General features: G+C 38.5%; 4 protein-coding genes and 1 non-coding gene across 6 annotated transcripts; 1 reads left to right on the top strand and 4 right to left on the bottom strand.

Annotated features, from left to right (window-relative positions):
- Window positions 1-2,189: 2,189 nt before the first annotated feature.
- LOC105046005 (eukaryotic translation initiation factor 2 subunit beta) lies at window positions 2,190-18,298 on the bottom strand. Its single transcript, XM_010924471.4, has 10 exons — window positions 18,164-18,298; window positions 17,904-17,976; window positions 17,556-17,661; window positions 17,398-17,453; window positions 17,241-17,295; window positions 16,959-17,056; window positions 13,966-14,111; window positions 7,243-7,385; window positions 6,381-6,466; window positions 2,190-2,626 (listed from the first exon to the last, which is right to left on the bottom strand). The coding sequence occupies exons 2-10, from the start codon at window positions 17,946-17,948 to the stop codon at window positions 2,549-2,551; spliced, it is 813 nt and encodes a 270-aa protein (XP_010922773.1). The 5' UTR covers window positions 17,949-17,976; window positions 18,164-18,298; the 3' UTR covers window positions 2,190-2,548.
- Window positions 3,571-3,657, bottom strand: LOC114914275 (small nucleolar RNA SNORD34). Its single transcript, XR_003801060.1, has one exon. It is a non-coding gene; the product is annotated as a small nucleolar RNA SNORD34 (small nucleolar RNA).
- Window positions 18,299-25,644: 7,346 nt separating the features above from the next.
- On the bottom strand, window positions 25,645-28,014 carry LOC105046006 (thioredoxin H4-1; the record flags this gene model as incomplete). Its single annotated transcript, XM_073257483.1, is given in 6 exon segments — window positions 25,645-25,677; window positions 25,973-26,080; window positions 26,378-26,452; window positions 26,454-26,501; window positions 27,188-27,252; window positions 27,711-28,014. Coding segments are annotated over 5 exon segments (285 nt in total), but the record flags the coding sequence as incomplete, so codon positions are not given.
- Window positions 28,015-39,824: 11,810 nt separating this feature from the next.
- LOC105046007 (cysteine desulfurase 1, chloroplastic) lies at window positions 39,825-51,256 on the top strand. Of its 2 annotated transcripts, XM_010924472.4 has the most exons (11): window positions 39,825-40,177; window positions 40,530-40,663; window positions 41,050-41,209; window positions 41,585-41,771; window positions 43,645-43,790; window positions 43,904-43,976; window positions 44,082-44,145; window positions 44,927-45,026; window positions 47,201-47,359; window positions 50,684-50,850; window positions 51,027-51,256. In XM_010924472.4, the coding sequence occupies exons 1-11, from the start codon at window positions 39,914-39,916 to the stop codon at window positions 51,043-51,045; spliced, it is 1,473 nt and encodes a 490-aa protein (XP_010922774.1). In that variant the 5' UTR covers window positions 39,825-39,913; the 3' UTR covers window positions 51,046-51,256. The 2 variants fall into 2 exon arrangements, with proteins under 2 accessions (XP_010922774.1, XP_010922775.1); XM_010924473.4 differs by lacking the exon at window positions 51,027-51,256 and having other exon boundaries at window positions 50,684-50,963.
- A 6,108-nt stretch (window positions 51,257-57,364) lies between these two features.
- LOC105046008 (pathogenesis-related genes transcriptional activator PTI6-like) lies at window positions 57,365-58,750 on the bottom strand. Its single transcript, XM_073258399.1, has one exon. It carries the CDS (start codon window positions 58,377-58,379, stop codon window positions 57,543-57,545), a length of 837 nt encoding a protein of 278 aa, XP_073114500.1. The 5' UTR covers window positions 58,380-58,750; the 3' UTR covers window positions 57,365-57,542.
- Window positions 58,751-60,320: the final 1,570 nt, after the last annotated feature.

The raw sequence follows: 60,320 nt of genomic DNA, 5'->3' as shown, positions 1-60,320 counted from the left end.
TCCCGCGCTAGCCATTGTCCATCGGAAGGCTGGATTGTTTTTCCATAATCAGTTTGTATTTTATATGCTGAAATTTGAATTGCATTACAAATTTGAATTATACTATCCGTTTATATATATATATATTATGCTTTGGTAGAAATTTCAAGATTACAGGTAAATCTTCCACGTCTCATGGCCCCATGCACACCTCAGGGAGGTTCAGTTTTGTGAAAAAAACCTTTTCAATGATCACCATGTGAACACGTCATGAATTGTCAATTTCTACTCCATGTATGGAAGGTGACAAACAAATAGGAGATGATCTTTTTTTTCTCTTGCACGGCGCAAAATACAACCAGAGTGCTACTTCTCATGTTCATTCATGGAGCTTCGCCCCAGCGCATGCAGTGAGGAGGTGGCCAACCGAAAGATTCCAGTCCCATTAGAAATGAGCAGTTGAAAGATGGGAGAGAAGACGTTTGAAAAAGTTCGAAGGAAACTATACGTTACTTTGGTAAAAGATCATGCATGTAATAGTTTTCAAACCTATCAAAGGAGTAGCTAGGGATGATGGCCCTACGCAAGTTTGGGTTTGGAAAGATAGCTGATGTCAAAGTTAAATGAATTAATATGATATATAACCTTGTCTCTTCAAATTCCAAATATCATGACCCACCGTCATTGTCGATATCCTTCTTCTTCTTCTTCTTCTTAGAGGGGCCCCATGGGGCGCCAATATTACATATGAGATCATTAACTGATCGAATAATCTATTGGGATTTGATCGCGCGCTCGCTAAATATGCTGCAATTTTCTTCACCAGTTCCTGATTCCATGCACGCTGCCGTGCTGACTTCATGCACCTTGTGTTTGAATTCCAGTACTCCATGCCATTTTATTGCCACAATGTAGACCTTGAAGCGTGAGCGACAGGGACCTCGACCAACCGGCCGTCGACCATCATTCAGCTAACTCACAATGTCTCCTCGAGATTCTTCAGAACGTCACACGGGGGATTGTGGGACTGTTCCATAGAACCCCATGTTTAGTAGAGCACCCTACAGAAGCATCCATTACATTAATGGTTTTGCCGTCTTAGTTAGTGTTTGGCATTTGAATTTTGTATGATGAATTGCTGGAGATCAGAAGCATCCTCTCATGTACTGGTGGGCCTCACCAATAAATGGAGAAGCCAAGATCCGGGAGAGAAGGAGAGGAAAACACAATCAAACCAACATAATTTGAGTACCTTTGCTCGATAACAACAAAGTCCTGCTTGGTTACATCAGCACTAAGTAGTACTTGTGCCTGAAATGAATGCTTGGAGGAGATTTGGAAATTTGAATTAAAACATGGAAAAAAGTGATTGAAGATCATGTGAACGAGGTAGATATTGGTTTCTTACGCTATTACGGTCGATAGGCATATAAGCTTTCGGGAGCATATTTTGCCGGTTCTGAGCCTGACATAACATATCATCAAAACCATGATTGATATTAATCGAAAAGTTCTTTGTCCCGGACTTCCGGATGAATCCATGGCAGGGAGCATGCTCGAATTTGGGGTGAAGTGGAAAGTGGAAGGGGCCACAAGAAGTTGAGAAAGAATTAGAGGGTAAAAGAAGCATTAAAAGCTGGAGAACTGTTGAAAAACGAGCAATTATAAAAATATGTGAAGATATCATGGGAGAGAACAAAACATCACGCCTGGCACTAAATTATTTTCTCGTATCATTAGAATAATCTACAAGACACACCAAGAATAAAATAATGCAAAAATTTGTATTTTCCAATTATTCATATTGCCTAATCCATGGGAGCGTCAAGGTATTGAAATCAATATGTCCGACACAGTTTTCAAAATCTTGAAGAACACGATGCATAGTATTCATATTCTATACATCGAATCCTACAAAATATCAAAATGTCAGATAATTTAGACCAAATTCACCATGCGACCGCAAAAAGAAAGGTGCATTTGACCTGGCCCTACCCGAGGATAAGTCCTCCACAAAATTATGTAAAACGAGGCTTCGTTGGAAAACAAATCCAACACCAAAGTCTGATCAAACTTAGTTTTTTCCGTGTTTCCATAGAGCTTATGGACAACGGAATTTAGTTTTCATCATTGTACCATGCATGGACACATATCACCATTAGCACAAGAAATCCACCATCCCGGGTGGACGTTGAATAGAAATGCCAACATAACAAAAGCTCAACAATCCTACATTAGAGATGGCTTGCATTTCTAGCCTCAATATAATATCTGCAACAAATACAACAAATTTAGTATTTCTCCAGATACAACATTATCTTGTCAATTTACCATGTGCACTCACCAGTATCACGAAAACTAACTCAAATCTCAAGCATGCACTCTGCCATATTTATTCACTAATCCACAGTTTAATACAAACACTAGATGAGGTAAAACTCATAAGATTCTCCTAACCAGACCAAATGGCAAAACTTTTCAGCATAAATTCATTTGCAAAGCTCAGAGCAGGTGGATATTTTGAAGATGTTTGAGGGAAGGAAGCCACCAGTTGGACAGAAATATAGGCTCATGGTCCAGCCTTGCGTCGTCCAACTCGAGCAACAAATCCAGCCTTAATGGGTGCAACCGACCTAGCAGAGCCACACTGCAACAAAAGAAAATGAATCAACAGAGTGAAAAAAGAAAGGGGGAATACAACGCAGGATATCCATGAAACCAACCATACATGACACAATCCAATACCAATACGAACTACTTCATCCATATTTGGCAAATACACAGGGCAGTACCATAAGACAATCTAATTCCAGAATCCTAAAATTCTCGGTCATTAACAAACTAAACACAGTCACTCCTATTCAACCACACAATCCCAGTGTAATGTAACAGACCAGTTAGGTCTTGTCTGAAGATGAAAGTTATGTTGGGCGGGCACCTAGATATGCTATTCTAACAGTTAAATGTCGAGAACAGCACTGGAGCAAGAAGCCGCAACATTCATGCAATGCCAATGCATTTTCCACCTCCAAAACAGCCCAGTTCCCCCGGCAGTCTAATCATTGAAGGCCTAACCTTCTGACTTCTCATGGATGGATATCCAGATCAACAACAGCTCAAGAGGAGGTCTACGGTACAAACAAACGATGCACGCCAAAGAAGCTTGCTCTCAAAGCTCAGCCAGAAGAAAAATAAACCATGTATTTATTGATTAAATTATCAATTAACTTATCAAGATTGCTTGTGTAAGTTTGCTCAAAATGATAGCAATTAACTTCTTAAAAATCCCACCAAAAAGCTTTAAAAATGCTTATTAATGCACTAGGATTTGGTCCTATAATGTTCACAATCCATGACAGCTCCTTTTAGGCAGTACAAAAGAGCATACCTGTTTTCCTTCTCCCCAACTGGGTTCAGTCAAATTTTCATGTAATTGTTGTCTAAATAACACTGGCCTACTGTAGTAGATATTATTCAGAAACAACTAGAACTACAGTGTTTCTTCACAAAACTACAGTAATCTACAGCTTTAGCAGAATGTAAAAGAAATAAAAACACATAAAAAGTGACAAGAAATTTACCCACTTTTACAGTAGCCTCAGAATGGTTCGAGATGTTTATCACAGTAACATAGTCAAACAATGTAGGAAATAACTCTGCAGATCATCACAGGATTTTCTATGGAGAGAGAGAGACCTTAAATGTAGGGCATGTGTGAATGATACCTTCAATTTCATTATTGCCCACATCAGAACTTCAACCCATCAGGTCCAGTATGTTTTGGTTCAGAATTCAAACCCAGACTAAGCTGGTGCAGCCAAGCAGCAATGCAGGGTCACCAGACAAAGCCAGGACTACTAAAAGGTTACCCATCTTACAGACCAGATAAAAACTAACTTAACCCCAAGTTTCGGATTTCAGAGTGAATGCAAAATGGTGCAGCATCATTTGAAACTTGCCCCATCTTACCTCAAAGGACTGATCGAATCTAACTTAACCCAGAAAGGCGACAGCTCTGTCAAAAGTATGCAGTTTCGCCTGGGATTAGTAATATTCAAGTTGAAACAACATCTGAAAGTATTGTCTTGTATCCCTTATAAAAACAATTTTAAAGTGACCAAAGCCTAAAATTTTGTTTCAGATGGCCTCAGTAGAATAGCAAGATTCATATCATGGAAGTTCAACCAGTGTCGGCAAAGTATCTGCTGTTCGTCATTGGCCACTTCAAACAAAATATGAGGAGAAAAGACAAGTCCCCAAACCTAATGTATGATGAACTTGGATATAGGTGTAAAAAGACCAAAAAAATTTCCAAAATCCAATTCCAATAATGGAGAATTTTTTGTCCATGTATCTGGTCACCAAAACTTTTCTCATGCACAAGCATGTTTGTATGTGGCTTGTAACTAAAGATTTTAGTTCCTTTTAAGGTTCAGCTGTTTCTTATAATTGTGATGAGTATAAGCATGTCAAAATTTCTCTTTTTTTTTTTTTTTTGTGCGCACCCGCATGCATGTAGAATAGACCCATAGTCAATCAGCTACACTGACCCCAGAATCCTGGTTAAGGTGGGATTCAAACCCAGGTCTCTTTTACAATCACCAAGAGGACTTCCTAGCTTGTTTTCAATGTACTTGTAACTGTGGATACTATGCTAAGAATAAAGGCCCACAGGGTTGAAACTCATTCGATAGGTTCGGGCATATTCTTCAACGTCATCCGTCAATGGGTATTTATTACAATGAGCATCATTAGCATAAGAAATAACAGTATATTGGGTTAAAATCTCCAGCAAGGGCTTCTTTTCCCATTGAATAGCGTCTAGTCCAACAATTTCCACATCCATTACGCTACTTATTGGCGATACCTACAAAGCCAATTGTTCAAAAAACAATCAAGTCCATTGGAGAACCTAGATATAAATAGAGAACCTAATTACATAGGTCAGTTCTTTGAAGGACAATCAATTATATTCGAGAACCTAGATATAGATAGAGAACCTATAGATAGATAGATAGAGAGAGAGAGAGAGAGAGAGAGAGAGAGAGATACATAGAAATATAGATAAAGATATATAGATAAATAGATATACAGATATAGATAGCAATGAAGATGGAGATATAGAGATAGAGATAGAGATGAGACAGATGTATATGTATATGTATGTGTATCAGACAAACAATGAAAACATGTTTTCCATTTCTTTGAAGTGACCTCAGAATAAGTGCAGATTTTTATCACAAGAAGATAATCAAACAGCATAGGCAATAATTCTGCAGATCATCATGCCCTGAAACAAAGACTTGATGAAAAGTCTAAGAACCTAAATTATGAGACCACCGGCGTTCTATTGACTGAACAGAATTGTCTAGAAGGCAGAACATCAGTTAGATCCACAAAATTCTGGTACCGACCAGCACAAAACGTAATGAACTACTCCAATTTAGTTTGCGAAGAGTAACTCGGCCAGCCCAGCACTGATTAAAGGAAAACTACATCGCAAGGCCACAAGGCTAGAATAAACCTATACTGACCTGAACCAGAAGACAATCATGTCGGAAACCTAAGAAAACCAGTCTTAAAATGTAATATATGGTTCATATACAACAGCCAAACAGCACTTGCACTACCCAAAACGTGAAATTTCAATGGAACTAAAGAAGCATCCAAATCAAACTTTTAATTTAACGCAACTATAAGCCAAGCAAACTTTTACAACTGGATCATGCAATATAGAAAATATATCTCATAATCATAAGAAAGAACACAGAAAACCAGTACATAAGACCTGGACCTATAATATGGTCAACATGGATACGAGTGTTGCCTGCTGACAGAGACAGGGTCGTTAGAGAAGTGTTCAACACCATGAAGTGACAGCAAGAAAGACAATTACAGCCCCCTCCCTCCTTTTCCCCCAAGAGAAAGAGACATATAGATGTTGAATATTGAGTATATCACCTATAATATACACACATGTATGTTTAGGGTCCATGAATGAATAATAAGTTACTTTGGAATTTCTGATGGATTTACATATCACATTAAAAGGAAAAGGCACAGATTATTTATTTATATAGAAATCAATATGGGTTCAAGTATCCTCAAAAATAAGCAAATTAACACCAACATCATCACCATGACCATATCCAATTGCAAGCACACTGAGAAATACACTTGCTAATTTGCATTGGAAACTTTGTATAAGCTTTAACCAAGAAGAAAGCAAAATTACAATGTGACACCCATACCCAGACATAAGTACATAGAGATACAGAAATGACAGGCACACATGTCAACACAGTGACAGATAAAAGAGAGACCAAATAGTAGACCTTCTTTAGTACATCATAAATTTAAAATTCAAAATTAGGCAAAAAAAGGGGGGGCTAAGAGATTACCTGCTCGCACCGCAGAAAAAAGAGACGATTCTCCTTTGAGAGTATAGTATCAGGACTTTTGCAGCCATTACATATGACATATTCATCTGCAAACAAAAAAGGTAAAAGATTTCATATGTTGAATTTAACAAATGGTATTCTGGAGCAAAATACAAAGCATCGACAAATCTGTAATGAGATATACATTCCCAATGAAGAGGCATTCGTTGAATATCATCAATACTATTCTATCCCTTATACCACATGGTTCTTCCCAATCCACAACTTGGCAGAACCAGCCATTTTCACATATTTCTACCAAGTTTGCCTGAGCATAAGCTACTTGCATCTCAGTCGCAACACATCATGAATTATAATGGATTTTCAACATCTCCAGAATAAGCAATTAAGCATATGCTTGTAACTTATGTATTACAGAAATGAATGTGAAGTGTCCTGCATTTGCAGCAATCATTATTTAAAAAAAAAAGAAAGTTTTATTGCTTCATATGTTAAAGCACAAATTGCATATAAAAGAAACCATCAATTCTCCTGATTCAGATTTTCAGGTACACTTTGACTAAAAAATATAGATATTTAAAACTTGAGATCCTTAAGAAAGATGGCTTGGTTATAGAGAAATAACGAATCATGAGCACACAAAAAAATCATGGAATTTGAAAATTCTGCTCTGACTATAAGTTTTTAAAATTCCAGTGTCCAGGGTTCTTTCTTTGCTGTCAAACTGGTGAAAACATTCGCCTAAATAAAGCCACTGGTCCTCAAAAACATCAGATTATAATATTTAACTTGTCACTACATGCATATGGAACATTTATCATTGTACCTCACAAGGTTCTTTAACAGGAGCTAGAAAACTTACTGACATATCGTCTCAATATTCCCTCAAAATTTTTAGGTGCAAATCTTCCCTTGACAACCAATCTCTGTTGGCCATCAAGAGATCCACTTGTTCCCATTTCAGCCAGTAAGAAAGTCATGACATGCTCTGGCTGCCTATGCATCCTGCAAATTGAAAGAACATAAACGGTGCATTTCCTATATTAATAACAGGACTAAATATTAGCAAAAAGATAGAATAAATCTTACCTGAAGCTATCTGAAATGAATCTAAATGCCAAAATTACAGGTGTAAAGCTGCTCAAAGCATGTACCAGAAACTTTGACTCAAGCATTTATGGTATAATCAGCTACAAAATCATTGGTTTAATGGAAGGCAGGAAAAAGATTTGATGTACTATGCCCTCGATTAGATTTCTGTGGTTCCATAGGGCTTAAAGCAACAAAGTAATGTATTATGGAGTAAAAAAAAAAGTCTGAAACAGAAGCAAGTAGAAATGGAGGATGCAATATCAAAGGCTCTATCCTTTCACTAGTTTGTATGTGGTCAAATGGTTGAACAATAAGCATTATCAACTCGATCTGCCTACGTACTGGTATCAAATCGGTACGGTATCTCATACGATACTGACACTCAATAAGCTGTCGCGTACTATAACGAATCATGTATCAATACCATAGTTACTTGGGTCGTGGGTCGTTAAGGTATGCGGTATGGGGTCGGGTGCGCGGTACGGTACTTTTCATGATGTGCGGTACGGTTGGAACGTTATTTCAAGTCGAAATTCAATGTACCTTAAGGGTCGGGTCGATGACTCGATATACACACACACACACACACACACACGTATGTATGTATATATACGTACGTATGTATGTATGTATGTGTATGTATATATACATATACATATATATATATATATTTTTATATATACATATATATATATATATACACACACATATATATATATACACATATATATATATATACATATATATATATATACATATATATATATATATATATATACATATATATATATATATACATATATATATATATATACATATATATATATATATATATATGTATATATACATATAAAAGCCTAAAAATATTTGTCAACAAAAAATTAAATTAAAAAGTCTCCATCTCCAACCATAATATTAAATCTCCCAAACAATAGTCTATGTAAAATTAAAAACATGTAATAAAGCAAAAGTACTCATTTAAAAACTTCTAAAAAGTCCTTCAATCCACTCTTTTTCCTTTTCCTTTTGTTGCAAAGCTGGAAATTTGAGTTTGCTGAAGTCCTGGACGTTGAGCTTGGGGTGGGTTGGAAGAGTTGCCCGTTGCTTTAGATTTGGAAGAAGAAATGGAAGCAAATGATGGCCTAACTTCATCTTCCTTCAAAATGTCATCTAAATTTTTAGTATATTCATCTTCAAGTGATCTCCACCTCATGTCTTCTAATCTTATCATAGAATCATCAAGATAAATTTCCTCTGGATCAATATCCCACTTACTATAGGGTCCATTCTTGTAGCTTTCAGTAAATTGAGACAAAAGACGAATATTAGAATGAATAAAGACTAATTTTTCAGCTCTTGAAGAGTTCAGTCTGTTATGTTTGAAAAAAAAAATCTTATTAACGAAGAAAAGGAAAAGAATATAAATGAAAAAAATTCTAAAAGAGTTTTACTTTTACCTGTTTCTTTTTACATTATGAATATATGAATATGTGCTCCAATTTCTCTCTGCAGATGAACTTGCAATTGGTTGTGACAAAACCTTTTTAGCAACCTCAGCTAATTCTGGAGTTTCTGAACCATATGTTGCCCACCAATCAATAGCATTCATTGACACTGCATCAGTTTGAGCAGCAGCCATGGCATACTATCCTTTTATGTGAGTGAAAAATAGCATATTGCTCACGTAGCATTTTTGCCTCATCATCACTTTCAGCTATTCTTTCAAATGCTTTCAAAATGCCCCTAGTTACTTCTTTATCTTCATTTAGAGCCTTTCTCATTGTACCACCTGGTGCTGGCAAACTAAGATACCTTGGGTCATAGAATCTAGGAGTAAGAGCAAACCCAAGGCAATGCAATGGAATAGACATTTTCTCCCACCTTGAAAGCACAATCTCTTCCATTTCTTCATAATCTTGAACATGTTTGTTTTCTTTCATTATATCCCTTATTTCACCTAGCACTGTATCCATTTTTCATATATCTCACCCATTTTATGGCCATCACCATCACAAAACTTAATAAGAAAAAATAATGGCTTCATGATTTTGATGATATTCTCAACTTCCTCCCAAAATTCTTCAAGAGCAATAGTTTCAGCAACTAAAGCACCCATTTTCCTTGTATGTTCATCTCCTTTTTGCACCCAATCTTTCCATGGCTATAGAACAATTACAGTAGCTAGGGTCTCTCTACAATCAATCAGCCGCTTCAACAAAATATAATGCGAGGCAAATCTAGTCTTTGCTACTTTTAACAACTCTAACCTTGAATGAGCTCTAAAAATAGCCAACACATATGTATAATTCAAAAAATATTTGACAATATTCTTTCCCCTCTTATATGTATCCCTAAACCAAGTAAATTGTCTTGCAAAATCTTTCATAATCAAATTTAAACTATGAACTACACAAGGAGACTAAAATATATGCTTATGTACCTTTTCTATCTCCTTTCCAGCAAGTTTGCAATTTGCAGCATTATCAGTAATCACTTGCAAAACATTATGAGATCCCACCCTTCAATTGACTTCAACAAAAACTCTGCACTTGCAATTTCAGTTTTTTCAGTTCTTAAAAAATCTCTGCACACAAGAACATGGCTCCACGGCTATTTCCTGCAAGCACATTAATTAATGGGTGATTTTTACAATTAGACCATCCATCTGAAGCAATTGATATTCCTTGGGAATACCATGTGTCCTTAACTAGCACGAGATCCTTCTCTACACTTCTCTTACATTCAGCTAATAAGGTTGTTCGTGCTTTTTCGAATGATGGAGCTTTGTATCCTTTAGGACCCCTGTTAATTGCTGACACCATATCATGAAACTCAGGATTCTCAAAACATTAAAAGGTATCCCATCAGTACATAAGCCTCTTATTATTTTTAAATCCACCAGATCCCTCTCCATTATGCTGAAAGAATCTTCAATCCGTTGAGAAGCTACCGGCTTGTTCTATCTTGTTAGTGTAGAATTTTTTAGTGAAGAAGAGACTCCAGCCTTTTCAGCCTCTTGAACAGATCTCCTTGCTCGTTCATATGCATCTCGATTCATTAATTTTGGGCATCGTTGAATCTGAGCTTTTTTACCCAGAGGAGCACCAAAAAAAATGGTAGTGGATACGGGTATAAGAACTAGTCAATTGATTTTTATAGTGATTACAAGACCAACATTTTGAGCCTCCTGGATTTTTTCCTTGTGCTGCACCAAGAAGAGTCACTTCTGCTAACCAAGGCTTCGTCTTTGAATCAACTTTCATTGGTTTTACCTTCTCACTCTTGATTTCTTTTGCCGACTTTTCTCTGTCTATGTCAACTTCTTCACAATTTTGTTCATCTTCAGAAGAATCTCCATCCAAATCATGAATCATGTTGGTATTGCTTTAATTTTGAGAAGCAAATTCTTCCTCTTCTCTTCTTCTTTTTCCAAAAGCCATAGTTGTTTACAGTTGGATTTTGTTTTTCTTTCTCTAGTGAAGGAGACGATGGATATTGTTTTTCTTTTCTCTGGTGAAGGAGACGAGAGGTTGCTAGCAGTGTGGAAGACTAATATAAAGTTTGGAGTCTTTGGACTTTGGAATGTACGCAGCATTTAATTTTTTTCAAATCTCGTATTAAATGATAGATAAGAATTAAAGATAACTAAGAGTCTTAGACTCTTAAGTCTTGACTCTTAATAGATTCTGTTAGGAAATAAGAAAAAAATAGAAAAGAAACTTAAAGAGTGGGAAACGAGGAGATGGGCCGGCCGGCCGGTGTATGGGTCCGTAGCAGACCGGACTGGCGCCAACCAACAGGAAGAGAGGGAGAGGGAGAAGAAGAGTCGGACTGTCGAAGCTCTTTTCGAGCTCCTCGATGCGAGCAGAGGGAGGGAAGGAGAGAGAGGGGGACTTATCGGAGGCCGTCGGAGGTCTCCAAACCGACGCCGACACTGACGCCAATGCGGCTTCTCCGACGGACAGCGATCTTCAATCGCGGGTGGCCGACACCGAGCAAGCTGAGGACAGCCTCCACCGGTCCGCCCTCTTCCCGTGCGGAACAAGGGCGAACCCCTATTTTGTGTTTTTTTTTTTGGATTTAAATGGACAAAGTCGGCAAAGGTTTTGCCAACTTCAGGTTATTTTTTAAAAAAAAACTCATTGAAGTCGGCAAATGGTTTGCCGACTCCAAGATATTTAAAAAAAATAAAAATTCACAAAGTCGGCAACCCAATTGCCGACTTCACACGTTAAATTCCAAAAAAAAAATTGAAACAGAGGCGAACCCCTATTTCACAAACGAAGGGGTTGGACTTCAGAGGCCCTCCTCCGACTCGACCGCCCTCAGGCCCCTCGATGCGGGCTTGATGGCCGCCAGAGATCTCGTGGCGGAGGCACCATCAGTCCGACAGCCCAATAAGAGCCTCTCACTCTCTCTCCTTCCCTCTCTCCGGGCATATCGACCTTGGTAAGATGTCAGATGGCCTCCGGCAGCCCCGGCCCTCTCTTCCTCTCCGTCTCCTTCTCTCTCCTCCTCTTTCTTTCTCTTCCTCTCTTTCTTCTCCCTCTCTCTTTCTCTCTAGTTCGTGGGTTTTATCGTTTCGGATCGCGAACGCACCGCATTCTGGTTCGAGCGATCCAAAACACGATTCCATGGGGGGGTTGACGATCCGGATAACTATGATCAATATTGTAATAGAATGGTAACTGTACGAGGTCTGATATCGAGATGGCAAACCTTAATTATTAGTCAATGCTTCATAGGGCTGAAAATGGATTGGATGCTTCAATATCGAGCAAGGGAGAGGAAGAGGGGAAGGGGCTAGCAACATGGTCGGCGACAAGGGAGAGCTCAATATCGAGCAGAGAGGCAATCAAGGAAGCGATAAAGGGAAAGGAAATGAGAATGTGTTCGATAACGTGGCTCCGAATGAGGGATAGCTCAACATCGGACGAAGAAATGGCCGGCTAGGTCCATCAAGCCCGCGTGGTTGGGCAGGAGCAACGGGATTGAAGGTAAGATTGAGTGGAAGAAAAGGGGTCAAGAGAGTGAGGGATAACCAAACATGTTTTCTATATTGGATTCTATATTTCTGTTTTTTTTTAAAAAAAAAGCAAAATAAGGAAAAAGTACCAAAAAGAGCCTTAGATAATTTTTTTCTTTTTTTATTTTTTTCTTCTTTTAGCTCTCATTTTCCTTTCTTTTGTTTTTACGATGGTGTAAGAGGAACTAGGGCTGCTATTGGCTATTATTGCCATGGTGCTGCCAACAAAAGCTGTTGCTACCGGTCGCAGAGCCGCCACTGCAACAATGGGGTGGTGCCGACTCTGCTGGTGGTGGTGCTACCTGTAGCAGCCAACAATGGCTACTGCTAGCCGCTACCGGTGGTGGTACCTCCAGCAACCAATACAGCAGGGGGCTATGATGGAGCGACTACCTAGGTGCACACCTAGCACCTAAGCACCCCCCGAACACCCACCTCATCTCTTCTATCTTTTGGTAGCATATGCTTGGTTGAAATTATCTAGTCATGCAGGAACAAGCTTAGACTAAAGAATTCCTGGTAAAAGATAAGCCTTTTGTCAAGTAAAAGCTATTTTAAAAGGGAAATGTGACCTAAGCATCCAAGCATATCGGCATAGTCTTCATATTTATTCAACCTACTACACTTTACACATCAAATAAAAACTTCGAAAAAGCCCAGCAGATCAAAAGTGACTGGAAGTTCTATCTTTAGAAATGTTATCAAAAGCTAATCCTCTCTGAACTACAAATTCACTCTAGGAGAGGTTCATCTCCATCCAATTAAGTCACAAGGTAGTGCTAGGAACTTAGGCTATCATCTCCTCAAGATTCCTTGAAGAAAACCCAATAGATTTAGAAAATGAAAGTGCATTAGAGCCTTTGCAAACAAGCCAAACAAAATTAATTAAACCAAGGTACAATATAAAACAATCTATTGACTCCTTCACATCACAAATAATGCAACAATTAACAAAAAAAAGAAAAATGTATTGGAAAAAAAAAGATCATTAAGCTCACTGCCACAAACTTGCTGGTCTACATGACACAATTAGGGTTAGCATAAAAGCATAAACTAACTGGATAAAGGATTGCAAAGATTATAGAAAATTCTCATCAACCTTTCACCATCAATGCACCAATACAAGGATCCCTTCTTTCATAGCTACTAAGAATTTACTCATTCAACTTAGGCAGGAAAGACCAATACATTATACATTATATAATTTGTAAAATTGTTGGGCTAGGTCCCATTTTAAATTCTATACAATAGTTCTTCAAGAAGTTATGCTGATTACTATGCAACAGAAAAAAGTTGAAGTGTCATACTCTAAAGACATGTTGCAAACTTCATAGCAATCCATCACAGTCATAAGTACTATGAAATTATGAGCATAATTAGCAATACGCATATGTCTGATGAAACTCGATAATCATATCTAGGACCAACAAAAGCAATAAGAAAATACTAGAAAAAATTGAATCATACGTCTTGCATAGGTCCATGAAATTCACAAAAACAGTCTTCTTAGTTCCTTCCCTAAGAACTTGTGGCGGCCTCATCACTGTCCTGCGCCTATCTCCAGCAAGATCAGGATTATTCTCACGTAAGATATTGAATACTCTATCCAGAAGCTGCATGAGAAGAACATAAAATACATAATCTTAATAACCATAAAGTAAATAAGATAGTTAGGAAAACACATATATAGTTAGGAAAAAACAAATAGATGCATGTGCACACATGCCTGCTCCCCACAACCCCAACCCCCCCGCCCACAAAACCCCCTACCAAAACAAAGAAGAAACACACACAAAAGTTGGGGGAAAACATAAGACATGCAGGCATAGTAAGCTACAATGCAGCCGGATAGTTATGCTTAGTTATTCAAAATGATTACCAGTTGATAAAAAGCAATGTACTTTAAGGTTGCATTTGGTAGCTGGCAATCTATCCAGATTGTTGGCAATTTAAAAGGACCCCACCGAATTACTGCATTTGGTACGTTCTTTGGATGGTAATCTGAATTGGATTACCTAAGGGAAGGGTGGTTATCTAAGGCAATCCAGATTACCTCCTAGAAGGTAATCTAGATTACCTAAAGGAAGGGTAGTTATCCAGATTACCAAATATTTCGTAATCTGGAATGAAATAGTTGGACGAAACCACCCTCCTCCATCATCCTCCTCCCCGACGGCCTTCTCCTCAACCTCCTCCGCCACTTCCTCCTCTTCCGTCTTTGTGTTCTCTGCCGCTGGCGGCAGGGATAGGGATGAGGTCGTGGAGTACGCGGTGTGCCTGACCGAGTTCGAGGAGGGGGAGAAGGTGCGATCCCTCCTACGATTTGTGCTCCAAATGTGGTGGGGAGGAGGGGATCGAGTCTTCCTCAGCTAATTCGAAAGGTCCAGAACTGAGGATCGAAGTGCCGATGAGAAGGGGCGAGGGGTTTAGGGTGTCGAAGGAGGAGCTGGGGTTAGGGTTCGGGTTGGGATCGCCAGAGGGACAGGGGATGAAGTCGCCGACGAGTCGGATTCTGCTGCTGAGGAGGCTTCTAAGTAGGGATTTAAGGATATATCGCAGCAGGAGTTCGGGGGCGAAGCCGGATTTGGAGAGGGGGAAGGGGCGGAGCGATCTCCTCCACCGCCCCATTCTCCGTCGCCACCGACACCGCCACCACCGACGACGGCCGTTTGACATGGGGTGGAGACAGGGGGCGGTATGGGAGGGTGGGAGGTGCGGACGGCCAAAGGGCAGTGCCGAAGGCGTGACGGGCGGGGTGTTGCGGAGGGGGGAGGGGGGTATCGGGGTGTGGCATGCGGGGGAAGGAGAAAAATATAAAAAATAAAAATAAAAGTAATAAAAATAATAATAAGTATTAAAATAATTTTTATCATTAAAAAAATTAAATAAATAGTTTAAAATGCTAAACTAATAATTTGATTTAAGGATATTTTGAAAATTTGATGTTACATTACCAGTAATCTGATTGTCATACCAAACATATCAATCAAGATTCCTAATAATTTTACTGCAACATTACCTGCGTATATCAAATGCAGTAATCAACATTACTGACAATCTAACCAGATTACAGGTAATCCAGATCACCTGGTAATTCGGATTAAGATTGTCTGGTAATACACCAAACGCAACCTAAAGAAAATGTAAACCTTCTATCTATTGAAGCTTCAATGTAAAGCAACCTTCTGGAATCACAAGTTATTCGAGTCTACCCAAGATAGTTGCCTAGTACAATGTATAATGCATCTAGTGTTCTCATTCACATTGTCATGTTCAGTATTCCACAATAGGATAGTCACTTGATTAACTCAAAAGTTACTACTCAATTCGAACTCGATTATGAACAATGTAACTTTCTCTTCACCCAACCAACAGAAAAGACTTGACCTTCTTTGATTACATTAAAAAATAGAATAAAGATTAATAAATGCTATGGAACCTCTAGATATATTGTTTAAATAGTCTCACAAAGAAGCAACTAAAAAATTATTTTTGAAGGATAAGATGTCAAAGACTCATGATTAAAGTGTATGATTAGCAAATAAACAAGCATATAACAAGTGAAATGTCTATGAAATTTAAAGTCTAGGAGAGCGAAATAAATGTGAATAGTGTATCAGATACCATCCCTCTATATCTATTCGGAATCTAACATCATATTGCTTCCAAGTGTTTTAAAATCTTGCAAAGTTAATATTTAGTTAAAGAAAATGCCTCCCACTATTCAAAAAAGAACACAAAAATTTACACTAGAAATTGTACATGAATTAAATTCAAGCCAATAAAATTGGTTTCTGCAACACTTCAAAACTGGTCCTTCTGAATCAGGACTGGATCAGAACCAGAAGTTTTAATTTTTGATTTGGAGTTTCAAGCAAAGCTTCAAAACTATGTTCTCTTAACTATATTAAAATATTTTATGTTGAAGCTATGAAAATGTTAAAAAAGAACTTGTACACGATTTGGTTTTTTATCTAATAATTCGTAACTAAAAAAAAATGACAATATGTACTATAACAAGACTTTCCTTCTACCTTGTAATCTATACTCTTAAGTAAATTATGCTGTGATCTAATCTATCAGTATTCTAATGAACAAAAATTCATGAGATGATTGCATATCAGGCACAGAACAGCAATAGTCATAGTTACCACTAAAATAAGAACAACGCACAATCTTCAGGCCATGTAATTGAGCCAGCATTCCAAAGATTGGCCCTTTCCATACAAACAAATGCCAAAATTAATCGTCATTCAGAACATTTTTGAAACTCAATTTGTAAAACTGTTTTCATGACAGGAGAAGAATCCTATGTCTAGAATATTACAAAAGTTTTCGTACTTATAACTTCACTTGCTACCTTCAGCCTCCAATATTGTTACTTTCTTAGAGATGAACCCAAAAAGCCGATATCACAAAATGATATAAAACCAAAGGGAAATAGGAAGAGGCGAACACACCTCTTCATACTTATAGTCTCGGTCGCTGCCTTCCCAAGGATAGCGTACACCTCCTAGCACAATGCCCTCTCCCTCTTCATTCTCTCCAACACGGTCGCCTAGAAAGCATTAAAATTGCTGCTTGTTTCAAATTAATGCTATAACAATAAGATAAAGTAAATCTAATGTTAAACCAAAAACACGAAAAGACAATCCTTGGATTTATATACAGTTCCAAAAATAATTTCTTAGAGAGTATGCACTGAAAAGTCAAATAAGTAATTTTGATATGTGAAACCTTACCATCATGGTCCTCTCCAGCATCCCCATTCTCATCATTCAAAAAGTCAGTTTCCACCTAGAACGAAAGCAGACCATAACGGTAACAGATTCTGCAGAAGAACACTATCCACAGGAAATAATACATGCCAACTATCATTTAATCCACACGCAGACTCACCGGCTTCTTTTTCTTTTTCTTCATCCCCACGAAACTAGTCTCCAGATCATCAGAAACTGCTTGACGATGAGCATATCAATGACCAAGATTCAAGAATTTCAATAAAGCTTAAGCTATGCAAGAACATACTCAGAACCATTTTTTGTCTGCAAACAGACCTGACAAGTCATCAGTCTTTTCAGCTAATTTATCCATCACTTCGGTGGTGTCTTGAACAACTGGCTTCTTTTTTTTCTTCTTTTTGTTTGGATCAAAAGGGGCAAGCTGCAAGAAAATGGCCACAATTATTGTATTAAAAATCGTTATAAAGCAATCATTTTTCCTTAAAAAAAATGTTACATACATTAAATCAGAAAGCATAAATCTTATTCACTTCTACTGCAGAACAAGAACCAAAAAAAAAAGAGGAGAAAACAACACAAAAAAAAAGAATAAAGGAATAAATTTTGACTCCTCGGAATATAACAAAATAAAGAATCAATTGAGATGGGAAGCAAAGATCATACCTCTGCCACCTCTTCTTTAACATCGGTTGGATTTTCTTCAGCCATAACCCTCAAGAACTAAACTGCCGAAACCCTACATAACCAACAAAAACTTACAAATTACGTCATATCTTGTTCGCAAGTCCAAACAGGATCGAACCCTAGGTCACCAAAAGATCATCCAATCGAAAATCCTGAATCTTTAAGTAAATCGATCACAATCATCAGGAGAGGTCGATCTTGTTCGGACGAAGAAGAATAAAAGAAAAAACGAAGAATACCTGGAGATTAATATGGAAAGAAATCAGTAAACCGCCGATCTAACTATTCACGATAGAGAGCGCTCCGAGCGAACGAGCTGGGTAACTCCGATTATTTCGCTGCTTTAGCATCAGAGGGTAGGGGTTACGGCCGGCGAGGGTGCCGACCGGGTCGGGTTCCGATCCGGATCCGGCAACCGCACCCGACCCAAAATGTTTTCGGATCTATGACATGGACCCTGACGGTCAGGCCCGATTTTTTTTTGCCAGTGATTGAAACGTGATAGGAAGATGCAATGCATGCAAGCAAGAAAAGCATGTAGTCTTACCCGCCCAAAAAAAGAAAAAAATATATATCTCCATCGTTGAGAAGAAAAATGTGGATTGATTTCTTTTTGATTAACATATTTTAATTTTAACCAATACATTTTTTAAATATTTCAAATAATTTACAATGCTTTGACATATAAGTATCCATATGAATAAAATTCACTCGGTACAGAACCCGCATTGATATCATTATATTATAATATTAATTTATGATGTAATAATAAAAAATATATCAGATATTGATAAAATACGAAATTATGCATGGATATGGTACATCTAATAGGATGCTGTTATGACAATGGTTAGTTTTAGGCTAAAGGTTTTTTCCTTTTTGTAATTTATTATATGTTATACCTATGCATTCTGACTTATAAAATTTAATAGTTAATAGCTCTTCTTTTTAATCAAAAAGGAAAAAAAAAGGAAAGACTTTGTTCAAATTAGATTCTTCCTATTCTACCACAAGGTCGGCCGCACAGTGAGCAAGTTGGTTAGATTCATGATAAGGTGGCCACAAAATAGGAGGAGAATTGGATCATACTCTGAGTTCAATAGGAACTGGTTATGTTCTGGTTGCTTTCAAATAGCAAATGATCCAAGATTTTGTCGCTGAAAGTCGCCCGTTTAGCCAGATGCTTTTTGCATGGTGTTGTTGGCTGCATGCATATTTCTTTGTTTCCGGAAAGCCAAATAAATTAGATCTATGTAATACTAAAATGGATTAATAAAATTAATATATGCAGAGGTGGCATTGTTGGATCAAAGAATGGAGGTTTCAACAAACGTGAATGAAGACTGCAGATCGCACTGTAAGCATCGCGATTCAGATACAAGTTCTACAGGCTCAGATGTTACCAAACGAACCTGATAACAAGGTCTCCGTATTGCATGCACCAGGTACAATTGGACCGCATTAAATCCCACGGTGGATAACACACCACGCTATCCCTTTATTTCACCAATTCCCGATTGCACGCTATCCACCGTGCTATGCTCCGGGATTTGCCTCGGTTCACTTGCAACTGATGCATGCAATAATTTCTCGATAATAAGTTATTCATTGGCCTCTATGCCCATAATGAAAGTAATGACCTGAGTTTTTTTTTTTTTTTTAAGCTAATGGGGTTGGCCTGGCCCAGAACCATTAGCTGCACATGCGTGTAAAGAATAAGTTAGGAGTCTTCTTCCTCTCCTAATTTCGGTGGACTCTAAGAGTCCTTCAACAAGCTTAGTTTAACTAAAACATTGGGATCTTGCCTATAAGAAAGGTTCCTGTTGCGGCCAATCGTCTCGTCGTCCGATCGCCGGGGAGCGTGCACCTGCAAAAATGAAGTCCGCACTGACCGGAGGCGGCTCCGGCAGAGACCCTCCGACGGTCAAGTCAGAGAGGTGACTGGGCAACAGTGAAATGTAGACCGAAATCGACGGCCTCGGCCTCTGAAGGCAAAAGGCTCCGACCAACATGGCCGATCGTCGATCGCCGAATCAACGGCTCGATCACCGATCGCCGAAATCGACGGCCTCGGCCTCTGAAGGCAAAAGGCTCCGACCAACATGGCCGATCGTCGATCGCCGAATCAACGGCTTGATCATCGATCGCCGAAATCGACGGCCTCGGCCTCTGAAGGCAAAAGGCCCCGACCAACATGGCTCGATTGCCGATCGCCGAATCAACGGCTTGATCATCGATCGCCGAAATCGACGGCCTCGGCCTCTGAAGGCAAAAGGCTCCGACCAACATGGCCGATCGTCGATCGCCGAATCAACGGCTCGATCACCGATCGCCGAAATCGACGGTCTCGGCCTCTGAAGGCAAAAGGCTCCGACCAACATAGCCGATCGTCGATCGCCGAATCAACGGCTTGATCATCGATCGCCGAAATCGACGGCCTCGGCCTCTGAAGGCAAAAGGCCCCGACCAACATGGCTCGATTGTCGATCGCCGAATCTATGACTCCGTCGTCGGCCCGATCAACGAATCGCTGAACCAATTGCTCAATCTACGTCTCGATCGTCGAGGACGTATCGGATTCTACGACGGAGATCGAAGGAGCGGAATATCTATGACGGCCCCCACCTCTGAAGGCAAAGGGCTTCGACTAATGCGGCTGGCTAACTTGCCGACTTAGCTTCGACTAAGAAGGGCAAAACGCCAAGACGACCGCAGTCGCATTCGCGACATACCGATCTGGTCATGACCGATCGAAGGATATTCGGCTTGCCACCGTTTATCATACATCCCGATGCATACGTCCGACCAAGGGCTGGACAACGGATATTCGACTTGCCATCGTTATCCTATCCGAATACGTTGGATGCTACTCGACTATCAGATTCTGCGGAATGATCGTGTCGACGAGCAACGTTCGGAGGTTGGCCGACCTCCGATCCGATGTGCATGCTCGACCTACAGTCGGGACGACCGATATTGGATCGTTCGTTGATGTGATCGCCAGAGTCGGGGCAAGAAAAGACGGAAAACCACTTCTTTCGTCCGAAGTCGTCGCCCACGTGTTCAAGCGAGCCAACACGACATCAAGCTCAGGAGTGGGGGGGGCAACTGTTAGGATATACCGACCGACGACCCCGACTGGCTGACCGACTGGACGACCCCGACTGGCGGCCCGACCGACTAACGGCCCGACCGACTGGCGGCCCGACCGACTAACGGCCCGATCGACTAACGGCCCGACCGACCGACTGGCGGCCCGACCGATTGGCGGCCCGACCGACTCCGACGGACGACTCCGACTGGCCGATAGACCGACCGACTGACGGACGCCATCACCGGCTAATTATCGGCTCATGACCGACTGAGGATACGTCGGGCGCACCTTTCCCCGACCGACTGAACCCAGAGGTCCGATGGCCGACTCACGGAAGGCTCGCCGACCAACGGGGGGCCGACACCACTCAGCTGGCTACCGACTTTGGGTCGGTCGGCTCCTCCAACCGCCGTACAGCCGCCAGACCTTGTCAGCTCTGACACGGACATGCGGCGCGGTTACCTAGGGGCATTGTCCCGCCGAGGGCATTGTCAATCCTGGTGATTGGACAGCCACACGGCGACATGACATTTTCACGGCGACCCTGACAGTCCACAGTGAGTTGACAGTTCCTCATTTGTCCACGCCATTAATGACGGCACCATACCGTGTTCCACTATATAAATCGGGGAAGGCAACAGTGCAAGGGATCGATCCGCTCCGTCTCTCTCAAAAACGCAGGCTCGCTCCTCCCTCTCTCTCTCTCTCGCTCGAGCTCTCTGTCTACATTTCACTGTTGCCCAGTCACCTCTCTGACTTGACCGTCGGAGGGTCCCCGCCGGAGCCGCCTCCGGTCAGTGCGGACTTCATTTTTGCAGATGCACGCTCCCCGGCGATCGGACGACGAGGCGATTGGCCGCAACAGTTCCCTTCTCCTCTATTAAGCTACACTACCGCTCTCTCAAGAAATTTCCATCAATTCTAAGTTTTTCTTCTGGATTTATCCGGGGGGACAAATTGTCAGGTCACCTCCTTGGTCTCACTAGATTTAGGTAAGAGACTTAAGCCTTATTCTCCTTTCTTTTTCGGTCCCATGGCCTTCGCCACATGTCTTTTGGAGCTGATGAGTTGTCGGATTTTAAATCGAACAAGGGTGCTTTATTTTGACTTTTCCATATTCACCATCACTGGCCACTAGTTTGGGCCAATCTCCATAGTTTTTTTGAAGCCGATCAAGGCCTCACATCGAGGTAGTGGTCACCGACTAGTAAGCTATTCATGAAACAAAAAGGAGGAAGAAGAAAAAGTTTGGATCTTTCATTCTCTATTTTTCTTGTTCTTTTTTCTGTTTGCTTTTTGTTGACCGACTATTATTGTCGATGATGCCGTAGCTGAGAGTTGCTTTTAGCCACCGTGGTCTTTATTTTGGAAAAAAAGAGGGAAGTTTCCTTATTTTGAAGGGAAGAAGAAGAGCTATCTCTCTTCTTTTTTTTTTCTCTCTCTTTCAACTCTCTCGCTCTATATGATTTATCAGTCCTAAACTAAAATCATAATGATCTTCCCATGTATTGATCTCTACCTTGATTTTTTTTTTTTTTTTGTAGAACACCCATCATTGATGATGCATGTCATATCATCTTTGAACCAATTTAATTCTTGCTTCATGATCTATGGGATGAGTCATTCAGATTTGGTCAAGCCATCGAATATCATTATCCAGACAGCCGTGTTCTTCCTCTCCCATAACCTTTCTACCATGATCATAACAACTTTATGATTTCCCTTAGTTATTAGTTTTAGTTATGTATGGGAGGAATTAACTGGACAAAAAGGTGTCGAGCAAGAGGATTAAGGCTCTAATCCTTAAATCAAGAAAAATTCTTAAATTTTTATTTAATAATTAGTTATGTATTAGGTAGAGTCAAAAAAATTTGGAGATTAAGAGTAATTCGGATATTAGAACTTTGAAAATAGATATCTAATAATAATTAAATATTTTTTATACTGATGGTTGATGGAGGACGAGTTGAAGTTATATGGATAGATATACTAAACATGGACTGATGGACACTGTATCTAGATTTGGCTAACGATAGAGACAAGAATTATTGGATATTGATCACATGTTTATATAAAAATTATTTATGCATCACTGATTTTACTCTATGTGATTTTAATAGTTCTATGCTATATACTTATTTGTTAAGTATATAAATATGACTCTGTATAAAATTATGTATCATATGTCACTGATCTTGACTTAGGTGGATTTTGGTAATTGTGTACATCAAGTTTTACAAAAGAGTATAATCTTGAATTATAATATTTCATAAATATGTAATTGAATTATGTGACTAAATGGTGGATGATTTAGTTTTGTAAATAGAACAAGTTTTGTTATTTATTAATATGAAATATTTTATTATGAGTTGAGATTATTAGTATTCATAAAAATTCAAAGTTGTAACGAATTTTAAGATATTGTATATTCTTTAGGGCCAAGCCCTAGGGAGTGCAATCATCACGTGACCAATTTGAGTATTGGATTCGGGGAGTAATAATGAATCACTCTGATTTTGAGTACGATCTAGGTCCCTTTTTTTAGGATTTTCTGGCTTGAAGATCAAGATTTCATGTACCATTTATGCCATCAAATGTTGGAAAACTAGCTGCTATGTTGATACCCAACCATGGGCCAGAAACATAGTTTTCATAATCCAGAGCCAAGCATCTAAATATTATCAGATCCGATATATAATAATTTGAGATAATTATTTAATATAATTTATTTCACAAAAAGATGCATTTGCTATGAACATTTTATGATTATGATAGTCGTATGAAATTTAAGAGTAACAATTATTATTATTTTTTTATTTATTATTATTATGTTAGTATTGATGTGTGAGAATTCTTATTGGGCTATAAAACTCATCCCTTTCTTTCCTTTCCTTTTTAATTACAGGATGCATGTACTTGACTATGATTGGCATCATAGTTAAAAGGATCGAATAGATAGAATATCATTAATACTAGTTGGATGATTTAGTTTTATAAATTAAACAAATTTTGTTATTTGTTTAGATGAAACATTTTATTATGAATTGGGATCATTTATATTCATGACATTTCAAGGTTGTATGAATTTTAAGGTGTTGCATATCTTTAGGGCCTAGCCCTAGGGACCCTAATGTTGGATTCGAGGTATGATGATGAATAACTCTTATTTTATATACAATCTAGATCCTTTTTTTCAGGTTTCCTAGCCTGGAGATCAAGATTTCATGTGCCATTTATGCCATCAAATGTTGGAAACTATAGCGGGGAAAACTCTAGTAAGAAACAATTTAACAAGTCCTGGATAAGCACATCAACTTCAGTGGGGCACCCTATTTTTACCCTCCACACCCTTAATACTGAAATATGGGCCCATTGTATATTCTCCTCACCAAATTGTGCTGGCTCATATATGTGCTTCATACTGTATGCACACTTTATGAATTCTAGAAGTTATATCTGCAAATTATTCAGGACTCTTGAGCTTAAGCTGCACTGTGGCATTACAATGCATCCAACTATGAGACATATGTACATATCACCTTTTTATATATATATTTTTTAAATTAGGCCCCCATCTAGTCATATTTAAGCAAAGGTTTATTACGATTGTTATCATGAGCAATGCCCATCAACTCTAAAAGCAATTAGAATCAAAGTTTTTGAAAATAACAGATCATAAGTAAATATTGCGGAAGATTTTTGACCACGTACAGATGATGGCCGGAGCGAATCGAAAACCACCGGAGCGGCATCCCTGCAAAATAAGTTCCAATCAGAATTGACTCCGACAGGATCCTCCAACGGTCAAATCAAAAATTTGACATAATAGAGAAGAAGGAGAGAAAATCATAAAAGAGCACGAAGTATTGTGTCACTCCGACGGTCAAATCAAAAATCTGATGGAACAAAGGAGAAGAAGAAAAAATCACAAGAGAGGACGAAGTATTGTGTCTCCGCCAAAGTCAATTTCGATAGGAACTTGTTTTGCAGAAATACTGCTCCGATGGTCTCCGATTTGCTCTAGTTATCATCCATGCGCAGTTGGGAATCTTTCTGCAACAATTACAATTTGAATTTTGTTTGATACTTTGATGGCAGCTTTCCTGTATGAATGTCAAACAATTATTACATTTGGGGTGCCACATAATACACTCATACATAGATCGGCAAGGCTCCTACAGACTTTCTTGCTGCCTAGGCAGAGTATCAACTGATCTAGCTTATCAATTTCATATATCTCATACACATCACAAAAGCCAAAATAAGTCTTCGCCAAGGTTAACAGCTCAAATTCAAGGAACATTTAACCAGTGCACTTATGACTCCTGAAAACTTGATCCAGGAACAAATCGATTGATACAGAGGCACCTTACCATTTGAACCTTCCTATAAGATCATCAGAATTGTGATCCTACAGATTGTTGGGCTACAGATGAGAAGAAGCATGCGAAAGGCCATTGATCAAATGCTTCTAGTTCTTCCCTGTAGGAAAAACTAGATTCCTCATCACGAACACTTCGTCAATGGAAGAAAGCCAAATTGTTCCAACTTCTTCTCAAGCTCAACTTGGTTGGCACCAACAAGCTTATCCAGCTGCTGCCCATCTTTTAGGAAAATGAATGTCGGAGTCGCCTGGATGTCCCATGGCGTACTCATTTCCTGCAACCGCCAAAATGACAGGGATTTTACTTTAATTCCTTTCATATAATCGTATGTCAAAAGAGTTGTTAGACAGAAAAGTGTATACAATATACAGAAGCAAAAAATATGAACATATTGATTTTTGTTCAGAAGATAATATCAGTTACTGAACAGACTTTAACTCAACATTATATGCCTAAGTGGTTGACAAGCATGTATGGTAGGAAACTACCAAGCAAACATAAAAAAGTCTGTAATGCCATGAGCATAAATTTGAAAGCACAATAAAAGCAATAGAAATAAAAGTACTTACTGTCATCCGATCAACATCTATTGACAGAAAAGTGAACGAAGGGAACGCCTCAGATAGCTTGGAATAAACAGGTGCAATACACCAAGATGCACTGAAATTTACCACAACCTGGAGAAGAGAAGATAAATACTTGTGGATTAAAATTTAAAACTTTGTCACTCACATTCACGCACACAAATGCACACATACATATATGCATATAAAAGGATGACTAAATTAACAAAGTCCCATTTGTAAAAAATATCAGAAAGAAACATATCATGAACGACAATGAATAGAAAAGTGGATCATTGTTTTTTCGAGTGCATGAATGAAGAACAAAGCAATGTTTTAAAATCATCCAGTTACATGCATTGACATCATACATCCTTCCATGCGTGGTCAACACTATATAAAATTATTTACTATCTTGCCGTCCTTATTTGCTTCTGATATCTTCTCATCCCAGCTTCCTTTATCAGTTATGGTATGAACAATTAATTCCACCACTGTGTTCTAGTTTGTCCTCAGAATAGACAGTAACACAAATCTAACAAAACAAAGAAAAAGAAAGTAAGTGCCTTCACAAAGGTATAAGGCAGCGAAGATCATGAAGCACCCTACAGCAATTTTCTCCCGTTATTTATTTGACTACGTTATGCATATTTGAGCAGGCCAATGACATCAAGGAAATTATTTCTAAATCATTATGTTCCTGAGAAAGATGGATCCAAATTAAGAAAAGCAGTGAGAATAACTTGGTTTGCTACATGGTTTGTGAGCCAAAAAAGTTGAGCTGAGACATTATTAAAACATCAAAACTCAAAATTGGTGACTGGTAAAGCAGCCAAAACGCCTTTTTTTTTTTTGGGGGTTGTTGGTGTGGGGGGGTTGGGTAAACAAATGCAATTTTTCATTAACTCTGCCTCTAATGAAGTTCAAAGCTCAAGCCTGTGATATAAACTTGACCATTTCCACCATCACTTTTTATGCCAAGGTGCAGAGACACACCGAAACAACCACAACAAACACATGCATATATTTCCTACTTCTTTACATAAAAAATTAAAATTAAAAGAAAAGTGAATAGGAAGAAGTAATTAACAGGGTATATAAGTGCATCTACCAAGAAACCTTTAAAAGTGGCTATGAAACAAAGGAAGAAAGCTGATGGCACTGGAACAAAATATCTTGCGCTGCCTTGACTTCTCATGTAGTTAGCTTAGAAACACTAACCTTATCCATGCAGTTGCCCATTCTAACTCAAGATAGCCAACCAAGAGAACAGGGTCACCCAGCTTCTGTAGGGAAAATTAGACAAACTTCTTTAGAAAAAAAAACAGGAAATGTGTATGGCACTTGCAAGAAACTCGGACAACCTAAAATAAGAGAAATAGTAGAAGATGCCTGCAATCCAAACAAAATAGAATTTTTTAGAAAATAGCTGATTTCTTACACCTTAAGGTCACAATTTATTGCCCAAATAGTGAGAGAAGAGAAATAGTCACATAGAAATCTTGTTTTCCATTGTTTGACAGCGAAAAATAAATTCATAAAGGTTCTCTCAAAAGACAATTTTTTTCCTTTTAGGCAAAAAAAAAAAAAAAAAGGTCAAGTGGATCATGGTTTCTCAACTTTTCCTTGTCGACCATATTCCACAAAACATAAGAAGATTCATAAATTTCATTTTCTTCTGTTGATTTCGCGGGATCTCATCATCGGAACCACCAAGAAAAAATGAATGGGAAAGAACAGATACATTGAGCCAAGCCGTCCCCCTTCGAGGGAGAGAAGAGACCCACCGGTACCGATCCGTTATTAATGGCGGGAGAGAACCGGCGGGAATCGGAGAGAATAGACCCGAGAACGGACGGGAGGAAAACGGTAGCGAGGCGGGGACGGCGGAGCGCGCCGGGGAGGCCAGAACGATCGTTCTTGCGACAGTTGTAAGGGTTAGAAGGATTGTAAATACCTTTGCATTTTTTCCAGAGGACTTACCGTTAAATACCTCTGCATTCCATTCTCTCCTAACTTGCTAACAAAGAGCCATCAAAAATTGGCGGCAACCTTATTATTATTATTATTATTATTATTATTATTATTATTATTATTATTATTATTATTATTATTATTATTATTATACAACTAGACTGCAAGTGCAGCATAAAAGATCAAGATACAAAATATGATATAGTATTTTTAGATGGCCGTCATTTTGACACTAGATTCAATTTCTAATGTGTTCGGTTACGAAAAAAACAACCCAATTAGTAATACCGGTTATCTTTCGAAAAACATGTCGAATAATTATTCAAGTGGAATGATTGAGGGCCTCCAAATGTCATGGAATAGTGGATGAATATCGAGATGTCTTGCTTATCGTGGATCCAACTAATAACCATGACAGAATCGTCCTCAATGAAGATCTTCTTGATCTGCAGCTCTTGATGCGCGCGAATAATGCCAGTTCTATAAGAGAGCAACATTTTCTCGTAGCAATAATGACTCGTTTCCTCCTACAAGAGGGCTAGGCCGATAGAAAGGTGGCAGGATGTCCTTTGATTCCATAGTATTTTTTAACTGCCTTCCATACGTACTTGTCAAAGTTATAATGGAGAAGTAGATGACCTGCACTCTTAAGTATGAAGCCACAACTTGAAGCTACCAATCATCCTTTCTATTGTAAAAGGATGGCATTTTATTAGTCCCACATCAATTGTGACTCAAGAGAATCAAGGTCTTCTTTCCTCTAACGAGGCATCTTTTAAAAGGTAAAATTACGAAGTTCCATACAATGGATTGATCAAAATGGATAATACTTCGTATGTTCGAGCACAGAGAACCAACCCATCCCATTTATCTCTAGCTTATTTGGGATCGAGAACTTCCCTCCTCTTGTATACCAGCACCCATCCCATTTATCTCTAGCTTATTTGGGATCGAGAACTTCTCTCCTCTCATATGCCAACACTTTCCAAACCAGTAATTCCTTCATTTGCAGTCTATTCACGAGGGCCAACAAGTGAAGCTTTTCCACTTCCTCGGGCATTACTAGCTTCCGTAATGTATCATAATACATCTCAGCCATCCGATGTTTAAAAACTTGGTAGAAGGAAGCCACTAGGAACTTTATGTCATTTGTTAGTTTCCGCATAACCTTAATCATCAAAACTTGAGGGAGATGGTATTCAAGATGTCAGGAGTTCAACAAATTCCTCGTCTTGCTGCAAGTTCATAGGCCTTGTAACTTGTGTGTGTCTTCGGTTTCCGCACTGCTCCATTGAGAAACTATAGTAAAATTAGTTTTCATAGCTCAAGAATAGAGATCAGAAACAATAGTTTCAGAGGCAAAGTACATAGCCAATCATCCTCCCTAAAACACACCGTACTCATTTCCTAACTTGAATACAAGACGCTGGCAGAAAGCCTTTTGACTCTTGTTTATGTCTTTATATATTGGGGAGAAACAATGCAGCCTTTTCTTAGTCTTTAGTCCCACCTTCCTTCTAACATAATGTAGAGTTAACTAATTTTCCTCCAAGTACTTCATCTTTGACCAAGAACTTCCATGCCCATTTAACCAACCATGCAATGTTGGATTCTTCAAGATTTTTAATTGCTAATCCCCCTTCTTTAGCTTTACATATATTAGCCCAATTAACCAGACAACTAAATCCACTAATTTAATCCTCTCTTTTCCAGAAGAAGGCCTGTCTTCTTCTGGCAATTTGATGATAGACCTACCTAGGAAGCTCCAAAAACTGCCATGCAATGTGCTGGGAAGAAAATTTTAGAAGAGTAATTCTTCCTCCATAACATAAAAGCTAGCCATTCCATTCAGCTAATCTATGGATCAATTTTCTCTAATGAGGGTATCCAAGTTGATTTCGTTAACCTTCTATCCTTGATTGGTAGGCCAAGGTAAATGAAAGGAAATTTTTACAACTTACATTTAAGCACTTTGGCAAGATTTTCAGCTTCAGCTTCCTCCATATTCATGCAAATTTAATGAAGTTTTTGTCCCAGATGATCTTGAGAGCTATTGAGCTCTCGAAGGATAAAAGTAGAGCCTTGACCGCAGTCAAATTAACAGATGTCCCTTTGATAAATAGAGTGGAATCACAGCAAATTAATTATAAAGAGAGAGTGTTCCAACTATATAATTGTTGTTTATACTATAAACAATATCCTGTTCTCATGCACAAGTCAATAATCTTGTCAACACATCTATTGTTGATATAAATAAATCGGCTGATAAAATTAAAGGGTCCCCTGCCTGATCTCTCTCTCTCTCTCTCTTGCATTGTGTCCACTAACCTGGCGAACCATTAAAAAGACAACAAATTGGAGATGTAGTTAATCCATAACTTAGGAAACACTCACTTTTGAAAGGTCCAATCGAAATATCCAATCAAGTCAAATGAGTGTTTTTATCAAAAACAACTTTACAAATAGCCCATCCATCTTAGACCTCTTCTAGTAACCAATGATGTCACTAGTTGCCATGATGTTCTCAAGGATGGGTCGTCTCTTTATGAAGTTAATTGCAATTCGTGCACAAAATAAGATGGGAAAAGACTTTATGAAGTTGATTGCAATCCATGCACGAAACAAGATAGGAAGAGACTAAGTTGTGCAACATGAACCTTTGTGATGATCTTGTATAGATTGTTAAGAAGATTGGCCGGATATCTCTTCTTTGGAACGAGGGTAATCTATGGAAAGTCTGTTAATCTTCAATGTACTCCTATAAAATTCTTTGAATAGGGCAACCATATCATTTTTTAGGAACTTCCTATCTTTTTTATCTTCAATTAATTGGAGGGTGAATTAGCTAGCCCTCCTCAATGCCTTCCAAATGAACACAATTGACATATGTTATTTTATGTGGCATCGCATTATTTTTACTTGGATCCAGTTTTGAAATTAGAATAATAGGAAAAAAAAAATCATAGCTTGTTAAATATAGATATAGGCTTAAATAATGTCCATGTACAGATGGCATCATCTTATTTAAAATCTTAGCATGGTCAAATATTCAATATTTTGTGGTAAGATCCATGCTCAAATCAACCATCATTTTGGTCAAGCCTAATGCGGTTTAAGCCAGTGTTGGATACGTCGAATAGGGGAAAAATCAAGAGAGTGTGGGACTGCATTTATCATTGATAGTCATCATCAGTTGCATATTGGGGTTTAATGAAGTTAGGGGTGGGATCTAAACAATCAAATACTACTTACAAGCTAGATACCTTAATTAATGAAGCTTAATGGCATAGATTGGATCTAATTAAGTTGATTATGATCAATGGTTGTTTCAAACACAACAATTTTTTGAAGGTGTGGGAGCTGAGTTTGAAACCATTTTGTCCACTCACTATAAAGTTACATGCAGGAAAAAGTATCATCCACGCATGATACCAATGTAAAAGGGGCAACTGGTGCCAAATTACCTGACTAGTCCATGTAAATGATGATTGGTCATAATCTTATCAAATAATTACATTTTTATGAAAAAAAATAAAAGGCATCATTTAGAATTGTTGAATAAGTAAAATGTACTTTTTAATAAGAAATATGAAGAGTTCTTTATTCAAATAATATTAAAAAAAATTACAAAAATAATGCATCTTTCAACTTATTTACAGAGATAATGCAAAATCACAAAACACCATTTTGAATGATATTTATTGGATAATAAATGCCATTTGGAATGGTATTTTTTCGCTACACATCCCCACCCCTGTGGCACTTCGGTACACCCCCATTACACCCTGTGGCACTTCGGTACATGTCATTTTGGTAGAAAAAATCGAAAGTGTCATTTGAAATGATGTTTGTAAATTAATTTTAAAAAAATAATCCACCACCATCCTATTAAATTTAATTTTTTACTAATTTATTATTAATTTTAAAATAATTTATGAAAATAATTTTAAAATAAATTATGAAAATAATCCACTTCGATCGAAACTGATCGTCCTCCAATCTGATTCTGTTAGCCCTCATCTTCTGATCGGATCCAGATCCTCCCAGCTCCCATCATCTTCGATCGTCTTTTGATCAAATCCTCCAGCTCTTATCCTTCGCTCGGAACGGTCGAACCCTTCCAGCTCTTATCCTCCAGTCGGATCCGATCATCCTCCAGTCGGATCCTACTGGCTCTCATCCGATGGATCTGGATCCTCCAACTCTCATCCTCCAGTCGAATCTGATCGATCGATCCTCCCAGCTCTCATCCTCCAGTCAGATCTGGACGTCTTCAGATCCTCCCAGCTCTTATCCTCTGGTCGGATCCGATCCTCCCTGCTCTCATCGGATCCGATCGTCCTCCAGTAGGATCCAGATCTTTCAAACTCTCATCCTCCGATCATCCTTCGATTCGAATCCTCCGATCATCCTCCGATCCGAGCCGATAGGATCCTCCCAGCTCTCATCAGAGGTCGTGGTTCGATGATCAATCAGGAGATGATCTCCAAGCCATCATCATCATCATGGATGTGTATGGATGCTGACCAATAAACCCTAAACTTTAAACCCTAAACCTTAAACCCAAACCCTAAATCCTAAACCCAAACCCTAAATCTTAAACCTTAAACCCTAAATCGGAGATCGCTAACATCCAACAATGTGCAGTGATGTAGACAGAACACTGTAATCTAATCTGACCTGAAGTTCAGTATGATCTGACCTTACCTGACCTAAAGCACCGTGTGACCTGACCTAAAGCACTCGAATATTGTGACTTGACCTAAAATTCCTGTGATCTGACCGACCTGTGACCCAACAGGACTAACCAGATGTAGGTGCCTACATTCCAAGTACCTACAATCCAATTTTGACAAAAATTCAAAAAAATTAAGGACCCATGTAGGCACCTATATTTGGATTGTAGGCACCTAAAAATAATACACGGCTAAGCAGATGCAGACGCCTACATCTAGGCGCCTACAATCCAGGCGCCTAATTTTTTAATTAAATATGAATAATAGTAATTTATTAAAAAAAATAGATATTTGTGCCTACAATCTAGGCGCCTACATCTGGATTGTAGGCGCCTACAATCTTAATTTTTTTTAATTTTTTTAAATTAAATATAGATAATGATATTTTATTAAAAAATAAAAAAATAGGTGTTTTTGGATTGTAGGCACCTACAATTCAGATGTATGCGCCTACATCTGGATTGTAGGCACCTACAATTCAGGCGCCTAAATTTTTTTTTAATTTTTTTAATTAAATATAAAATAATAGTATTTTATTTAAAAAAATAAAAAAAAAATAGGTATTTCTGGATTGTAGATGCCTACAATCCAGATGTAGGCGCCTACATCTGGATTGTAGGCATCTACAATCCAGAAATACCTAATTTTTTTTTATTTTTTTAATTAAATATAAAAATAATATTTTATTTAAAAAAATAAAAAAATTAGGTGTTTCTACAATCCAGATGTAGGCGCCTACATCTGAATTGTAGACGCCTACAATCTAGATTAGGCACCTAATTTTTTTAAATTTTTTTAATTAAATATGAATAATGATATTTTATTTTAAAAAAATAAAAAAATTAGGTGTGTAGGCACCTACAATCTAGATGTAGGCACCTACATCTGGATTGTAGGAGGCTACAATCTAGATTATGTGCCTAATTTTTTTTTAATTTTTTTAATTAAATATAAAATAATGATATTTTATTTAAAAAAATAAAAAAAATTAATTATTTCTGGATTGTAGGTGCCTACAATCTAGGCACCTATTTTTTAAAATTTTTAATTAAATATAAAAAATAATATTTTATTTAAAAAAATAAAAAAAATAGGTGTTTTTGGATTGTAGGTGCCTACAATCCAGATGTAAGCGCCTACATCTGGATTGTAGGCACCTACAATCCAGGTTAGGCGCCTATTTTTTTTAATTTTTTTAATTAAATATGAGTAATTTTTTTAATTAAATATGAATAATTATATTTTATTTTAAGAAAATAAAAAATTAAGTGTTTCGGATTGTAGGTGCCTACAATCCAAATGTAGACACCTACATTTGGATTGTTGGTGCCTACAATCCAAACTAGGTGCCTATTTTTTTTAATTTTTTTAATTAAATATGAAATAATAATATTTTATTTAAAAAAATTAGGTGATTGTAGATGCCTACAATCCAGATATATGCGCCTACACTAGATTGTAGGCACCTACAATCCAGACACCTAAATTTTTTTAATTTTTTTAATTAAATATAAAAAATAATATTTTATTTAAAAAATAAAAAAATTAAGTATTTCTGGATTGTAGGCACCTACAATCCAGATTAGGCATCTATTTTTTTTAAATTTTTTTTAATTAAATGTAGATAATTAGATTGTAGGTGCCTACAATCCAAATGTAGGCGCCTACATTGGGTTGCTCCGATCTTCAGCCTTTATATATTTCGAAATGGAACACTCCTTCTTCATCTGCTTTTCTTCCATCCTTAGCTCTCTACTTTCTTTCTATCCTTAGCTCTGCTACAAAACCTCCTTCCATCAACCTCCTTCCATCTTCTTCTCTCTATCTCCTTCAGAATCTCTAGCTCATTTTCAATATATAAAAACGATGATGTGACTATTTCATTACTAGTAAATATCTGGTAGCACAACATTGTCACATAATACATTTCTGGATATAAAACAACATTTAAAATACAATCCCATAAAAAGACATCAAACAATATTGAAAATATATCTCCGCAACTTTTAATTTCTTCCACTGCTTGAAGTTGAAGTGTGTTGAAGTATCCTAGGACAGCGATGGCGATCATGACCTTGTTCCTTACAAAAATCATAATGATTCTTGCTTCTTATTTGCCTATCATCCATCTCATTTCACAATCTTGTTGATGTTGGTCTGCTTTTCTGCTTGGATCTCAAACGATGATAATTAAGAATACATTTGAACATACCTGTATGCATCCAATAATCTTCATGTGATAATGGATTAAACTCACTACTCCAAGTATTCATATATACTATAATTGTATATGTATCATCCATAAATTCACTAAAATATACAGCAGTTTCTTAGCATACAGCTAAAACATGTGAACATAGATATTTGTACATGCTCCACTTTTCACAAGAATATTTTTTTTACTTAAAATAACAGTATATGAATTTTTTTCATTTTGTAATCCTGCACTTGCTCTCCTCGTCAGCACTTTATATATGCCTCTTTGAAAGTTGAATGCTGTTACTCGATGCTGATTAGCTTTAACTTGATCTTCAGCAATCTTAATAGTAACATGAGTAAAAAAGATTGTTTGGATTCTCCTGTACATATCTTAAGGCTTGGGCATGTCTCGTATTAAAGTATTTCATAAGACGGTAAAATATCATTTAAACACAAGCTGTAATTGGTACATTCCTAGCTCCTCGTAAAATACTATTAAAATCTTTCAACAAATTTATAGTTACCACACCATAGTGCAGACCATCATCATGTGCCAGTATCCACTTCTGTTTTTCTAACTCAGACAACCAACTTCAAGCCTCTTCGTTCACTGTTCTGATCCTACCCATTATAAAATTGAACTTGCGAACTTGATGAGTGCTTCCTGCTTGCTATACTGCTATTTTAAACTGTACATTTTTAAAATGAGTGTTAAAATTACTGTAGATATATCATAAGCAGTATCGGTGATAGGCACGTGGTGGACTCCATCCAATAGATTCATCTGCAATGGCATTTAATATACCTGGATATCTGTCAGAAATTAAGTATACTCCATTTCTGTCTTTGACGATATGTATTTTGAGCTGGAAAAAAAACCAACTCCAACTAACAGTCGTCTCTTCATCCACAATTGCATATGCTAAAAGAAAAATTTTATTCTCTGCATCAATTTCTGTTGCAATTAACATCTTACCTTTAAACTTTCTATATAAGTGCATGCCATCAATGCTGATTACAAGACGGCAGTGCCTAAAATCCTGGATAGATGGTTTGAAAGTCCAAAAAATATAATTTAAAATTCAAACATCAAAATTTACAGTTTGAAAAAAATCTCATGAAATAACAGTATCGGAGTTTGCATGTTGGAGTGCAGCCATATAATAAAGTAATTTTGCATAAGACGGCTCCCATTCTCCATAAATATCAATCAATGCCTTTTGTTTTCCACACTATGCTTTTCTGTAAGATACTGTGTACTGAAATTGATCATTAACGGTTGCCACAATAGCTTCAACTTTAACACTAGGATTCTTCTCAATAATATGTCGGACTAGTGTACCAATCATCTTTCCACTGATATGTTTGTGGTCTCGACTCAACCCCATAAACAAACAAGTATGAGAACTCTCATATTTTGTAATTTGAAAATATCCATACTTTTTCAACAATACAGTACGAAGCCTCCATTTATAATTTTATACGTTATCTGATGATGCATATCGTATGGACCATAACTTTGAATGTGACTGCACTACATTGTATGTCCGATGCTTCATAATGTAATAAAGATCAACAGTTCTCTTTAGATAATCTTTACTCTCAAATATTAGACCTTTCGAAAATTCAGTCATCGAGGAGTCCCAAAACTGATAGTCAGAATTTAATCTTCGACCAGCGCTAACACAACTACCATCATCTAAATTTATATTGTTAAAAAATTATGGAGATTCGTGCAAACGAGATTGAGGTTCTTCCACATTGATATCATCTTCATCACCATCTTCATCTTCATCATTATCACCGCTACTGTCCTCATCCATCTAATAGTCTTCATCCTCATCCATCGCCTACCCAATCATCATCCCCTATATGAATCTTGTATCATGCACTTACTACTACTTCCACCATAGGAGAAGTCACTATAGCAGAAGATATCACAGAAGAAGTCACCATAGGACTTTGAATAATTGGACAATTAGGACCAGCAGTAGTAAAATATTGTTCTGCAAACATGGTCTCAACACTATCTGTTTGCACCATCGGAGTCACTAAAGGAGAGGAAGGCCCAGGAATATTGCCGTCTTGGGTTAAAAGCTGACTATAGTATTCAAAATTCGGTACATCTTCCTTTTCAATATATAATTTCAAAAATTGACATTCTGAATATTTCAAAAGAAATATCAGCATTTCTTGGACATCTTCATCATCATCAATTGGTACTAGGATATACTTACTCTACATTAACTGCCCCAACAGATTAGAAGATCTCCATTTCAATTTGAGTTCATATTTTTTTTTGTCTACAAGAATACTACTGTATAAATAGTCTAATAATTCTTGATATGATAATGATGAAGATACCCTAATCATCTAGTTTGCAGGATAACTATACTGCACGCCAGCTTCGTCATTCTATATTATGCCATCATAATACAATAGTAGACGAACCCGAGTAGTGTCTATTTTCTCACAAAAATCTATGACAATATCAAAATCAAAAAATTTGTATTAATAATTATTTTATCATTTCAAATGACTTACATGATAAATATGCATCCTATCATCAGCTAATAATAGACAAAGATCGGTCTTATCCCATTCAGAAATTGTATCAATTCTATAAGTTAAACATAGTAATCAAACGATATGCAATAGGGACAGAAAAAAATTTCAACATCATTTCTCCTTAGTTCTCCCCACACGGCTGAAAATGTGTGAGGAGAACTAAAGGAAAATGATGTCTGAAATTTTTTTCGAACCCTCTGCATATCGTTTGATTACTGTAATTATTTATAGAATTAAATATAATTTCTAAACTATCCAAACTGGATAATCAATTGATCAATATATATATTTTATGACATTCATACAAAAATATATAATTAAATTACAAAAATCTTCTTTGAGTTTAGGTTGAAATTATACTTAAATTTAGTATTTTGAAAAATGCACACCTACAGCCCAACATTTACGAAAAACCTATAATTTAATCCCCACCTTAGGGGGTTAACGTGTAGATTTTTCGTAGACGTTAGACATGTAATGTGATAATTTCGATCTAATCTCAATCAAAAAAATTTTATAATTTAATCATATATTTTTGCCTACAAATGCCGTAAAATATTCTACATTGCTCAACTGACGGATCTATGGATGCCGAACTGACAGGTCTATGGATGCCGAATGTCGTAGAATATTTAAAATTCTTAAATTAATTAATAATATTAATCAATAAAAAAATTAAAAATTAAAAATTAAAAAATATGATAGTGGTGGGACAGGGGGTTGGTTGAGGGTTCTAGATGGAGGCACGAGGGGTGGGAGGGGAGGGTCCCACGATGAGAGAGGGATTGGACCGTCAGAGAGGGTGAGGGGGGAAAGAGGTGAGGGGGGCAAAGGGCAGCCGCTGCCACTACCAAGGGAATGGGGGAGGCGAGTGGGGAAGGGAGGCGGGTGCCGGGGGCGAGGCTACTGCCGGCCAAAGGAAGTGAAGGGAGGCAGGAGGGGACGCCGCAACCAGGGGGCGAGGCTGCTGCTAGCCCACTGTCGCTAGTGGGGGTGAAGGGAGGTGGGTGGGGAGGGAGCGCGGCCATCGTCGGGGACAGGGCTGCCATTGGGCCACTGCCGCCGGGGACAAAAGAAAGGAGGGTGGGGAGGGGGGCGATCACCACCGGGGGCCGGGACGGCGGTCGTCGTCGGGGGTGGAGCTGCCATCGAGCCCAAGGGGGGGCCCAAAGGGGGCGGGTGTGGCCGCCGCCTCGGGCCAAAGGGGGTGTGGTGCTGCCTCGGCCGGGGGGTGGGGGTGGCTGGGGGGGTTCAAGGTGGCTGCCGCCGACAGTGGCAGAGGGAGAGGGAGAAAAGAAGGAGAGAAGAGGAGGAAAAGAGAAGAAGGGTAAGAGGAGTTTACCGGCACGGAGGAGGAGGAGAGATCAGTCATCGTCGGAGAGGGGGAAGTCGCTGCCGGAGAGGAGGAAGAGGTATGTTTTTTTTTTTTGTATGAATTTTTTTTATATATACAGGAGAAACAGAGATGAAAATGGTGTTTTTGAAAATGCTATGGTGAATGGCGCTTTCAAAAATACCATTTCATATGGCTCTTTTCTTCTTTTTTTTTTTTTTAATTTTTTTAATTTTTTTTATTATGTGTCCTGACGGGATGATTTTTTTTCTATTTTTTATCTATTTTTCTTTTTTTTCTTGTGTTGCCATTTTTTTTTTCTGTGGCTAACTTTATTTTTTTCCTGTGAAGAGTATAAAGATTGAAAATGCCATTTGGAATGATATTTTTAAAAACGCCATTTCACATGGTGCTTCTCTCTTTATTTTATTTTATTTTTATTATTTTTAAATTTTTTATTTTTTTTTTGTGTGTCTTGACGGGATGGTTTTTTTTCTATTTTTTTTCTATTTTTTTATTTTTTTATGTTGTTCTTTTTTTTATTTTTTTTTTTATATATCCTAACGGGATGGTTTTTTTTCTGTATTTTTTTTTCTATGGCTGATTTTATTTTTTAAAAATTTGAGGATTGAAAACGCCATTTGGAATGGCATCTTCAAAAACGTCATTTGATATGGCATTTTTGAGTCCGAAGAGATGAACGGGGGAGGTGGTGTAGACTCTTAAATGGGGGGAGGTGACGTGGACCGAAGAATCGGGGGAATGAGAGGAGGTTACGTAGACTGAAGAATCATCATTTCAAATGATATTTTTTATCAAAAAAAATATCATTCTAAACGGTATTTTATAGTTTTACATTAATTTTATAAATAAATTAAAATATATATTATTTTTATAATTTTTTAAAAATATTATTTGGGTAATGGAAAGGAAAATCCATTTCAAATGATCCAAATGATGGGATGCGCTGTGCCGCAAGATTAATGCTCGAAGGTGCGTCACCCGACACGCAACCTTAAATCCAATGCTAATCCTTTACGCGCAGCCCACCGCCCTACGCGAACACGTGACGGGCGCTGCCTATAAAACTTCTCAGCCGCGGCGGCCGCGCCGAAACCGTCCGTAATCCGAAAGCCGATGATGGCTTCTTTTTGCCACTTCCCCGCCTCTCCTCCCCATCAATCCCTGTCGAAGCTCCTCTCCCCTCTCCGTCGCCCCAGACCCCATCCTTTTCTCCCAAACGTCTTGTGCATCTTTAACCCTAACCGTAATCGCATCCGAGCCGGCTCCCAGTTCCGGAGGCTCTCCTTGTCCTCCTCCTCAATCGCCCTTCCTCCCGAAGAATTGGATTCCTCTTCTCTCGGCGATCTCACCAGACCAGATTTCCCTATCCTCCATCAGGTACTTGATGATATTCCTGATCGGTCGGTGATCGCAATCTTTTCATATTCTCGAATCTTAACGGGATCTCGCTTTTGTTATCTTTGAATTTTTTATTGCTTAAAAATTATCACTTTTCGAGCTACATATGTTATATTCTCCGTGGTGATGTCGGATGCTGCAACTTTTCCCAGTATTTTAATGCCAAGTTGCTCATAGACTTTGTAATTAGATCCTGCTTCCGTTTGATTATTTATTTTTGTTTTTATTTATGAATGTATGGGAGGAATATAAAGTTCGAAATAGTATTTTTCGTGTTGGAAAGGATTAAATAGCAAGTTTGTGGGATTTTTTTTTTTTTTTTTTTTTTCAGGAGGTTAATGGGTTTAATCTGGTTTACCTGGATAATGCTGCGACCTCTCAAAAACCGACTGCTGTTCTGAAGGCTTTGAACAAGTACTATGAGTCCTATAATTCAAATGTTCACCGTGCCATCCATTCTCTGAGGTAATGAAGAATTTCTTCTGCTTTTATTGCAGCTCAGTGTTATTCTTAGTTGAATCCTTTTTACCTTCTTGGTGATTGCAAATTATGATTTTCTTCATAAATATTTTCCAAGATGCAATCTGGTGTGATGTGATACCTCTAGATGATTGCATGGTACAATTGTGACAAGCGCTTCTCATTAACATAACCTACTACATATATTAAGTATGTGTGTGGTTCATGCACACATGTATTCATGCATGTATGTTCATCAAGTGATCTCTAACCTGTCAGTGGAGAGAAAACTAGCACCTATCTTGACAAATCAGAGGTGCTGTACCTATTTCCTTGATGTTTGCAGGCATGAAAGTGCAGTTTAACATGCTTACTTTTGCTATTATGATTAGTGCAGAGGCCACAGATGAATATGAGCAAGCAAGAACCAAAGTTGCAGCTTTCATCAATGCATCAAAACCCAAAGAGATTGTGTTTACTCGTAATGCTACTGAAGCAATCAATTTGGTAGCATATTCATGGGGCCTCTCAAACTTAAGGTCTGGAGATGAGGTGTGTTTTGTACATTTTTTTTAATATATATGAAGCTTATAATTCAAGATTTGGACATCATGCATCCTGTGGATCTATAAAAATCCTTAATATTTCATACTGAAGTCACTAGCCCTAGGTTAATTATAACTCCTAAGTAATCTCCTTTTTGTACCAGATCGTTTTGATCAAAATTCTAATTTAGAATTGAAGTATTATCTTCTGCAATTTGTATCTAGTGATATTTTTCTGTAGAACTTATTCTTACCTACCAATAAGTCAATTGTTTGATAAATTTATTGTCCATTAAATATGTTTTAAGTTGTTAATCATTTGTAAATTGTTTTTTAAAGTTACTTGTGCCCTTTCCTTGACAGTCTACTTAATTTTCTTTAGATATTACTTACCATTGCGGAACATCATAGTGCTATAGTTCCTTGGCAACTTGTTGCGCAAAAGACTGGCGCTTCTCTGAAGTTTGTTGGGCTGACAAAGGAAGAAGTTCCAGATATTGAGCAGCTTAAGGAGCTTCTTTCAGTAAAAACAAAGATTGTTGTTATCCATCATGTCTCAAATGTGCTTGGTAGGTCTGTTCTTAGGTCAGCTCATAATTTCAATTTACTATTCTTAAATTTGTTATTTTCTTCGTATCATGAAGAGTAGGGCCGGATATGAACCCTATTGACAAATATATTTAGGAATTTGGAAGCACGTAATGTTGAAAAATTAATCTTAGACATTTTTTATGTTATAAATGATTTTTTCCCCTTTTAATGCAAGATATAAACTATGTTTAGTTTGATTTGAAAATGTATATTCAGTAAAATACAAATTATTGAATAAGTTTATTTTTTGAGATATAAAGTTAATACTTATAAAACTATTTAGTAGAATGATATGAAACCTTCTTACCTATCCTTAACCAAATAGACTTATACTTCTGTATGGCCTAGCACTATGAGCCATTTTGTGAATGTATTATCGTTGGTTGCACATATGATCTCAAGATGTTGACTTGGTGCCTGGAGAAGCTAAGAAACTTATCTTGTTGCTTTGGAAAATTGAGCTCATGCAACTAGGATGGACCATCCTCTAGTACTCTTTTATATTCAGGACTCATTTGTTTTGCAGAAAGAATTTTTCTCCCCTAAAATGTTATTCTTGGGAAGTTGATTTCTAAGAATATTTTAAGAGTGATTTTAACATGTTTGGTTCACATGGGAAAATGGCTTATTCTAGAGTGGCTTATATTTGGTTAAGCATCCACCTTCATGAGAAAACTATATAAAATATCTATTATACCATTAATACAGAGAAAAACCTTATCCTATTCTACACATTACCATTGTTTGCAAATAAAATGATATGATGGTTAGGGGTTTTTTTGGACGTAGATCGTGGTGAAGGAAGGTTTGAGGCATGGTCATGGAGAGAATATTCATTTCAGCTCAGATCTTTTGATAGCTTCAAAAAATATTTTTGGAAAAAAAGAGCCTCAAATTCCCATCCCATGGGAAAGCCAAATATCCATGTAGGACATGGGTTTATTTTCCTCATGAAACATGGTAATTCTATTCCCATGGGAACACCTTTTTTTAATCTCTCTCCTTTGAAAACTCCAACCGAACCAGAGAGATTTTTTTCACTTCCTGTTGACCAAACTTTTTCACCTCCACTTCTCGCGAACCAAATGAGTCCTTAAAGAGATTGAGGAAGTGAAGTTTGATGCAGGGAACTGTACGTTTCTAAGTCATGAATTATAATAAATAGAAGGATCAAATTGAAACACAATCCCTGATGTAAAATTACACTTACAATCAACTTAGATGGACCAGCTTTTTAAAAAAAAAAATTCAATAAAATGTTACTCTAAACAAATTTAAAACTGAGAACGTAATAGGATACTTTCTTAAAGTTAACTAACAAGCCTTGTCTCATGTGTATGGATTGGTTCTTAAGGACTAAGATACAACCCATAAAATTAGTGGGAAGTGCACATACGGGACTAGTCTCTAATGATATTCACTAAACATTTTCATGAGAATTATGGGGAATATACTCATTGTGGTGTCTTTAATCTTTACAAAGGATAACAGATGCTCAACTAATTGTAACTAACCAAGGACTTTTTCTCCTGTTAATAGGTGAAGCATGCTTACCTTTTCTTAAAACTTTCACTAGCACAGGGTGGATTGATAAAATATCTGGATTCAGCAATACTTCTAGCTTTCCTGAATTTCAAGAAGAATGCGAAATAAAAGAATGACTATTCATAAGCTAAGCTGTATATCTTTTTTTTTTGGCTTCCGACTAGGGATTACTTTTCGCTTGCATGATCATTTAAGCTGTTATAATTTTCCTTTTCTTTGTATTTGGTATAACTGCAAGTCTTGTCAATGTTATACAAGTTTTGTTAGTTGTACTCATCTTTCTGTATCCACTTGCTTTGTTTTCAGGTTCTGCTTTGCCTATTGAAGACGTCGTGGCCTGGTCACACAGTGTCGGGGCAAAGGTTCTTGTAGATGCTTGTCAGAGTATTCCACACATGGTTGTTGATGTGCAGAAACTCGATCCTGATTTCCTTGTTGCGTCATCACACAAGGTTTGTGTTATTCTGGACCCTTTGGGTTGGTAATCAAGGGAGTTTTAATGAACCATTAAAAGTTCAGCTTTGAAGGGTTAATGTGACTGAGCTAAAGAATAAGCATTTCTCAGATGTGTGGGCCTACAGGCGTTGGATTTTTGTATGGTAAAAGTGAGCTCTTATCTGCAATGCCTCCATTTTTGGGTAAGCTTACATAATTCATTCAATAGATGATTACTCATCATTATAACTGTTGGTAATAATTTTGATATCTTTCTTTTTACCTTTTTTCCATTTTTTTCGTGATAGGTGGTGGTGAAATGATTGCAGATGTGTTTCAAGATTATTCTACATTTGCTGAACCTCCTTCCAGGTCAGGATCATGGTTTTCCTCTTCTCATAATTGATGTATAATATGTTCTCTTCAAGTATCTCTAAAAAAAAAAAAAAAGAAAAATCAAAGTGGGTTAAATAAAGTGATTTTAAACAAATTGCCCGAGTTCCATTTGAAACATGTATCTTTATGTAAGGAGAGTAGTTTAAAAAATATGAATTTTGGGCTACAGATTTAGATGGAATTCATGTGATTTTGTTTAAAATGATGTTTTGGACACTATCAAAGTGTGATGTATGTCTTAGATGGGATTCAAGTGATTTTGTTTCATATTGTGTTAATGATACTAATGTAGTTTTTCTCCAAAACAAGCCGAGACAATGTATGCATATTCTTCGTTTTAGTTTGGCTTGCCAAAATAAAAAAAACAAAAACAAAAAGTCAGAATGTTGTCTCGATTATTTATAGTGGAACTAACCAGCCTGTGAGTATTTTTGGTTGTTGCATGAAGCTTGGTTGGCATGAAGGTCCACATTGTTGGAATAGAAGTGCTTGTATAGCTTTTTGTTAACTCCCAATGGTACATTTTTGGATGTTGTAAGAAAAATGATACTATCAATTGCAAATATAAAAGCTTCTTGCTCAATGACTGATGGATATAGGAAAATTCTGCTCTTAGGTTGCACTACTGTAAAGCTACTAGACTTGCTTGCATTAAGGTCTTGATATTGTTTCATCATGAGAAATATGTTATGAACTGTTTTTACATGCCAATTTTGACTGCCTTTTTTATGGTCTAACACTTGTTTGCATGGGACAGATTTGAGGCTGGAACTCCTGCAATTGGGGAAGCCATAGGATTGGGAGCAGCAATTGACTACTTGATGGGTATTGGCATGCAAAGGATCCATGACTATGAGGTGGTTACTGTTCCTTCTTTATTGTTCTTTCGATTCTTTGACTGAATGACAATTTGAATGTTGTGTAAATAGAGCTATACCTGCATAGTGTAGATTTACTTATGCAATTGATGGAACCCAACAAAAAAAAGCCTTGTGTCATCAGTTGTAGAATGTTTACTTGTTAGAAAATGAAGATCTTGCAATTTCAATGCATTATTTTCTTGAAGGATATGTTCTATGGGTAATTTGGATGGGTATATCTTCAGCAGATTTTAGAATTCCATTATCACATACAACTTCATAAATAATCGGTTATAATTGCCACCACCAAAAGAAAAAGTGCTAAGCTGCCAAGCACTATGTTTGTTTCTGTCTTCAAAAACTTTCTTAAATCTTAATGTTTGTTAGTGTGATTATGTTGTTTGTAATCAATTGATCATTGGAAACAACGAAATCCATTATTCAAAAAAGCCTGTGAATTTACTAGCTTCACTGTTTTTTTTCCCCTCTTGGCAATACATTGTCGTGTGACTGTTCAATGAAGGCATCCTGATTAGCAAATTTAAAGTCTCATCTTTTACAAGTTTATTCACACTTCTGTTTTCACTCTTTGATTCTTGAAGCAAATGATAATTCTCATAGTGATCCAAACTCCAGGATCATGAAAGGCTGATATCTTTACGGTCTTGGGATAAGCAGATGTTTACATATGCTTTTGTTTTTAAAATGACGAAGCCTTATGGTGATCCTGTATGTTGTGAGTGCTTTCGAGGAAGGAGGGTTTGCAGATTGTTTTGAAGTAACAAGTTGAGGACATTAAATCCTTAAACTATGCTTTGTCATAGAGAGAGGAGTTTTATGTTAATCAACTTTAAGCTCCTTGACAACTGGATTAACAAAATAAGACAGGCAGGTTGCACCCATGCTCTTTTATATGATCGACATGTTTAGGAATTCAGATGCTGTTTGGCCAAGGAAGCCTTAAGGATAGGAATACTGTTGGAGTATCAAAACTAGAACTTCTTTGACACTAAAATTGGGGAATAGAATTCAGTTGCAATGAGTAGAAGGGGAGCTATGGAGAACTATCATAGCCTTTGGTAAAGAATCTATCATTGAAATGTTGAATTTCATTATTACTACTCAAAAAGTAAAATATTAAGAAAGATTAGGAAATAGTCTAATTAAATTTAAAATAGATATAAGTTTCCTGTTGACATTGTAAGCTCTATGTAGTTAGTCTGCATGCAGTCACCTAAACCAGGAGTTAAATACTTAGTTATAAAATGTATTAGATATCTTGTTGAAGCACATGCAGAATTTTTTTTGGTTTGAGTTGAAAATGATTGTGTCGCACATGGGATGTTAAGAATATATTTCAGCTTTTGAGTCTTTTAGTGTTTACAAGTATTTTTTGAATGGGGATTCACCATGGTCCATGTATTTTAGTTGATTACCGATCATGTGAAGTGCTGGTAAATTGCTGCCTCAATGCTGACTGTAAAGGTACATGGAAAAATGGCACGGGCAATCTGGAGCATGGGAAGCTTGTTGGAATTATTCAGGATGTATCTTTGGTTTTATGCTTAAATACATCCGGATTTGCCCTTTTTTTTATTAGTACTAGCATATGGGGGTGTGAGATGCACGTTTAGTTAAAAAAAAAAAGCTCAGATAAAAATAGTAAACAATATTAAATAAATGAAATAAAAAAGGTTAAAATGGAAGATAAAGATTGGAGGTGGATAAAGTTGTTAGAGAGGGAAATGAGTTTGTTGGTGAGTAGTTGGGATAGAGAGAAAGGGAATTAGTGCATTAGAGAGATCCATTGGATAAAGGATGATGCTTGTTTGAGGGTTTAGTTTAAGTATATGCATGTTTTTTGTTTCCAAAAGTACTTATATCAACTATTATCATGTAATAAATTTTTGTTTACGAATATGATCCATTCATGGACAGATTTGACAAAAGCAAAGGACCCTCACTTCTTTTTTGAGTATAGTGTAAATATAATGCCTAAAGTTGTTTGGTGCCTAAGTATTTTTCTACTATGTGCTCATACATGAGGTGTTGATTCCCTGTTGTTTCTCACTATTTTTTTTTTTTGGTTAATTAGTTGCATTTACTTTTGGAATTTACCTCAATACTGACTTTACCTCAATACTGACAAATGTGTCTGCTATTATTTTCAGAAGGAGCTAGCAAACTATCTTTATCTTAGCCTCCTCGCTATACCTAATGTGCGCATCTATGGTCCTGCTCCTTCAGAAACTGTCCATCGTGCTTCTCTTTGTTCATTTAACGTCGAGAATATTCATCCAACAGATATTGCTACTATTCTTGATAAACAGGTAGAGAAATAATGCTTTTGGATTAATAAGAAAGTGTTCTTTTGTCTTTCTTTATTCAGTTTCAAATGACTATTGTTTATATGAAGATTGTTAAGTTTCTAAGATCTCCCTCCAAATCTATTTATCTATGTACATGTACATATCAGAAGAAGGGAGGCTACTTTATTTAGGGCTGGCGGTCAATCAGTTGGGTTGTGTTGACATCATATATCCCAGAAGGCCTGTCCTACATCCTACCTAACCCGCCAATGGGTTAGGAATGCCTGACCCTAACCCAGCCCATATGCAGCCCACCAACCCACAACCAACCTGCTGCCTGTTTAATGCCCAAGGTTATTTAGTTTTGCACTTGATATAATTGGATTGGCTGTTTTTTTCATAGCTTTTAGACCATCTGTGCTACAACTCGTCTCTCCTTTTAGTTTTGAGCCATGGGATCAATGGTTCAATGGCTCTTATATTGCATAAGTTTTTAAAATATATATGTATGAATATAATATAAATATTTGAAAAAATTGTACATTATATATAACTCCCCTTTATGACCTGACGGGTTGAGGGGCCTTTGACCTAAACATGATCCGACCTGACCTGTTGGCTCGTTAGGATTGGGACCTTTAGTTGACCTATAAACCTGCAAGGTTGATTTAGGTGGGTAGGTTCCGGGTCGGGTCAAAAAATTGCCATCATTAATTATATTCTTGGTAGGTAGGATTAAAGTTTCAATGATGCAGTATAAGTTATGGGTACTTTAATTTGAGAATTGACAGCTGATAATGATAAAAACCATTGAAATGCTTCAAAAACCAACGTGATTGGAAAGTTTACATATGCCTCAAGTGGCACAAAATGGATTGTAGTGTCAAGTTTGCCATACCAACCAATACTCGGCATACCGTACTAGTATGGTATCAAGGTTTGGTTAGGTATGAGCAAAATTGATCCAAAACAAGCATTACTGCTCTGTACTGCCTAGTCTCATGCTGTACCAATCCGTATCACCCAATTTCGGGCTGTACCATGGCTGAGCATGAGAAAATGCTGTGTTGGTACAATATGCATGCTACATTATATAGGCTGTACTGTACCAGTATTGTAGCCGATATCAGTATAGTGAACTTTGGGTAGCATTGTGGCTACTAAGATAGAAGAATGATAAGACAAGGTCTGGCTTTAATTGTTGAATATGATTTGCACATTATAAATAAGTATGGACAAATTCAATAGGTTTGAGTGCTTGAAGCAATATATCACAAAGAATATTGTATATTGGCACTAAATTTTTTTATTTTTTGGACTGCTTAATCCATGAATAAGATACCTCTAAAGCACATGATTTTTAGTTTTAGAATTTTAAATGTTGATCATGGCTGAGAATGTCGATCCTTAATTTTAAAGACCCACCTTTGATTTTGCATCATCAAACCGATTAAAGTGACCTATTGGTGATTTTAGTTGCTTTACCTAATATAAAAAGGAATGATTTTTTTTTTCATCTGAGATCAATTATTTTGGTATTTGTCTGTTCTTCTTTACTGTATGGTGATCTACATGGTTGTAGATCAAAGCAAATGTAGCTCACTAGGTTAAAGAGAAGAGGTCACAAGTTGATGAAGAAATGAAGTTGCTACCCGACAAATGAAGATTGTTGAGGCACCGTGGATAATGAGAGGGAAACAAGAGGAACAAACGAAAAAAAGCCCGAGTCTATGGATTGGAGGGTGATCAAGAGCCTAATTGTGCATTGGGTTGGTATTAGGTTACTCCTAATCTATCGACTTGAAGATGAGTACGAGCCTCATTGTGTAATGGGTTGGTATGCCAATGACTCACTAATTACAGTCTTGAAGGTTTTTGATGACAGCAAAAACTGAAAACATGAAGCATAAAGTCAAACTAGATACGAAGTGGGAAAGTGAGATAGAAAAAACTAACTGAAAATGCAAGGATATTTCCAGGGACCTGGCTTTGCCTCCTCAATGACTCCCCCCATTTCCTTGGGATCAAGTCTGGAACCAAGTAGGCATAGGGTAGGTGTTCATAACTTCATATTATGCATGTAGATAAGCCTCAAGTTTGGGTTGGCTAAGGATGTGTTTGGGTAGGAAATTTATTAGGTATGGAATTTTGGTGGAGTAAATGGTTAGTGTGTAGGTCCTATGCTGGTTTTTAAGGTTCTGGCTTTGGAAATTGGAAAAGTATGATGTTCAAGGGTGGTGAAGGATTAAACTCTGTGGCTTTGACATGATGGCTACTGGCTATTGGATGGCTAAGATTTTGCAAGTATGGGAGATGAAAAGCTCTCACTTATTTTCCCCCTTTTTTGCCTAAGAAGTGGGGTATCAATAACCATAGGAATGGTTTAGGTTGCATGCAGGTTGACCATAGGTGGCTATTGGTTGGCTTCACATTTGGTAACATTCAGTTGGCTAAAGATTATTTTAATTGGAAATGAAAACTTACACCATGAATGAGCTTGAGTAGATGGGCTTATTAGGGTTTGGTTGTTGGGTTTGCTTTGTAGGCTTAATTGTTGGATTGAGAAATTTTGGCTTCGCTACTTGGGTTCAGTTAGGTTTGGGCCTTTCTGGTTTGGTTTAAATATCTTAAATCGGAGGGTCTTAGGTTAATTAGGTTTGTTCTTAGGTTTGTGTATATAGATTTGGATGTGGTTTGGCTAATTAGGGAGAGTTTAGATTATGGGTTTGGGTTAATTAGGGAAGGTTTTGGTCCATTATTTTTTTTTCTTTTTGGGGTTTGCAGTTAATGTATGAAGAAAAATTAACCAACATAGGGTGTTAGTAAGATTAGAAACTTTTTCACCTTCCATGTCTTTTTGAGATATTCTGCTCCTGTGTGTGTGTGTGTATTGTAGTTTGTTTTTATCCTGATACAGTACGAACAATTATTCTAAATGTTTAGCCCTCTGTTCCTTTATGGGTATGGTCAGCATATATTAAAAATTAGTATGTGCTTTTCCTTTAGAATTATGGGAAGGTCAAATTTCAAGTATAAAAGATGTCCAAAAGTTACATTATAGCACAAAATTTGATAAAAAAGAGGAAATGTTGTTGATCTCTTGAGGTTCAGCTTATATGTGTAAATTCTATTGTTGAATGTTGAAAATGTAAACTAGAAAAGTTGGAGATTATTTGTTTTCCAACTTAATTTTTTTGGCTGCATTTGTTGGTGATTTGTCAGCAGCAATCGTTGCAAACTATCTCATCAAAATGTGTAAGATTCCTGTCTAGTATCACATGATAATCTGGTCAAACCTATTTGCTTGTATAATTTGTCTGATGGTCAACTACCTATTTGTCTTAGCACGGAGTGGCTATTCGATCTGGACATCATTGTGCCCAACCCCTGCACCGTTCCTTGGGTATTAGTGCGAGTGCGCGTGCTAGCCTTTACTTCTACAACAACAAGAAAGAGATTGATGTCTTTATTCGAGCACTCAAAGATACCATTGACTTCTTCATCTCCTTCCAGTAAGTTGCCCTACATTTTTGCTCCTGACATGGTTGTGGCAATTTAATGTATACTAAATAATTTTGTAAAAGAGCTTAGATAATTTATAATGGAAATTTCATTATTAGCATTACTGTACTATCCATGAGAATGAATCTTTTTGTTGGTGCCAAAATATTTGATGCTTGCTACCAAGTGGGACAGAAGGACTATGAGGGCAAGGCAGAGCTCGGGCAATATCTGAGAGTGGGTGTGCCACCTGAAGGAGAAGATTCAAGCTACTAAAGTAAGGTTGCCTATTCTATTAAAAACAATGGGGGTGCTTATCTTTGTGGGAACTCTCTTGGGTTTGTTATGCTTTTGCAAAGGGAAGAGCATGAATGATTTTGAACTTCAGAAAAATGCCATCACTCTTTTTGGTGATAAGTTAACGCATGCTGCCGGCCCTTAGGTGTCCTTTTGAAGTCAAAACGGGCACCCGCCACGTAATGGTAAGTTGGTATGTGAAACCATAGGCTGTTCTCTGTAATTAGGCTGTAAATGGTTGCCCGGAGTGCATGTTTCTAGCCAAGATTGGCTCCATGACAAACCATTTCTTTGGACTTACGCAATGTGTATGGAGATAAAAGGTGCCTGACAAGGGATCAGATTTTGATTGGAACGGATTGCATCATGACAAGCTCAATGAAATGTGATTACACGAGTTTGTTGCCCACTTGATTTGGAAGGTAGCCATGGATGTGCTCCGAAATCTGATTTCTGGCTGTAGACAGTTGCTTATCGGTAAAGGTTTGTGAGGAGCTCTCCTGGTGAGAAATAAATTCTGTCATTTCTCATCACTTACCAGAAGGATTCTTTACAAAGTCGAATAGTATATTTGGCCTTTTGTTGCATGTGATCGGACGAAATTGCTATTCTCATTTAACTGAAGATATCCACATGAATTTGATCATTTTATGTATTTACAACTATTTTCCTGTGGTTTGACACAGTACAGAACATCCTTGACTATTCTGCTTGTGGTCACATCCTTGACTATACTGCTTGTGGTCACATCCTAATGAATCTTTTTCTTCCCTTTTGTTTTTCGCTCTTTTTCTTTTGTAAAATATGGAAGATGGCGACTAATCCTTCTAGGATATCTTTTGCCAGATTTCTAGGCTTCATTTCATGTGTGTCACAAGTTTTGCACAACCAAATCTCTAAAACCAATTTCTCCTTTATCTGCCCACCCCATCTAGTATTACAAAGCACCAAATTAAGTTTGGGCCCGATAAGTTTCAGTCTGTGCAGCTGGCTCCAAATTAAGCGACATCAACTTCCCCGCCATACCAATATCAAGAATTTTTCCTGCATCACAGACATTCACCTAACTATGGTGCGCCCAATATCCCCTTTTTATGTGATCTCAACTTTTGTCCGCTCAACTACCTCTTCAGCTCTCCAATACTACACCTCTTTGTGCACATGGTGACTCCCACCCAAAAGTCTGATAAATGTCAAATATTCTTGAATGATTCAAGACCTTCAAGCTGCATAACTTTGCAGCCATGGCCTGCAGCAAATACGCTAGGGTCGTATGGTGCTGACGAGGGGCCTCTTTAGATTATGCTTTAGGTAAGACAACCATTTGCTAGTTGTGTTCCTGTTCTACCTCTTTAGATTATCGTTTTCATTCCTATTTCTTCATTTTTTGTTCTTCTTCATGGTTTGTGAACATCTTTTGTACAAAATTAGTACTTGTCTTGTTTCTAGGTGGGTCATTTAGGTAGGCCATGCTTTTTTTAGACGTTTCCTTGATCTTCTGGTGGGACGTACGTGTCCAACACGACTACAGTTAATCATATGTGCCCTAACCAATAATTTGATCATATGATTTTCATTAATCGACTGTGCTGGCAGGCGTGAGCATTGTCGTGTTCTTAGATGATGTCGACGGATGATGAGTACATGTTTGATATTGAAGGGAATATTATGACCTTCCATCCACCGGATTATATGGGGGCATGTAATATAACATGTCTCAGGTGGAAGCTATGCTAAATTGGTTTTGTGTTGTTTCTTATGCTGGGCATAACAATATTCCAAATGGTCTATCTGCAAGAAAGGCCCACCGTTCACATATGTGTCCCATGAAGTGGATCCACACCAATTCTTGTCTCGCAGTGGTAGGCTGCAGGGTATTACAATGTAAATAACAATGATCCATGTGTATGTGTACATGAAGTGGATGACAAGGAACGTGTTGTGGGATTTGTTCATTTGTTGTACATGGTACTGGTCTTGACATATTAGAGAGGAACTTGCCTGTGGACTTATTGCTCCATTTCTATTTTTGAACTATTTAATCTTGACATATAAATGAAGTTCTCCCTGACTACATGTCAAGGGCCATATCTCCAGTCAGCTCAACTCCAATATAATGAAGCATGGATTGGTGTTAATGCAGTGTGAATCAGCTGGGTGAAGCTGCGATTTTTTTGTGCCCTTGCGCGTTTCGGACTTGTCTTTCTAAAGAAAGTTGTGGACGTGTTTGTCTGGATACGCACCCCAGTGGACCTTTAGAAGTTACAAGATTGGGTGGTTTGTCATATCTTTGGGACATATATAATGCTCATGCCTCTCTCTCTCTCTCTCTCCTCTCACTTCATGCTTTCTCCTCTTTTGGTATCTGACTTTTTGCCACTTTAGGGGGAGGAAAAAAATGACAACTCATGAATTCTATGGAGGAAGAGCTGCATTGGTCAATCTCATCCTTAATAGATTCCAACTTTCTATGACAATGTAGCAAGTTAACTTGCACTAGTGGCTACGCTACAGACCTACTTTCCCTTCTGAATTTATTCACATCTTTTTCTCTTATCTTTTTTTTCCTTCAATCTAGTTAGCCTCGGCAAACCTTTTGTAGTGTCGTTGTCTCCATAAAATCTGGATTGGGCCGTAGTCTAAGTCTTTTCTCAGAAATTTTAAGAAAAAAAAAAAATGAAAAGGGAGAATTTACTCACAGCCCTCCTGGAAATTCACTTGTTTACCGCAACTGCTGCATGGCTTCTTATCATATTTTACTGTGTATGCTTTTGATGGGAAATACTTAGACTATTCTCTTTTCAACTTTGAAATTGAATCACTTTCCACAACGTGAATCCTGATGTGATCAAACTTGTTTGGACTCTCTCCCCTAAGCCTTCACTCATGCTTATTCTTAATCCTGTATTAAGAAAGACGATGCAACGCGAGTAAATTATCGTCGGACTTTGCTTGGACCCACATCATCTTCATGTGCTTTTGCCACTAATTACAAGTGACAGTTCTTTCTATAACTGCATTCCATAGATTTATTATTTATTCCCTCCTTTCTCCACAATTTGTTATAGTTTGAATTAAGAGTCCTCTCTGGATTCCACCATTTTTTCTTCTATTCTCTCAAACTGCTGTTTCCAGTGCATGCCCCTTAGCTGCACTTGACTTGCATCTTTTATGTGTACACTATTCCAAATGAGGAAAGCTGTTGGAAAAAAGGGTCCAGCTAAGGGTGCATGCCTCTTTACAATGTGGAGAGGCCGTCAGTTGTTCGTCTCATTACCTGAGAAAAGGGCCAATAATTTGATATCCAATGTGGATTTGTGGAGGCATTGAGGTAAGCAAGTCATGTGCTTTTGGTACAGCAAGTTATAAATTGTCGGGAATTGTGATTAAATAGCACAGTTGAGTGCTGGCCCCACTCCCCGTATTAAATACATCCAGCTTCCATACTGGCCATTTTAAATCATCATAAGCTCTCAAGTGTTTCTAGAAGTATATATCTATAAAACTTCCACCACCAGTGTAGAACCCAGTGTTCAGAACGCTACCAAGCTAAGTCGATTCGAATTTGTCTACTTCATACTTGCTTTCCTTGGAAAAGCATCAGCATAGGAAAAATCTTAGAGAGACTCTTCAATGTGTGAACTGAGCTAGAAGAAAAGGCTCTGTAATGGATTCAAAGTAGGTCCTCAGCCTCAGGATGGAAACATTCTAAGAGCAGGAAAATTTGAAGTTTGTGTGCACTTGGACTTTTCCTAGTTCCTTTCAACTCTTGAATCTGGTTGGTTGCTGCAGCTGCTGCTACCACTATAGGACATTTTCCATTTAGCAAAAGACTATGATCAATTCCTCAAATTCTGCATTGGACCCCAGCCACATGACTTGCTTGGAGAGAGCGGTGCTGCTCCAATGGAGCATGCCTGCTGCCTTCTGCCCGCCGATCTGGACCATCTCATCGGCGGTTCTCCTATGTCAGGATTCCCGTGTCCTTATCTCAATTGACTTTATGGTTTGTTGCTTTAACTTTTCCTAATCATTTTAGATCTAATGACTCTTCCAGGAGTGGTTGGTCCAAGTTGATGCTTCTATTGATGTTTATTAGCGATTCAAGCTACCTCTTAGATATGAGATGAGATGGTTAGTCACAAGCTTATTAGTTGTGAGACAATAAACAATTTGACTTTTATTTCATTGGATGCTACACTTTCAACCATTTGTAAGCCGGCTTCAATATCTAATTACGGATGTCCCAATCACCCATCTTAGTGGTGATGTGGAAACCACGCTTTTGTTATTTGTGGGGTGCAACTATGGTCCCCAGAAAAGAATCTTCATGCCATATGGCATGATGTGGTTGGGTGGGTGTGACAGATGGGGGGCGTGAAGCATTTATTTATATGTGATACGTGCAGTGGAACTCTTTGGTGCAAGTTGCCATGGAGCATTTTTATTCTTTATTTGTTGGTGAAAAAACAAAACATGGCTCGTCTTTAGAAAAAAAAGAAGAAAAAAGCACGTGCCGCGTGTGAGCCTGAGTCTTGCGGCGTCCTCGCGTCCCTTGCGGTGAACGGTCGACGTGGTGAACCGATTTACCGGTAGGGCATGGGGGGCCCACCGAATCTTTGGTGTCGGACCGCTGGATTTGGGGATTTTGTTCTTTAGAGAGACGTGGTTGAATCGCCCTCTCCGTTCCACCCTCAGCACATACGTCAGACGCTATTTCTCTATTAACCCCATGGAGGCCACATCCACCTCACATAGCCAACCACGGAGTGCGAGGGGAATCGTTCCAACCTTTTGCAGAAGATCTTTTGTTCCATTAAATGCTTTCACACAATGATTGGCTTTTCTCCTTGTTCTAAAGATGATTTGAACAAACCATGACATAACATCCGTTGCAATAAACCAACATTACATATATTTTGGGAGGTTTGAACTGGATTTAACCATTTGCAACGGATTTGGATCAGGAGTAGGAAAATATGCTGGTCCGTTACTTGATGACCTCAATGACATACTGGTGGAGTCCAATGAGTAATGAGTGTAAGGAATTTCATATCTTTCTTTGGAGAAAGGAAAGCTGGCAGATGGCGTTGTTGTGCATGAAATTAAAATTATAGTTTCATTTGGATGCTACTTTGCAGACTTCCAAACTCTCATTAGAACATGATATCATTTAAATTGCCCGGGGAGCTACACCCAGAAGTGCTTTTGCACTTGCAACAAAACAAAACAAGCACTAAAACAATTGTGATGTACTCCAGTTTTCCAATTTTCTCGCATGTGATGTCAATGATGTGACCGTCTATTTTGTTTAGGATTTGGATCTCTCTCTTGATAGACCACGGTAGACCAAGATCCAACAGTACTCAATCTAGAATAGTTTCCTCTTAGGATGGTGGCCGGTGGAATATGACATTTAAAGATGTGAACTGATCCTATCTAACTTAGATGAATTTTGAGACCTTCAGTCTTTGAAAGACGTCACTGGTTTGAATAATGGCTTCATGCCAATCACTCATCAAAGATCAAATAGCTTGAGTCCCACGAACTTCGATAAGAGCAGTAATCTATTGTGGAGTTGGGATCATGTATGATATTTGTTTGCATCCGAATGTACCATAGCCAACATATCATCCGATCATGAAGATGGACGGCTGTCAAACACCTAAAAACGATACAGAAATGCAACACATATGATGGCCTTGGTGCTCGAATGATGTGGAGGCCACCAAGGCTATAAAGCTCCCTACGGGCACTATAGATGATCCGAACCCATTTTTGTACCCAGCGGGTCCCATGCAACCACCCGACCACGAGGGATAACCAGCACCGCCTCGAATCCATCATCCCCGGTGCCACGCTCCACCTCACGCGCTGACATCCTCCACCCCCCTTCCACGGCCAATATACTGCCACGTGTCGACTAACCCTCCGAAAAGCTACCGTTTCGAATACCAGCTCCAAAGAGAGCCTATCAAAATTTCAACGGTTTTCCATTTTCTCCAATTCCGGACTCCCAGAAAATCATATATTATTCTCCATAGATATTATTATTGGCTTGCATAACCTGCTCCAGAAGATATTTATATTGTATGCCAAAAGTACAAAATTGTATAAATGGAAATATAAACATCCCAAACTTTCCCACGTCAAAGCGTGAGGCTTACGGAAAGCCCAACTTTTCCCACTCTCATGAGTCACTTCAGTCTAACAATAAAAAGCCACGCATTAAATTAAAAGGATTTCTCTATATTTATTATAAATAGTAATAGCAAACTATAAAATCCCGCCACAAAACTCGCACTAACGCTCGGCCAACTCGCGACTCATCCAACTCAAGACGATGACGATTTTGCCCCCCGGAGAAGGTGAAATCGTCATTTTAGGCAAAAGTGGAGCCCAGATCTTAACGACCTGGTTCTAAAGAGAAAACGTCGGCGTCGAAAACGTCGGCGTCGAAATCGCCGAAGTCCATCTCCCAGAATCCCGGCCGCGCCCAGGGGGACTCCGTTACATATAACGGCGGCTCCAAATTAAACCCGAACGCATCCACGCCGCCGTCGCCGAGAAAATCGAACGGCGTTTCTTCGCCGCCGTACCGGAGCACCGAGGTCGGCGAGGCGTAGGAGTCGTCGAAGGAGCCGCCGCTGCCGCTTCCGCTACCGCCGCTCTTGCTTGGAGCCTCCTTCACGGACACCACCACCTCCTCCGCTGAATCCGCGGCGGCAGTGGCCGGCGAGGCCTTTTTGGTGGGGAAGTTGGTCACCGCCTTGGCCCCTTTCAGCCGGACGGCGGCGTCGTCGTACACGGCGGCGGCCTCCTCCGCGGTGTCGAAGGTCCCGAGCCACAGCCGCTTCTTCTGCGTCGGGTCCCGGATCTCCGCCGCCCAGCGGCCCCACGGCCGCCGCCGCACGCCGCGGAACCTCTTCTGGTTCCCCGCTCGCTCCGGCGTCTTCTCCGCCCGCTTCGGCGGCGCCGCAGCCGCTCTCCGTCGGTGCGCCGCCGCGACCGCCGCCGCGTCGGCGGCGGCGGCCTCGATCCGAATCTCGTGGACGTACCTCTTCACTCTTCTCCGCGCGGTCCGCCCGCCGATCTCTTCATCACTCGACGACGAATCGGTGGCATCCGCATCGGTGAAGCAAACCCTCACGACCCTCCGCCTTCTCGACTTCCCGTCGGCCTTCGCCGCCTGGCCCGTCCTCCTCATGGCCACCACGTGCTCGGAGAACTTCACGCCAGCCATCCGGAGCCGCCGCCGGAGAACGTCGCGAGAAGTCCCAAATCCGAAGCTCTACTAGTCGGGAATCATTCGAAGAAAAAAGGAAGGGAACCGAAACGAATCCAGGGCTTCCTATTCTACCAAAAAGTTTCGAAATTCTTCTAACCGACAGAGATATTCTCGAAGAAATTCTTGACCGATTCTCCCCCCTGCCCTATTTCTGGAGGACAAAACCCAAAACCCTTTCGAAGCACCGGAGAAAAATCGATCTCTGGTTAGGGTTTTAGCCAGGGTATTTGCTGGATCTAGGCGGGAAAGGGAGAGCCAGAGAGAAGGGGAAGGACGGGGGAAGAGTGGGAATGAGACCCAGAAGGGAAGCGGTTGAATGGCAGGGGAACGGGAAATGCGTATTTAAGGAATGAGATCCAGCCTTCTAATCTTATCGTATCTTAAATTCCCATAATACCCCTGTCCAGCTGTCCCGCTTACATGTTTTGCAGACATGGCTCCCTATATTTTTCAAATTACTTCCGTAATTATCACCAGTTCGATCAAACGGACACGCGCAAACTCCTAACCATCCATTTCTCTTCAACTGTACACTGGGAATCATCAAATGGACGGTCGATATCAAATCTAGTGGCCGAAGTAGATAGAATCCGGCGAACGGTCGGTTAGAACGGAAACGTGCTACTAGTGTGACTGTGAGCATGCCAGCTAATATAGTGTCAGACAATTGGTTATTAGCTTAAGGATATTTTTGTAATTTGAAATGATGTACCTGGGACCTTTTCCCGCGTTTTAAGGTGCGGGGCGTAGCCGCCTCTGCACCGGGGTCCATCGGTTGGTCGCCGTAGCTCCCCCGGGACCCACCATGGACTACTAATCCTCCCCCGGAATTTTATTATTTTATTCTCGTTCATCACTGACTTCGCCTTCCAGCCGTCCGATTCGCTATAACGAGCATCAGATGGCCAGGCTTTTAATGCGATTGTCTTGTGAACGGTAGGGATACTTTGGTCAATTGACTCCATTGATTCGTTCGGTATGTGCCACGTAGACAGATATTCTCGGCCTCCCTTGGAAATTTTTCGGTGGTAGGAGCACGTTTGTTCGACACGTGGGCGGGGAAAAGGGTATTCGAGGATCGGATGGAAATGGCACGTGTGCCTCGTGATCCGCGCGCACGTGATGGACGTCCGTACTGGGAGCAGGTGTGAGGGTGATACAGGACCGGAGTCATGTGGAGGCGATCCCGCCGTATACGGGGGAATCCTATATAGAACAAAATGTTCGGGTGTAAACTCGCATTTGACTGCTTCTGGCTACCTAACGATAATTTCTTATGATAGGGACTTTTCAAGCATGTAGGTCTGAGGCCAAAGGAAAACAATAATAGCGTTCGTGTCCTGCAAGAGAGAAATTAGATTTTATACTGCATGCATCACATGGTGGTCAATCACAACGATTTATTTCTATGCGCTTCGTTCGTCAAATGCTTGTAATAAAAATGAATTTGCATGCACAACTACATAATATTTATACAGCATTAAAGATGGCAATCAAAAATACGAATTAAATTGAATGTATAATAAATTAAAAATTTATCAACTCGAATCCGATCTATTTATTAAATGGCTTCGAAAATGCACATCCATATTCGATCATTTTATTAGACAGATCTAGATTGAAATAAGTTAAATAGCTGAGCATTGCAATCCTTATCCACAGTGAAGAGTATAATTTCTCCATGGAAAGGAGACAAGACAGGGACTAGCATGGAAACTTAGGTTTTGAACGCTATCCACCATCGGTTGGTAATGGTTAGCACTTGGCAAGGTTCTGAAGATCATATGTTTGGTGGGTAATACTAGGATTTGGGCTTGTACTCCAAAAGCTGGTTATGAAGTCAAAGTGGTCTTTGGAAATCTTGGATTAAAAATATCAGTCCTAGTTGACCTAGCT

This window comes from Elaeis guineensis, chromosome 5 (genome assembly GCF_000442705.2).
Source record: "Elaeis guineensis isolate ETL-2024a chromosome 5, EG11, whole genome shotgun sequence".
Taxonomy (NCBI): domain Eukaryota; kingdom Viridiplantae; phylum Streptophyta; class Magnoliopsida; order Arecales; family Arecaceae; genus Elaeis; species Elaeis guineensis.
The sequence above is the reverse complement of the archived record's forward strand: the minus strand, read 5'-3'. Positions and strand labels throughout refer to the sequence as shown.

Coding starts and splice junctions, on each gene's coding strand:
- LOC105046005 (XM_010924471.4), bottom strand. CDS start 17,948: ATGGCTGAAGAAAATCCAACCGATGTTAAAGAAGAGGTGGCAGAG. Junction 17,296..17,397: donor AGAAAAAGAAAAAGAAGCCG/GTGAGTCTGCGT, acceptor CTTTCGTTCTAG/GTGGAAACTGACTTTTTGAA. Junction 14,112..16,958: donor GAGACTATAAGTATGAAGAG/GTGTGTTCGCCT, acceptor CTTCTCATGCAG/CTTCTGGATAGAGTATTCAA.
- LOC105046007 (XM_010924472.4), top strand. CDS start 39,914: ATGATGGCTTCTTTTTGCCACTTCCCCGCCTCTCCTCCCCATCAATCC. Junction 44,146..44,926: donor TTTGCTGAACCTCCTTCCAG/GTCAGGATCATG, acceptor TGCATGGGACAG/ATTTGAGGCTGGAACTCCTG. Junction 47,360..50,683: donor CTACTATTCTTGATAAACAG/GTAGAGAAATAA, acceptor TATTTGTCTTAG/CACGGAGTGGCTATTCGATC.
- LOC105046008 (XM_073258399.1), bottom strand. CDS start 58,379: ATGGCTGGCGTGAAGTTCTCCGAGCACGTGGTGGCCATGAGGAGGACG.